Below are 72,089 nucleotides of genomic sequence, written 5' to 3'. Positions count from 1 at the left end.
GTATTATGATCAGAGATTAAGAGAGCTAGGGCTTTACTCTTTGGAGAGAAGGAGGATGAGAGGAGATTTATTTGTGAAGTGGGGTGCCGTGCGCAATCATAATCGATTGAAAACGGACGTGGAAGCACGGAGAAACATAGGGAAATTCCAGGAAGACCTTCTTCGTTGCTGCTGCTGCTGCTGTGTTGTCTGGGATTCTGCTGGGAAGAACAGGCCCCCAGTCCTCAGGATCGCATTACTGATGGCCGTTGGCGGGGCTGTCTTAATACGCTCAGCAGAGGATGGTGCTCAGAGAAGCTGTGCCGGAGGAGATGGTCGTCGGCTCAGGGGTTTGTTGGACTCGGAGTCCTTTCAACGGATTCAGGTTGCTTTTGATGTGTGCTGCGTCTGTGAGGCTGGTTTCGACGGAGCTTCCATTGTGTGCTGCGTCTGCAAGGCTGAGTCAGGCGGTGCCTTGGAAGTCCATAGCGGGGGTATTCCCTTCTGCCGCCGGCGTGGGATGGCGAGTCTGTCGGGACCCTGGGGACTTGTGGAAACTGTTGTGATTTCTTTTGAACTTACAGTCCTTTAACATCTTGGACTATTTTTACTGTGCCCATAGTCTGTTTTTTTTTATCAATTATGCTATTGTTTGCACTGTTGTAACTATATGTTGTAATTATGTGGTTTGTGCAGGTCTTGTAGCTTTAGTTTTTGGTCTTGTTTTTGTCTGGTGGATTTGGAGCTCCTTTCCAGGGAACGCGCTAAGATGGTAGCGCGATATTAATACGCAGCAGCCTCTCTGGACTCTGGATTGGGGATTGCCAAACGTTACGAGGATTTTCTGGTGTAGTCTGTTTTGTCATATGCTTTTGTGATATTATTCTGGAGGAACGTTGTCTCATTTTTTAACTGAATTGCATTTGTGGTTTCTAAATGACAACAAACTGAATCTGAATCTGAATGATAGAGGTGTACAAGATATTAAGAGGAATAGACAGAGTGGACAGCCAGTGCCTCTTCCCCAGGGCACCACTGCTCAGTATAAGAAGATATGTCTTTAAGGTAAGGGGAGGGAAGTTCAAGGGGATATTAGAGAAAGGTTTTTTACTCAGAGAGTGGTTGGTGCATGGAATGCACTGCCTGAGTCAGTGGTGGAGGCAGATACACTAGTGAAGTTTAAGAGACTACTAGACAGGTATATGTCGGAATTTAAGGTGGGGGGTTATATGGGAGGCAAGGTTTGAGGGTCGACACAACCTTGTGGGCTGAAGGGCCTGTAATGTGCTGTACTATTCTATGTTCTATGTACCTTAGGCCATGAACTTATCAATCACCCCTCATACATTGTTTGTTAGCACCTTTATGGAGTGCCTTGCTAAATTAAGAGGGGATAAGTATAAGAAACAATATCAATTGAAATTTGAGCTACATTTATTGTAGTCTTATGGTCATTCATATACAATCATTTATTTGCCAATAGTTATCATTGTCCACCCTGACACTAACCAATGGCTATCCAGATTCACTTAGCCATGACCAGTCACCAATCTGCTTTATCTCACAGCCATCCCATCATTCAACACTAAGAGATGTTGTGCTACTGGAGACAAAACTCCTCAAATGAGATATCTATCTTAAAGAATTCCACAGGACCCAGTGGCAAAGAAAACCATTAGAGTTGCCAACGTGGATGTGCATTAATACCAAACAAATCCCAGGGTTTATCTTATCATTGCCATCTTGCTGTTTGTGAAAGCTCACCCTGTATAAATTGGCTTCCACGTAGAGACTATCTCTTAAAAATACTAAAACACTAAACAGCAGAAATGCAAAGGAATGGGTTAAGGAACATCTCAAAGAAGGAAATAGAGCTCAAAGTCAAGGTTGGCCTGTCAATTGAAGGGAAGACCACTAATGCTGGAGTAATTGAAATCAGAGGGACGAGAATTGGAAGAGTTCCGATTACATTTGTGTGAAATAACCTCAAGCTTTCCTCATAGATTGATTTTCATTTTTATCAGGTCTGCTCTTGAGAACTAAATGCAGCCACTTTGTCCTGTAAGCTAAAGATAGCCATTGTACGTCAGACCTTAAGAATTAAGGTGTCCCCAAAGGACATTAGTGTGACTCATTTACAGTTGACACTTCTCATTTCATTTCTTGGTCTTTTCCTCCTCTGTCATCGACCAAGTCCTTAAAGAATTAAATAGTTTATTTCAAAAGTAATCTTACTGTGATAATTTAACTTCTGAAACTTCTGCTCCAAAGAGCTCTATATGAGGTCATTCTTATCCTTGAGCATTAGGCTCTATAATGAGTCAACCTATAGCCGGGGAAGTGATGACTGCCCTCCTGTTAAACTGTTTGAAGTAACTTATTTTTCTTATTCTTTTCTTATTTCTTATAGTATTCTTTTTTCTCTTCTATTATTTGTGTATTTGTATATCTGTGCACTTGTAATGCTACCGTGACACTGTAATTTCCTTTGGGATCAATAAAGTATCTATCTATCTACTGTTACGTACCCCGTAACTGGGTGTCAGACCAGCAAAGACAGAAGTATCCGTTGGAGTCTGGTAGTACCAAAACTAAAGGTGTTTGTTAGTAAACTACACAATACAGTATCAAAAATGCAAATATACATATAAAACAAGTTAGCAATAATAAACCTAAAAGTGTAGGAATAATAATAAGCAATAATAAACAAGCTCTATCGATGTCTAGGGGTAAATGGCTTGTCATAAAAAAGTATAAAGTTCAGTTCAGTTCATACATGCTGAGGTAGTTTCTGGTTGTTGTGTTGAAATTGTTGGAGAGAGAGAGAGAGAGAGAGAGAGAGAGAGAGAGAGATTAGGCAGCTGCAGCAAGCAAACCTTCTGTGGCTTTCTTTAGCCCGTCATATCGTTGTGGCCATTCAGTTATGACCCCTCCGTCCTTCAGCTAGACCGTTCTTCTGTGGTGGACTTGTCACTCTGGCATGAGTGGACACACACACATGTCCCCACTGGCCCTGCCGTCACACTGTGAGCTTTACTGACCGATCTCCTGATTCGGTCTCCGAAACCCCCACCTTTCTGTGGGTTCCCAACACTCAGTCAGTGTCCACTGGTGTGTCTGAAGGGTGTCTCCCCAGACCTGTCTTTTATCCCTACTAACGGGGTCTCAGCTATCCATCAACTCTGAATGACTGTGTCCATCAAATCAGGCCACTCCTGCTGTCTCCTGAGGAATGTTAATGAGCAAAGTAAAGTCCTTGTAGTGGAAGGTAAATAATCCAGGAAGAGTCAAAATACCATAAATCAACAGTCTCTCTCCCCCTCTTATCTGTAGCAGATGTTCTTGCCTGTGTTTCATCTCTGTCTCTCATGAGCAGCATAGCAACAGTAATAGTTCGTGGTTTGGTGGGGGGGGGGGGAATTGGTTAACTCTGCACCCCATTTCCATCAGGTCTGTTCATTACACATAACACCCCCATCCTTCTAGGAATTTTCACCAGGGTGAAAATGAACTAAAAAAGCATATTACAGAATTACAGAGTTTAACAAAATACAGAAGTGGTCTTAACTACAAAAAAAAATACAGATACACTTTCAAGTTAACATCTGGATAAACAATCAACAATTACATTGTCACTCCCCTTTACATGTTGTATTTTAATATCGAATTCCTGTAACAACAAACTCCAACTTAATAACCTCCTCCTTTTATTCTTCATGTTAACCAAAAATACCAAGGGATGGTGTTCTTAGCTTAGGTGTATATTACAAAGTGTGAACCAATACATGTGTGATTATACTGTGGTACATTACAGAAGTTTGTGCAAATACTAATCTCTATTTTACTTTTAAGCTTAACATTCAATCTTTCATGATGTTGTCTTTCTTATTCACATGCTTTGTTCAAAAAAAAATCAAATTCCCGCAAAACCAGATCCTGTTATTCAAAGTGGTATTTGGTCAACCCTTGCCTCTTTTCCACTTAACTCTCACGTGGTTAGCTTGCTCACCAGTGTGGAATAGGCCTTCACAGACTCCTTTCACATGTGCTACCTTATCATTAATGTTTTCCAAACTATGCCCATTTGCTGAACTTCCACACCACTCATTAATTTTAAGCAGGTCATTAATTTTATCTTCAGGATCTTTAATTCTATTAGTTTCCAGTTTCACATCTGCAGGTGATCCCTCTTGATCAAAACAACACTGTAAGTTCTGCCTCTCCAAATCACATCCTTGAACAACATCACCAAGTTGTTTATCCTTAAATTCCAAAACAAACTGTAATTGATTCGCAGGCACCTTGTTAACAAACCACTGTCCCCTTCACTTTAATTAACAGTTCTGAAACCAAAGCCGACTTTAAATTTTCTTTATTCAAAAGTCTAGGAACAATACTTTTCCCTTTTCCTTCAATAATATTCACATCACCAGCTTTCATCTCCTCACTAACTTTTAACACAAATGTCTGAGAATTCTCACTTTCTACCGGTGCCAAGGTTAACCCTTTCTTCACTGAACCAAGTCCATCTGACCCAAAAGGACTGCATTCCTTTTTAACCAAATCAGATCCCTCAGACCTTTTCTGAGTTTCAACACAAGGTTCAGTATCCTGTGACTCCACAGGTACTTCAACAACCTGAACACAAGCAAACGGGACATCTGGCTCTCCTAGGCTTTCAATACCAGTCCCCTTTTCAAATTCTAAGTTCCCCTGATCCTCCCAGTTACTCTCTGGGCAACTCCCCTTCAGAGTAAACTCAACCTTGCGGGTTAAAACAACCTCATCTGCTAACCCAGCAGGCTCCCTCAAGGTAGTGGCATCCTTTTCATCTAGGACTGCTCTCATATCATCGGGAACACACTTAACTTTCTCAACTGAAAAATAGCTCTGTCAAACCAAACAGATCATCCGTGTCCAACCCTGGACCTAACTGCCTCATCTGTTTCTCATCTTTACTCTGTGCCTCCATAACCTCCTTCCTCACTCCTAAGTGTCCAGCTAGGGGTATCTTGTGAACCAGGTTCAAAATTTCATCCCGATAAACATTCAGAACCACCACCTGGTGTACCACCGCCCAGTCCTCATTGACTGGCACCGTGGTCGGCCTCCACTTCCTCATTAATACTCCCTCCTTCAGATAGTATCCCCCAGTTCCTTATCAATTTCTACATCAGAAGGAGCTGATTCTTTCAACGCCACAAGCTCCTCATCACGTCTCTGCTCCTTTATAAATTCCCTACTTGCTAATGGTAGATCTACCTCCTCTCCTTTACTCTCCTTAATCCCACTATCCTTTTCCTTCCCATCCGGTAACCCCTTTTCATACAAGGTCGGCAAAAATGTTTCCGCTAAATCAACCCTGGACTCATTTAAACTGTCTCCTTCCTCAGCCGCCTTTCTAGACATGCTGCGAGTGATTGCGCATGTGGGATAAATCTTGGGATCTATGGGCGGGTCCTCAGCACTTACAGGCTTACTTGTCAGCTTCACTGCTGAATACACGTCACCATCTGCCAGTTCGTTACCAAGTAGGACGTCCACGCCGTTCATCGGTAGTTTCGACCGCACCCCTATTTCGACTGGTCCAGATACCAGGTCACATTTCAGAAACATCCTGTGCAAAGGTATGGCCTCGGTCCCTTTCCCGATACCTCTTAATACAACCTCCCCAGTCTCAGTCTCAGGACCGAAGTCTAACACCTTCCTTAGAATCCATGACTGATCAGCCCCAGTATCTCTCCAGATCCGCACTGGAACTGGGGTTTCTCCTTCCTGCACAGACACCGTCCCTTCCGAGATAAACTTCTCACGCCCCTCTTGGGCTCTATCTACCTTTGCCTTCTTCATCGATCTGTTGACCGACTCAATGCAACCAGTCGGGACTGCTGTTTTCCCTTTTCCTGTCTCCTTCTTCGGAGCAAAGCACTTAGATGCTGTATGACCAGCTTTCCCACAATTATAACAGGTAAAGCTAGGAACCTTCCTGCCAGCCTGCTTTTCCTCCTCCTTCCCTTTACTACTAGCTCCCGGCTTATTCTCTGTCTTAGCCGGTGGGCTTTCTCTACCGTCCCTACTGCCTCTCTGGTAGCTCTTATTTGAGGAAAACTTTGTCTTGTGGGTTAATGCATACTCGTCTGCTAACTTAGCAGTCACAGACAGAGTCTCTGTCTCCTTCTCATCCAAGTACATCTTCATACTCTAAGGGACACAAATTTTAAATTGCTCCATGATCATCATCTGTTGCAGCTTAACAAAATTTCCATTGACCCCTTTTGAAGCACACCACCGATCCCAATATATTTGCATCTCACGTGCAAACTCTAAATATGTGTGGTTCCATGGCTTTCTCACGTTCCGGAACTTCTGCCGGTATGCCTCTGGCACCAACTCGTAACTCCTCAGTACAGCCCTTTTTACTTCCTCGTAATCCTTAGACTCATCCATGGACAATGCCGAATATGCTTGCTGAGCCTTCCCCCTAAGTACGCTCTGTAACAGAACAGCCCATTTCCCCTTAGGCCAGTTCTGGTTCAAAGCCACTTTCTCAAAATGAAGGAAGTACCTATCGACATCCATCTCCTCGAATGGAGGTACCAACTGGATCTCCTGACCAATCTCGAACCCCTCATTTGGGTCTGCTGCCCGGTCTCTTCCCTGCAATGCCTTTAACCTCTCCATTTCCAGCTCATGCTGCCTCTCTTTCTCTCTTTCCTCCCTCTGCCTTTCAGCTTCTGCTCTCTGCCTTTCAGCTTCTACCTTCTCCCTTTCAGCCTCCTCTCTCCACCTTTCAGCATCTCCTTTATCTGGAGCTCATGCTCCCTTTTCTCCTTTTCCTCAGCCAACCTTAATTTTTCCATCTGTAACTGAACCTCACCCTCGGCTGGTTTCCTCTCGGAAAACAGTTCCAATGCCCCCAACGGGAACACACCTTGGGATACATAATACTCAGCTATTGCTCTCTGTATTTCCCACTTTCTCATTGCCGGTTTCACCGCTGAGAGATTCAATTGTCTCGCAACACTCACCAATTCCAACTTTCTGGAACCCTTTAATGCCCCCTAGTTGGTTCTTTTAAGAATTTGTCAATTTCCATCTCTGCTGGTTTCAGTGTCTGGTTATCCGTGCAACCAGATCAGATAAGGGACTTTTATCCCAATTCACTGGCCCACCCCAATTTGGTAATCAAATCCTGGATGATCCCCCAATTTGTTACGTACCCCGTAACTGAGTGTCAGACCAGCAAAGACAGAAGTATCCGTTGGAGTCTGGTGGTACCAAAACTAAAGGTGTTTGTTAGTAAACTACACAATATAGTATCAAAAATGCAAATATACATATAAAACAAGTTAGCAATAATAAACCTAAAAGTGTAGGAATAATAATAAGCAATAATAAACAAGCTCTATCGATGTCTAGGGGTAAATGGTTTGTCATAAAAAAAGTATAAAGTTCAGTTCAGTTCATACATGCTGAGGTAGTTTCTGGTTGTTGTGTTGAAATCGTTGGAGAGAGAGAGAGAGCGAGAGATTAGGCAGCTGCAGCAAGCAAACCTTCTGTGGCTTTCTTTAGCCCGTCGTATCGTTGTGGCCATTCAGTTATGACCCCTCCATCCTTCAGCTAGACCGTTCTTCTGTGGTGGACTTGTCACTCTGGCATGAGTGGACACACACACATGTCCCCACTGGCCCTGCCATCACACTGTGAGCTTTACTGACCGATCTCCAGATTCAGTCTCCAAAACCCCCACCTTTCTGTGGGTTCACAACACTCAGTCAGTGTCCACTGGTGTGTCTCTCCAGACCTGTCTTTTATCCCTACTAACGGGGTCTCAGCTATCCATCAACTCTGAATGCCGTGTCCATCAAATCAGGCCACTCCTGCTGTCTCCTGAGGAATGTTAATGAGCAAAGTAAAGTCCTTGTAGTGGAAGGTAAATAATCCAGGAAGAGTCAAAATACCATAAATCAACAGTCTCTCTCTCCCTCTTATCTGTAGCAGATGTTCTTGCCTGTGTTTCATCTCTGTCTCTCATGAGCAGCATTGCAACAATAATAGTTTGTGGTTCTCGGGGGGGGGGGGGAATTGGTTAACTCTGCACCCCATTTCCATCAGGTCTGTTCATCACTCATAACACTATAACATTTGCCGACATAATAATGTAAAATGTTACTCATTTTATTTTAGTCAGTGTTGCATAGAACGGTAATATTGATGGAATGTTCTGCACTTCATAAAATTTGTAAAGTCAGCAGGTTAAAGAAAAAATTGTCTTCCATATCCAGTTAGTTGTATTTTGTATTGTTTAACTTAAATTTAAATTACTTGAGTTCATCTGGTTGATAGAATGAAGTGCATTCACTGAAATGTGACATTGCACCACATTCTGCATCCAATATTGAAATTATTTTGTTATAAATAATTGCTCGTATTATTGGGAATTGTGTCATTTTTTTTCAGTAAACATCCCAGATATTGCTGGGGTGGGATACTGCACAGTGGAAGGTTGAAAATCCAAGACAAAAATGCAGATGCTAGAAAATACAAAAAAAAAAGTTCTGAGAAGATTTAGCAGGTCATGCAGCATTTGTGGAGGAAGAAACAGAGGACACAGAGGTACAGCTAACAGAATTGCTCTCTCATATCATCAGAGACCCAGAACAATCCTGATCTGCAATACTTGCTGTGTGGAGTTTGCTCATTGCCTCTGTGATCATTTAGGTTTCCTCTGAGTGTCCTGGTTTCTTCCCCATATCCCAAAGGTTAACTAGCTGCTGAAATTGCCACTGGTGTGTGGAATCTGGGAGGAGTTGATGAGAATGCAGGGGAAAATAAAAATAGGATTAATCTAGGTTGGTTGACAGTTGGAATGGATGTAGAGAGCAGAAGGGCCCGTTTCAATGCTGTACCTCTCTTTGACTCAATGACTACTTTGGAATTTTACTTTTGTTGGAACACGGTCGTTCCCATCAACACTCCAAATGCTCCTGGGAACCAGATATCCAAAAAGCCTTCTTTATCAAAGGAACTCCTCAGATACACAAGCCCCAAGCTAACCCAATAATTTTAATCCTATACTAATGGGGTTTATGTCAGATTAGTTTAAATAAATGGTTGATGTTTGGAGTGAACTTGGAACCTGTTCCCATGTTATGCCTCTGTGAATCTGAGACTCTACCTCAAGCCAGAGATTCTTCATCAGAAATGGAAAAGAGGAAGCATAAGAGAAAATAAGTCCGTTTTAAGTTTCAGGGATGGAGGGAAGTTGGTTCTGGGGAATGGCTAGGGCAAGGGAAAAGTACAAGTATATGGGATGAATGGAAAATGTTCTTCTTCATCCCTCCTCTTCCTCTTTTGCAGCTTAAAACCAGCTAGACTGTTTTCTCCCCTAGTTCTGACAAAGGGGGCTTGATCTGAAATGTTCAACTTCAGATGCTGCCTGACCCATGGCAAAGCTGAGAAACATCTCTATCTTCTCATTACAATTTATCATTAAATTACTTGTGTTGTAAACTGGTGAGAATGTGATAACATCATTGTGTGGGTAAAGGACTTCAGGAATCTCATTGGACCATGGAAACATTAGTCGGGAATGTAACCCAGGAAATCTAAGGATGTAGAGGAAACTAGAGGATGTATATGTCCCTAAGACATATCTAGGAGCAGATAGGCTATTCTGCCTATCAAATCTGCTCCAGCATTCCATTATGGCTGAATTATTATCCCTCTCGGTCCCATTTACTTGCCTTCTCCTTGTAACCTTTGATGTCCTTGCAAATAAAGAGCCTATCAATCAATGCCTGCTTGAAGGATACCTGATGACTTGGCCTCCACATTGTCAGTGGCAATGAATTCCACACAGATTCACCATCATCTGTCTGAAGAAAATCCTCCTCATCTCTGTTCTACAGGGGTTTTCTTCCATTCTGAGGCTGTGTCCACTGGTCATAGACTCTCCCACTTCAGGTATCATCCTCTCCACATCTTCTCTATCTAGGATCTGATTGAAGGATATGAATGGATTACTGCTAATTGGTAACAGGATGTGAAATAATGAGAAGGAAGGGAAACTGGATGAAGAGAGACAAAGAGGAAACTATGCAATTTACGAGTAAGTGCTGGGGGGTGGGGGTGGAGTGCCATTACTTTTTAATCTCCTAATTAAAAAGTAACAAAGTACCAGCGCTAACCTTTTGTAGTGAGTTTAATTGCTAATCAATGCACTAATCCAGTGATTTCTTGACACTCAGAGGGAGATTAAGAAAAAGCTGCTGTTTTAAAGGGAGCTAACAAAAGACAAATCATCTACCAAACTTTGCTGATTGCAGTTCCAGGATATCTGTTCCTTATCACTAGTAACAGATGATATCAGAATCAGAATCTGGGTTTATCACCCCTGACATATATTATTGGGACAAGAACTGTTAAAATGAGAGGCAGCTACTACATCCAGGCTGTAGGACTACTGAACTCCCGGCTGCTACTTATGAATTTCATCACATGCCTCATCACGTATGAAGTGCTGGTAGTGTTATACTATTAACTTTTTAACTTGTATTGTACATGCTCCTTAATTTATTTGTGGTAATGTTACTTTACATACAACACGCTGGAGGAACTCAGCAGGTCCGGCAGCATCCGTGGAAATGAACAGTCAACGTTTCAGGCCGAGACCCTTCATCAGGACTGAAGAGGGAGGGGGCAGAGGCTCTATAAAGAAGGTGAGAAGGAGAAGGCTGGTAGGTGCCAGGTGAAAAACCAGTAAGGGGAAAGATCAAGGGGTGGGGGAGGGGAAGCAGGGAGGGGATAGGCAGGAAAAGTGAAGAAGGAAGGGGAAAGCACTATGGGTAGAAGAAGGTGGCGGAATCATGAGAGAGGTGATAGGCAGCTGGAGGAGGAGGTAGAGTGAAACTGGGATGGGGGAAGGGAGGGGGAGGGAATTACCAGAAGTTGGAGAATTCAATGTTCATACCAAGGGGCTGGAGGCTACCCAGATGGTAGATGAGGTGTTGCTCCTCCAACCTGAGTTTGGCCTCATCATGGCGGTAGAGGAGGCCATGTATGGACATACCTGAATGGGAATGTGAAGCAGAGTTGAAGTGGGTGGCAACCGGGAGAACCTGTCTCCCAGTTTCCCCCAATTTCCCTCGGGATCATTAAAGTATGTCTGTCTGTTTGTTGTGGCGGATGGAGTTGTACGTGTTGCTTTGACCCCTGCAGTGTACTTTGTGTTACTTTACGTGTTGTGAGTTACATGTACTGTGTTGTGCACCTTGGTCCAGAGGAACGTTGCTTCAGTTGGTGGTATACATGTGTACAGCTGAATGACAATAAACTGAACTTGAACTTAAAATTTATTGTTTTGTGGCAGCAGTACAGTGCAAGATGTAAAAAATTACTAAAAGTTTAAAAAAAAGATACAAAAGAAGAACGAGGGAGTATGCATGGACCGCTCAGAAATCTGATAGTGAAGGGGAAGAAGCTGTTCCTAAAACATCGAGGCTCGAGTATCCCCTTCTGTATGGTAGTCATGAGAAGAGGGCACATCCCAAGTGGTGAGGGAAACTAATGCAGACCAATTCACACCAATGTAGCTGCGTGCTAAACTCCAATTGAATTAGTGGAAATACAATGACCTAGGGCACATTATACATTTAAGATGATACTGCAAACATTGTGCTATAACTAATTAACATTCTAAATTATATCTGAAGTGTTGAATGCCATAGGTAATATATGACCATTTTAAATGATTTCTAACAAATCAGCAAGGTCTAGTTTGAACATTCCACTACTGTAGTAGAAGAGTTATCTGCAAGCTCTTCTCTGATCAGAGTTTAAACAGGTCCCTCCACCAGACATACTTAGTGTCTTGAAAATGCAAGGGAACTTCTACTATCGTACATTTCATCAATACGATTACTCGTCTAATTGTGATTTAATTACTTGAGCAGCAACCTTTATCACCCACAATAAATTATATGGTAACTCCAATTAACACGCCAGCAGCAGATAAACCATTAATTTATAGTGCCAAATCCAAACAATTAATTAACTACCTTCCAAAATTACACTTTATAAAATTTAAACGAAGCCAAATACGTGAATGAAACAAGAGGGAGGTCTAAGCTGAGATTAGAAAATATTACCTGTGTTATCAGGCTGCAAAGATTTTTCAAATAGGCAAATGTGACAATTATGATTAATAATCAAAATTCTTGACAACGTGGGGATAAGGTAAACACAAGAGATTATGCAGATACTGGAAATCCAAAGTAACACATGCTGGAGGAACTCAGCAGGTCAGGCAGGATTTATGGAGAGGAATGTTGACATTTCAGACCGAGAGCCTTCATCGGGACTGGATCATTCTTATTCTGGCTTCTTCCCCCTTCCTTTCCAGTTCAGATGAAGGGCCTTGGTCTGAAACATTGATTGTCTTTTTTCTCTCCATAGATGCAGCCTGAACTGCTGAGTTCCTGAAGCATTCCATGTCCTAAATTGGGGAAAATCTAGGCACACGAGTGAATCTGCAGATGCTGGAAATAAATAAAAACACAAAATGTTTGCAGAACTCAGCAGGCCAGACAGCATCTATGGGAGGAGGTAGTGACGACGTTTCGGGCTAAACCCTTCATCAGGAGTGGCCCGAAACGTCGTCACTACCTCCTCCCATAGATGCTGTCTGGACTGCTGAGTTCTGCCAGCATTGTGTGTTTTTATTTGGGGAAAATCGAGTTGCTTTTTGAATTGCTCACATCTATTTGACCTAGCATTAAAGGGGGATGAAATTCTTGGACTGAGAACTCATTTGAAGTTCTGTCTCTCTAGTACTGAGGAATTCTCCCCAGAGAAAACCAATCAGAGTGACAGAGCATTCCGGTTTTGGGAAAAGAAGATTTTTCAGCTGTCAAAGATGAAAATAGTTAAATCATGCCCTAAAATTTAACAAGAGTAAGATTCAAGATTATTTAATGTCATTTTAGGAACAAATTAATTGTCACTCCAGATCCAATGCAGCCCAAAGAATACACAGTAAGATAAAGGACACAATAATAATAATATATAATCATAAGTCTAAATACATAAGATAGCTTATAAGTATAGATTGATTGTATGTACATGAAGTAACACTAGGTACAGGAGTGTCTGTACATTGACAGGTGACTCTGACAGGAAATGATAAAGTAGTGGTGGTGGGGTGGTTAGTGGGTGGAGATGTTGATCAGCCTTACTGCTTGGGGCAAGTAACTGTTTTTGAATCACAGAATCAGAATCAGGTTTAATATCACTGACATAAGTCATGAAATATGTTTTGCAGCACCAGTGCATTGCAATACATAATAAAAAAATGAACACCTATATAAAGTAAATTAAATAAGAAGAAAAAATAGGTAGATAGTCTACGTTGTCCATTCATAAATCTGATGGCAGAGGGGAAGTAGCTGTTCCTGAGTGTGTCTTCAGGCTCCTGTACCTCTTCTTTGATGGTAGCAATGAGAAGAGGGCATGTGCTGGGTGACAGGGTCCTTAATAGTGGATGCCACCTTTCTGAGGCATCAGCTTTTGAAGATGTCCTTGATGCCGGGGAAGTGAATGCCCATGAGGCTGGCTGAGTTTATATCTTTTGTAGTTTTTACTGTGTAGTCGCTCCTCCATACCAGACGGTGATGCAACCTGTTGGAATGCTCTCCACAGTTCATCTGTAGAAACATGCGAGAGTCTTTGGCAACATACCAAGTCCCCTCAAACTCCTAATGAAATATAGCTACTGTTGTGCTTTCTTTGTAATTGCTTCAATATGTTGGGCTCAGGATAGATCCTCAGAGATGTTGACACTCAGGAACTTAAAACTTCTCACTCTTTCCACTGCAGATCCCTCAATGTGGATTGTTCCCTTGACTTCCACTTCCTAAAGTCCACCATCCATTCTTTGGTCATACTTATGTTGAGTGCAAGATTGTTGTTGCGACACCACTCAACCAGCTAATCTATCACACTCCTGTACACCTCCTCGTCACCATCGGAGATTTTGCCAACAATACTGTAGTTGTGAGATTGGGAAATTATAGATATTGTTTGAGCTGTGCCCGGCCACACAGCCATGGGTTTAGAGAGAGTAGAACAATGGGTTATGTATGCATGTTTGACATGCACCAGTGTTGATCGTCAGCAAGGAGGAGATGCCACTTCTGATCTGCACAGACTGTAGTCTATTGGTGAAGTCAAGGATATAGCTTCAGAGAGAGGTACAGAGACCCAGGTTTTGGAGTCTGTAGATTAGAACTGTGGGTATGATTGTATTGACCGCTGAGCTGTAATCAATAAACAGCAGTCTGATATAAATACTGCTATTGTCCAGGTGATTCAAGGCCGAGTGGAGAGCCAATGAGATTGTAGTGGATTTATTGTGGTGATAGGCAAATTGCAGTGGGTCCAGGTCCTCAGTGAGGCTATTAGCATCCTGACGTGAATGCTATGTAGCCTCCTTCCCGATGAGAGTCCATTAACAGGGTGAGTGATAATTTTGTTGGCCTTTTCCCAACACCTTTCTGTGTATATGTCCTTGAGGGTGTGTAGGCTGGTGCCGGTGTTGCACTGGGCAGTTTTGACTACCTGTTATAGAGCCTTGCTGTCAATCACAATGCAGTTTCCATACCATGCAGTCATGGAGCTTATTAGGATGATCGCTAAGATGCATCTGTAGAAGTTGGTAAGTGTTGATCTTCAATCAAGACTGACTTTAGATTTAATGGACATATGAACATACAAACTAGAACCAAAATACAAATTGCTGGAAGAACTCAACAGGTTGAGCAGCATCATTAGGAGCATGAGTGGGACACTTCCCTCTTAAAACCTACTCCATCACTGGTATGGGGGGGAGGGGGCCACTGAACACGATCGGAAAAAGCTGCTGAAAATTGTAAACTCAGTCAGCTCCATCATGGGCAGTAGCCTCCCCAGCATGGAGGACATCTTCAAAAGGTGAAGTCTCAAAAAAGGTGCATCCATTATTAAGGGCCCTCATCCCCAGGACATGAATTCTTCTCACTGTTATCATGAGTAGCAAGAGCCTGAAAACACACACTCAGTGTTTCAGGAACAGCTTCTTCCCTTCTGCCATCAGATTTCTGAATGGATATTGAACATATGGACACTACCTCACTATTTTGTTCTAATTTTTTTTGCTCTCTTTTGTACTACTTAATCAATTATACATATTTTTTCTTATTTTAATTTATAGGTTTTTTAAAATTATGCACTGTATTGCAATGTACTGCTGCTGCAAAACAACAAATTTCAGGACATACACAAGTGATATTAAACCTCATTCTGATTCTGATTGTAAAAGCACGGTTGATTTGAATATGCACTTAATTCCCATTCTTTTCAATCTGCAGTAAACTTTCCTTCCTTTATCAAGTATTTATCTACCTCTGCAATGGGTACAAAATAATAGGTTATTAGGTTAATTGGCTATGAAAATTGCCCCTAATGTATAAGACCATGTCTATAAGATATAGGAGCAGAATTAGGCCATTTGGCCCATTGAATCTGCTCCACTATTCCATCATGGCTGATTTATTATCTCCCTCAATCCCATTCTCCTGTCTTCTCCTCATATCCTTTCACGCTCTTACTAATCAGGAAACTATCAACTCTGCTTTAAATATACCCAGTGATGACCTCCACAGCAATCTGTGGTGATGAATTCCACAGATTCACCATCATCTGTCTAAAGAAATTCCTCCTCCATTCTGTTCTAAAGGGACATTTCTGTATTCTGAAGCTGTGCCCTCTGGTCTTTGACTTCCTCACTATGGCAAACATCCTCTCCACATTCATTTTGTCTAGGCTTTTCAATGTACGATAGGTTTAATGAGATTCCCTCCACATTCTTCTAAACAGGTCCAGAGCCATCAAACACTCCTCTTATATTCACCCTTTCATTCGAAGGATCATTCTCATGAACCTTCTCTGAAATCTCTCCAATGCCAGCACATCCCTTCTTAGATAAGGGGCCTAGAACTGCTCACAGTACTCCAAGTGTGGCCTAACCAATGCCTGATAAAGGCTCAACTTTGTAGGTGGGAGAACCTAGGGGGAGTTAATAAGAATGTAGGCAGAGTAAAAAGAATGAAATTAAGGTGTAATTAGTGTAAATTACTTGTTAATGACAGTACAAACTTGATGGGCCCAAAGCAGCATTTCAGGGTTATGATCTTCCAGCTGGAATCAGATAGGTCCAAAATTATATAACCATATAACAATTACAGCATGGAAACAGGACATCTTGGCCCTTCTAGTCCGTGCCAAACGCTTACTCTCAGCTAGTCCCACTGGCCCGCACTCAGCCCATAACCCTCCATTCCTTTCCTGTCTATATACCTATCCAATTTTACTTTAAATGACAATACCGAACCTGCTTCTACCACTTCTACTGGAAGCTCATTCCACACAGCTACCACTCTCTGAGTAAAGAAGTTCCCCCTCATGTTACCCTTAAACTTTTGCCCCCTAACTCTCAACTCATGTCCTCTTGTGTTGTAGGTTTTCTATGTTTTTATTTTTATTAATTTTATTTTAATTGCAAGTCAAAGTAGAGCATGGAGTACTCCATAATTGATCACTTTTGAGCATTCCTTAAGTGTCATTAGATTAATAACTTACTAAATATTCTTCCACGTTTACATATGACTCACCTTATATTTGAGGTTACACATTTTGAACAAGATAGGACTTGTAGGAAGATTCCCTTACATCATTGGGCACCCCTGGGCATTGTACATGTTATGCACAAGCAGACAAAATGGCCAAGATATAATATCAGTTCATCTGCTTCCTCAGAAGGTTAAGAGAATTTGGGACGACCCTGTACACACTTTCTAATCTTCATAGATACATTTTAGAAAGCATTCTAACTGGATCCATGACAGTTTGGCATGGCAATGACTCTGCTCAAGGCCTCAAGAAATTACAGTGAGTTGTAGACACTACTCAGTCCATCAGGAAAAGCAGACACTCCTCCACTGACCCTGTCTGCGCTTCTCCTTGCCTCAGGAAAGCACCCAACAAAACTGTAGACTCCTCCTACCCTGGTCATTCTCTCTTGTCCCCAATTCCATTGGGTAGAAAGCACAAAAATTTGAGAATACGTACCATCAGGCTCACGGACAGCTTCTATAAGACTTTTAAATGGCTCTCTTACATGATCAATATGATCTCTTGATCTCTCAGTCTGCCTTATCGTGGCCCTTATACCTTATTTGTCTACCTGCACTACACCTTCACTAGTAATGTAACACCATATTTTGCATTCCGCTACTGCTTTTCCCTTTAGCACTGCCTTGACATACTTATGATTTGGAAGGAACTGTCTGGCTTGCATGAAAAGACTTTTGCTGTGCTTCAGTGTACGTGACAATAATAAACCAGTTAGCAAATCATTTGCGACAATCGCTAAAAGGACAAAGTGATCTTCTTGGGACCATCCCTTTAGAATGGTTGTGGATTCATGGCCTAGTCCGTACAAAATTCCGGGGCATACTCTGGGATCTTGCTGTGCGTAAGGTGACAGCTGCACTCTCTGCATCTGAACAGTGATTGCACATCAAGGGGACTTCAATGAATGCAGAGAGCATGAACAAGCCGCATGATGTAAAAGAGCTTTTTTTGTTTCTTTCATCAGTACGGAGCTGCACTTTGATATGATCTTGCCACATCAGTCAAGGGGTAAGATAACCTTTTATTGAAACACAGCATTAGATCATTACATCTACCATTCCATCATAGTCTGGTATGTGTCTACTTTCTATTTTATTTTGCAATAAGATACACATCCTCCTCAAATACATCACAGGTGTATTGTTTAAAGAGCAAACATGAGTGGTGTTAATGCTTTGAAGGAGTATCAGAACAAGAATCAGAATCGGATTTATTATGTGTTGTAGACGTACAGTGCAAGATACAAAGAATTATGATAAGTTACAATAAAATAAAATAAATAAATAGTGCAAAAGAGGAATAATGAAGCAATGTTCCTGAGTTCATGGACCATTCAGAAATCTCACGGTGGAGGGGAGGAAGCTGTTCCTAAAACTCTGAGTGTGGGTCCTTTACCTCCTCCCTGATGGTAGTAATGGGAAGAAGGTATGTCCCAGATGGTGAGGCATAATTAGTATATATGTGTAATAGTGCAATCACTTGAGTTGAGTACGATGTTCTCCGAGGGAGTTGTCAGTAGATTCCCTTAATGGAGAATGCCTATGTGTGACTTTGCTTAACTCGGGAGGCTGATGCACAGATAGTCTCCACATGGTCCTTGACAGATCAGGGGTCAGGGTCCAGTGGCATGGAGTGCAAGACTTGGTGAAGACTTCCTCAACCTTCAATGCCACTGTGATGTGTTACCATCTTCTGCCAGCTCCACTGTTGCGGTGTTGTTTGGATCACTCTTTGTCTAGAAGCTCCCTCTTGACCATATTGCCATGGGTAACCCTACCGGGAGTTAAGAGCCAAATGCTCAAGTCCAGGCAGCATTGCTCTTGGGATCTCAGAAACTCACCAAGCTTCTCCAACATGCTCGCTTAAAGATCCCGCTAGGTCAATGATTTGCCCCAGTCATATTTGCTATATGTATTATGGATAACGTTTTAAAAATTGTATATTCTCCTCAGAAATTCAGGGCTCTCAGCCAGATAGAATTACTTCAATCACATTGCTGTGACTATGAAAACCAAACAATAATCCTTTTCTTCCATTCACTGACATGATCCCTGTAAGTGCTTTGACAAATCTCATGATGTTCCCTGCATGTCAATGCAACAAAAAAGACTTTTATGAGCTTTGTCCGCTGACATCTAAGATTGATTGAAATGACATTGATCCTGGTCACCATTTTGATATGTGTTTTCCTCAGAAGTTCTATGACTGTTACTGCTAAAGAAAGACCTTTTTTTCTCTCTGCCTAACTTCTGGAAAAAAAGTTGCGATGCACCTATCTGCCTGCTGCCCATTTATGTTTTATTTAGAGATCCAGTGCAGTCACAAGACCTTCCAATTGGTTCTGTGCCATCCAATTACGCTCAATGTGACCCATACATCTTTGAAATGTGGAAAGAAACCAGAGCTTATGATAGAAACCCACACGGTCACAGGGAGAAGGCATAAACTTCTCACAGACAATGGTGGGAATTGAACTCCAGTGGCTGATTTACCCGAACCACTGGAATATCATGCCACCCCTCTGAAGTTACAAAGATGAGAAGGCTGTTAAAAAGAAACACCATTTGTTGGCAAACAAAGCTATTTACTTTCATGCAGGATGTCATATTTATAGATAGTTATAATAAACCATACAAAATTACTGGATAGAACAAAGAGTTGAAACACAGTAGAGCCACAGCTATTGCTGCTATTCCACAGTTCTAGCAATTGGATTCAATTCTCAAGTTCTTTATGTCACCATATATCTTTATTCCAGTAGAGATGGCACTGGTGAGACATGGTGGCACTTTACAGGCAGCAGACAAAACTACAAGCAATATATTTGGACTATGATCACTGCAATCCACAGGCTATAACTTCCCTTTGGGAGTGGTGATTTTGAACCTTCTGTATGACCTGGCATTTTTGCGGTATTTTGAAAGATTCAGCAAACTGTAATCACGAGAATGCAGGTTCTTGACGGCTGAAGTGACCATTGCTAGAGCAGGCTGGGAGCCTGATCAAAGCAACGGGGCCCAGGCCAGAGAGAAAAATATGAACCAATGTTAGGCTGATTTAAGTGGCGAGCAAGACTTAACAAGACTAAGGCATGAAGGCCAATGGCAAAGGATGAACTAGTGTTCAGCTCACTACTCTGCAAAGTTTACTCGCCTCAGCATTGTTCTGACTCAGCAGCTGTGGCCTGCAACCACCAGCACTTGGCTCAGTGCTGAACTCGCTCTGTGACTGCGGACTCCAGCCATTGGGCTCCTGGACCAGCTGTAACACTGAAATGACTCTGTGTCTGTGCATTCATTTTCGGTGACTCCGCGGTTCATGTTCTCTGCTTTATTTGTTTACCTTTTATTGTTTGCATGAATTGTTCTTTCCTTTTTGCACATTGGGTCTTTGTTGTATGGGGTTCTATTGTGTTTCTTTGTTGTTTGGCTGCCTGTAGGCAGAGGAATCTCAAGGTTCTTATGAAAAACTACACACAAAGACTAACAAACAACTAATGTGCAAAAGGAGGCAATTCGTGCAAATAAAACCAAAAAAAATTATGAATTATAAATAAATAGACAGATAATGCTCTGGTTACTAAAATAACTAGATAACTCTGTACCTGTTGCAGAGTTCTTGAAAGTGAGTCCATAGGTTGTTGAATCATTTCAGAGTTGAGATGAGTAAAGTTATCCATGCTGGTTCAAGAGTTTGATTGTTGAGGGATAATAACTATTCCTGAACCTGGTGGTGTGGGTCCTGAGGCTCCTGTACCTCCTTCCTAATGGCAGCAGTGAGAAGAAAGCATGGCCTGGATAGTGGGAGTCATTGATGATGAATGCTACTTTGTTATGACAGTGCTCCTTGTAGATATGTTCAATGGTGGGGATGTAGGGTAATGTAATTCACAACCACCGACATTGTGTCCGGGTTTTGCTTTAACAGCTTGGGTGACATATATATTCCAAAAATGAAGAGATACTCAAATGGTAAAATAGTACAACCGTGGCTGATAAGAGAAGTCAAAGCTGTCGTAAAAACATAAGAAAAGGCATACAACAAAGCAAAACTTAGTGGGAAGATAGAGGATTGGGAAGTTTTTAAAAACCTACAGAGAACAACTAAAAAAATCATTAGAAAGGAAAAGATGAAATGTGTAAGCAAGCTAGCAAATAATATCAAAGTGGATAGTAAAAGCTTTTTAAAAAGTAAGTTAAAAATAAAGAAAAATGACGGTGGATATGGGACTGCTAGAAAATGAGGCAGCAGAAATAATAACGGGGGACAAGGAGATGGCTGATGAACTAAATGAGTATTTTGAATCAGTCATCACTGCGGAAGGCTCCGGCAGTGTGGCTGATGTTGTAGTGTGTGCAGGAAGAGAAGTGGGTGCAGTTACTATTACAAGGGAGAAGGTGCTCAAAAAGCTGAAAGACCTAATGGTACATAAGTCACCCGGACCAAGTGAACGTTCGAGATTGCGGTGACATTGGTAATGATCTTTCAAAAGTCATTGGACTGTGGCATGGTGCCAGAGGACTGGAAAATTGCAAATGTCACTCCACTCTTTTATGAAAGGAGGAAGGCAGCAGAAAGGAAACTATAGACAAGTTAGCCTGACCTCAGTGGTTGGGAAGATGTTGGAGTCAATTGTTAAGGATGAGGTGATGGAGTACTTGGTGACACAGGATAAAATAGTACAAAGTCAGCATGGCTTCCTTCAGGGAAAATCCTGCCTGATGAACCTGTGGGAATTCTTTGAAGAGATTACAAGTAGGATAGATAAAGGGGATGCAGTGGGTATTGTATATTTGGACTTTCAGAAGGCCTTTGACAAGGCGCCACACATAATGCTGCTTACCAAGTTAAGAGCCCAAAAGTTACTAACATGGTTAGAGCATTTGCTGATTGGTAGGAGGCAGCGAGTGGGAATAAAAGGATCCTTTTCTGGTTGGCTGCCAATCACCAGTGTTGTTCCGCAGGGGTTGGTGTTGGGACCACTTATTTTTATGCCGTATATAAATAATTTAAATAATGGAATAGATGGCTTTGTTGCCAAGTTTGCAGATGATACAAAGATTGGTGCAGGGGCAGGTAGTGTTGAGGAAACAGGTAGGATGCAGAAGGATTTAGACAGATTAGAAGAATGGGTAAAAAAGTGGCAAAGGAAATGCAATGTTGGAAAATGCATGGTCATGCACTTTGGTAGTAGATAAATGTGGAGATTATTTTCTAAACAGGGAGAAAATTCAAAAATCTAAGATGCAAAGGGACTTAGGAGTCCTTGTGCAGAACGCCCTAAAGGTTAACTTGCAGATTGAGTCTGTGGTGAGGAAGTCAAATGCCATGTTAGCATTCATTTCAAGAGGTCTAGAATAGAAGAGCAGGGATGTGATGCTGAGGCTTTATAAGGCACTGGTGAGGCCTCACCTTCAGCATTGTGAAAAGTTTTGGACCCCTCATTTTAGAACAGATGTGCTGGCATTGGAGAGGGTCTAGAGGTGGTTCACAAGGATTTTTCCAGGAATGAAAGGGTTATCATACGAGGAACTTTTGATGGCTCTGGGTCTGTACTCGCTGCAATTCAGAAGGATGAGGGAGGATCTCATTGAACCCTTTTGAATGTTGAAAGGCCTAAACCGAGTAGATGTGGAAAGGATGTTTCCCGTGGTGGGGGAGTTCAGGAAAAGAGGGCACAGCCTCGGGATAGAGGGGCGCCCATACAAAACAGAGATGCAGAGAAATGTCTTTAGCCAGTGGGCAGTGAATTTGTGGAATTTGTAGCCACGTGCAGCTGTGGAGGTCAGGTCGTTGGGTGTATTTAAAGTAGAGATTGATAGGTTCTTGACTGGATATGGCATTAAAAGTTATGGGGAGAAGGCCGGGATCTGGGGTTAAGAAGAAGAATAAAAAAGGATCAGCCATGATTGAATGGCAGAGCAGACTCGATGGGCCAGTTGGCCTAATTCTGCTCCTATGTCTTATGGTCTTATAAAAGTAAGCAAAAAACATTCAGAACAGAAGTATTATGAAAAATGAAGCCAGGGATCACTGCAGATGGAGCAGGCCAAAGCTTCGGTTCAGCGCAGAGGTGAGTAAATGTCACAGAGCAGCGAGCAGAACCAGATAGAACCAGCCCGTCCCACACCCCCAATCCTGACATCCTGACCTTTACAATCTGGCCCAGCACATAAACTGTCCAAACATTGGGTTGTTCCTTGTTCTCGGACAGCTCTGGGGCCTGGACCTTGCCACCACAATCTGGCCTTATCTCAACCTTTCCAATTTGGCTCAGCACTTAAATCGGGTAAGAGGTCAGGTCGTTCCTCAGTCCCGCCTCCAGTTGCCTCCACCATGCCTCGCCTTCGCCTCCATCTCCTTGCACCTCCGATAGCCTAACCTACGCTCTGTTCGCCTCTCCATTGTTAGTGATGATCGTTATTAGTGAAATGTTATTAATAATCTGTTTAGAAGTTTTCCCTGTTTTGTATTGTGCCACTGGCATGTAGTCACAGGGCATCACCAGTGCCATATTAAATTGTACTTCTAGGAAACTGAAGACACTGGCTCACCTTCTTCATGGTTGCATTCATGTGCTGGGCCCAGGACAGGTCATCCAAGGTGTTAATGCCCAGAAATTTCAGGTGCCTACTCTTTCCACCTCTAACCCACCAATCAGATCTGGCACCTGGCCCCCTGACTTCCTCTTTCTGAATTCAGCAATTAGCTCTTTGCCTCCAATTTCCACCCTGTCCCCAAATTCACTTGGTCCATTTCTGATACCTCTCTCCCCTTTCTCGATTTCTCTGTCACCAGCTTTGGAGACAAACTGTCTACCAATATCTTTTATAAACGATATAGTCTTGACGAAGGGTCTCGGCCCGAAACGTTGACTGCTCATTTCAACAGATGAGTTCATCCAGCTTGTTTGTACGTGTTGATTTGACCTCAGCATCTGCAGTGTACTTTGTGTTTATGTTTTATAAACCTACTGATCCCCACAACTATCTTGACTATAACTCTTCCCACCCTGTCTCCTGGAAAAATGCTGTTCCTCTTTTCTCAGTTCCTTCATCTGTACCCAAGGTCAGGCTTTTCTTTTCAGGGTATCAGAGATGTCCTCCTTCTTCAAAGAACAGAGTTTCCTTTCCTCCACCACTGTTGCTTCCCTCACCCCCATCTCTTGCATTCTCCATAATATCTTGCTCACCTAATTTTTCTGCCATCTTATTAGGGATAGAGTTCCATTTGTCCCACCACCCCATGAGCCTCCACCATCCAACACATCATTCTCCACAACTTCTGCCATCTCCAGCAACTGCAGAATCACTTGTATTTGTGATTATCTCCTGGACCTCATTTTCTTGGCTTTGGACCTTGTTCTTTCCATTGGACTTCATTCTTCCTGCCTCCACAGATATTCAACTTCGGAACCCACCTACAACTTGCTGACCCTGGGTGGGTGTAGGGGTGGGGGCACCAGCCCAACATCCGACAATCAACCACAAGTGTCCCATGTCTGCATTGCTGACTTTTGAAAATGGACTCTGATTTGACCTCTGATTACCCCACATCCTTGACCCTAAACCCTAACCTGACCTCTAACTCCCAGCTCTGTCCCCCAAACCATGTCTACAAACTTAAAAAAAACAACAAAATCTGAGCCACAACTTCAACAGAGGTTGTAGCCTGGCGCCATCTTGATTTGATAACCTTCTCAGTGATTATAAACCTGATTCTGATTCACTGTACAAGCGGATCTCAGTTGGAATTTAAATCTGAAGGTCTAATACAGAAAGTGCATCAAAGCTTTAGAATGGATGTAGGAGAACAGCAATGAGGGAGAAATGGTGAGTGACTGGGAAAATGGGGTTACTTGTTGAAAATAACAAGGGGTTTAATTGGAATAAAGAGCAGAATGAAGAAGGGAACCTTTACTAGAAGCCCATGGAAAATCAAATAACATGTGACAAACAGAGACACAAGCTCCTGATACAGACGTTAGTTCTTCCCTGCAGACATCTCTTCTGTAAATGGCATGCTACAAATCTCTGGCCCCTTGATCCAAATGGAACTTTTGTGATTGGAAGGACTGTGACAAAGAAGCCAGATATCAGATTATGATTTTCACCATGGATTGTTGATTGTTATACTTTCCATTTTAACTTTCAAACCATTCAGAAATCTGTAATTTTATGTTTTAAAGAAATTAAAAATTTTCTTGATTATCCTTCAGTTTCATACCATCAGAAATTGCTCTTTGTAGAAAAAGCATTTTGCCGCAGAAAATAATTTATCTTTAATGTAGTCTCTACAGTTAATTTATTTTTAGTTTTCTGTCTAACCTATTAATGTGGATTTAATGTCTATTATTTGCTTTCTCTGGGCAATTTAATTCATCCCTTGTCCTGGGAAACCACAATTTTACCCATGACTTGTGATGTTAATCCTATAATCACTCACATAATCTCTTTAAATGGAACAGGACCCCTGTTACGCACTGAGACAGCAGACAAAATACATGCAAAGAAAAAATTAGCCACTAAATCAAATCTGAATTCTTTACAATGTAAATTAGCACAAACCTTTAATTGATTAGTCTGGTTACTATTGTAAAATGAGAAACTACAATGAGCAATTTGGAAACCAAATGAATTTCCATTTATGGTGATGAAATGAATTATAGAAAGCCTGATTGATTTGTAATAGTGCATTTGTCAGAAATCTTGGAATACATATATTATGAAAATTTTACCTGATAATTTGGTATAGTCAATCTCGTTCTTAGTGGCTTGGCAAAAAATACTCTGAGGGGGTGACTTAAAATGAAAATGGTCAAAATGTAGTGGTAATAGACTTTTACCAAATATAGTTGATATTCTATATGATATCAATTGAGGTCTTAGAGTATCATAAATTCTCAACAAGCTTTGGACACTACCTCACTTTTTTAATATACAGTATTTCTGTTTTTGTACATTTTTTAAATCTATTCAATATACATAATTGATTTACTTGATTATTTATTATATTTTTTATTTTATTTATTATTATTTTTTCTCTCTACTAGATTATGTATTGCATTGAACTGCTGCTGCTAAGTTAACAAATTTCACGTCACATGCCGGTGATAATAAACCTGATTCTGATTCTGAACAAGCACCTGGACGGACTCTGCATAATTGCAGGAGACTTCAATCAGGTTACCTGCAGACCATTTTACACAAAATCTGTCAATATGTCTCTATGACAACTATTAAAATAAACAGGCGTGACCATGTTTATACAAAACAGACACAATGCTTACAAAGCCATCCCAAGTCCTCATCTTGGCCTCTCTGACCACATCTCCATAATGTAAATGCCAGCATACCAACTGTGCTGGAAATGTAGAATTCAGTTCAGATGACCAAGACTGTTTGGCCTAATGAGGCAATCTCTATGCTTCAGGACTGTTTGGAACAGACAAACTGGCAAGATGTTCAAGGCAGCCACCACAAACGGAGAAGACACAGACTTTGAGGAATATGCCTCATCTGTTACCTGCTAGTTAGTAATTGTATTGACGACATTGGTATGTCAAGAGCTACCATCTCATGGCCCAACCAGAAGCCAAGGCTGAATGCTGAAGTGCACTCCCTACTAAAAGCCCGGAATGCTACTCTCTGAACAGCCAAGAGAAACCTTATCTTAGGCATCAGGAGTGCAAAGACTGCTCACAATAAAAAAATTCAGGAACACCTGTCTGATAATAATCCTTAAAGTCTGTGATGGGGCATCAAAGGCATTACTGACAACACAAGGAAAAAGAGCATCAACCGTATCAGTGATGCCTCCCTCCCTGATGCTCTAAACAACTTTTATGCATGTTTCAAGGCTTGCAATACAACGGCAGCTACAAAAGCTACCCCCTTCCCAGATGAGCAGCCACTGTCCAACAGCAGCAGACGTGAGAAGGACTCCGCAGAAAGTCAACTCCTTCCCATCACCCCCCACCCACCTCCTGTATGGCAGCTGAGCTGGACAACATCCCAGGCTGAAAACGCAGGGAGTGTGCACACCAGCTCCCTGATGTCTTCAACATTACACTCATCCAGGCTGCTGTCTCTGTATCCTTCAAATCAGCCACCACCATCCCTGTACCAAAGGACTCTACACATTCAGAACTAAATGACAGCCGTCCATTGGCACTGACACTAATTATTATGAAGTGCTTTGAATGGCTGGTAATGACACACATCACATACTCCATTCCTGCCACATTGGACACTCACCAATATGCTTACTGACAAAACCACTCTACGACAGATGCCATAACAGCTGTCATTCACCTGGCACTGGCGCACCTGGAAAACAAGGACGCTTTTGTCAGAATGCAGTTTCAGGATTTCAGTTCAGCGATCAAATACTACTGAGCCCCAGACACTGGTGAACAAACTCCTCCTTGGTCTAAATTCACCACTGTGCTGGACTTACTAACCACAAGACCAGGATGCACAACTGCTCCATTCTCCCCATCATCCTCAACGTGGGTGACCCCAGGGCAGTGTGCTGAGCTCATTGCTGTATACTGCTTCCAAATGGCTGAATGGCCAGACATCTGAGTAATCACATTGTCAATTTTCCCAATGACGTGACGGTAGTGGGGCTCATCACCAACAATGAGGAGGTGGCCTACAGAGAGTAGGTAGAAGAGCTCAAGATCTGGTGCCAGGGAAATAACTTCTTCCTTAAAGTCAACAAGGCAAAGGAAATTGTTATTGACTTCAGGAGAACTCGCACCACTCACACCTCTTTACATCAGTGGCACAGCAGTGGAAATTGCGAGAGGTTTCAGCTCCTGGGTATGCACATCCAACACAATCAGAACACATTCTACACGACCAGGAAAGTTCACCAATGCCTCTATTTTCTGAGCTGGCTGAAGAGATCTGGACTGTGCACATCTACACTCATGTCATTCTACGGATGCGCAGAAGAGCTGCATCACTGAATGGTATGGACGAGGAGGAGGAGGACAGGAAGGCTCCACAACAGGTAGTCAAAACTGCAGAAATGCATTACCAACACCAAACTGCCTACCATCAAGGACATATATACAGAAAGGTTCTGGAAGAGAACCAGTAACATCATGAAGGATCTGATCCACTCTGTGAGGAGGCTATGAAGCATCCATGGCAGGACCACCAGACTCAAAACAGTAACTTCCCCAAGCAGTGAGGCTGATCAACATCTCTACCCACTAACCCACCCTTCCACACTCCCAACCACCACTGCTTTGTCATTTCCTGTCATTTGCTTCCTGTGCAGACACTCCTGTGCATAGTGTCACTTTATCGACATCCAATCTCGTTATATAAGCTCTCTTATGTATTTTTATTTATTGTGTTTTTCTTATTATTTGAGGACCTCCATTGGTTGGGGTCAACCATGGATGGTGCGTCTCAGCAGTTTACATGATACGCAAGCCAGCACAATACGATATGGAGAGAAAGCTGTTGCCCATATAGCAGGCTCTCACTCTCCACGCAGCTGATGAATCCAAAGGAATGGCAGAGACTGATACAGTTTGACACCAGTGGCATTGCAGGAGTTGTCATTCAGGGTTGAAGTCAATGTAGGACTGCCCTGGGGACTCCAGCCCTGGACTTTTCCTCAGGGTTTACTCCCAAAGCTTTCCCCACGAGTGGGTATAGCTGCAAGGCAGTGGAGATTCGAGATCAGAGTTTTCCTTCTCCTAGATAAGCTGCCAGCCACATCTGTCTGAAGTCACTGTGTTTAAGGCACAAGTATCCCATTTTTGCCTTTCTCATTTCAGTAGAAGTGGTTACGCCAAACTTGGTAGCTAAGCCACACATGAAGGCCAGGAGCTGGATTCGGTTGTTAGAGGCTATTTGAGACCTATGCCACAGGGGGCATTTAATAGTTAGTGTAAGCTTATCCCCACTACCACCCCCAGCTGTAACAACCGTAAGGAACCTTTTTGTTATTATTATTATTGTGTTCTTTGTTTTACTGTGCTTACTTTGTGTTGCATCAGATCAGGAGTTACAACCATTTCACAAACAAGAGAAAATCTGCAGATGCTGGAAATCTGAGCAACACACACAAAATGCTGGAGGAACTCAGCAGGCCAGGCAGCAGCTATGGAGAAAAGTACAGTCGAAGTTTTGGGCCGAGACCCTGTGGCAGGACTGGAGAAAGAAAGCTGAGGAGTAGGCAGAGAGAAAAGCCAGGCGATAGGTGAAACTTGCAGGGGGAGGGGTGAAGCAAAGAGCTGGGAAGTTGATTGATGAAAGAGACAGAAGGTCATGGAAGAAAGAGAAAAGGGGAGGGGGTGAGGATCACCAGAGGGAGGCGATGGGCAGGCAAGGAGATAACATGAAAGAGGGACAAGGGGATAGGAAATGATGAGGCAGGGAGAGGCATTACTGGAAGTTTGAGAAATTGATGTTCATGGCATCAGGGTGGAGGCTACCCAAACGGAATATAAAATGTTGTAACAATTATTTCATTCTCCTTTACACTTGTGCACTGGAAATGACATTAAACAATCTTGAATGTTTCTTCTGCAGGAAATATGGTTGAATGGATAATAAAGTGTTGAATCAAATTTACTTTGGATAATAGTTTTCCTTTGCACTGAACGATGGAAAACAACACATTGGTATGTTTTGAATTGGGGAAGTGTACTGCAGATCAATTAGATTTAGAGTATGAAGTTCTAAGACATTTAAATGACAGTAGAAAAGAATCCATAATTATTAAACTATTGTGTTCATTGTCAAGTAGTCCAAGAAATCAAAGGTTGTTTTTACAAAGTGTTTAACAGAAAATTAAGTCCTTTAATCTCACAAGTGTAGTCATGATTATCATTCAGAGAATGAGGCAACCAAGTTGAACACATGAAAGTCCTCCACAATTTAACTAGGGTCAGCTTTAGTGACTTCAGTTGTTTATCGTTGAACAAGACTGTTTGAAAGATGTGATGAGAAGATGAGAAGTAAAGTCCTCCTTGACTTTCAAGCCTATGGATAATATTCAACCAAGATTGAACATAGAATTGAATTGAATTGACTTTATTATTTACATCATTCATATAAATGAGGAGTAAAGATCTTTACGTTACGTCTCTGTTCAAATATGCAATGTGCAATTATAGTAATTCATAATAAATATTATGTACAACAGGATAGTCATTATAACATAGAAATACAGTTACATCAGTATGATGGCCTGATGGAAGAAGCTGTCCCGGAGTTGGTCCTGGCTTTAATGCTGTGGTACCACTTCCCAGATGGTAGCAGCTGGAACAGTTTGTGGTTGGGGTGACTCAGGTCTCCAATGATTATTTGGGCCCTTTTTATACACCTGTCTTTGTAAATGTCCTGAATAGTGGGAAGTTCACATCTACAGATGCGCTGGGCTGTCCGCACAACTCTCTGCAGAGTCCTGCGATTGAGGGAAGTACAGTTTCCATACCAGACAGTGCTGTAGCCAGTCAGGATGCTCTCAATCAATCCCCTATAGAAAGGTCTTAGTATTTGGGGTGCCATACCAGACTTCTTAAACCATCCGATGTTTCTCACCACACAGCCAGTATGTACAGACCACGTGAGATCCTCGGTGATGTTTATGTCTAGGAGCTTAATGCTGTTCACCCTCTCAACCCCAGATTTGTTGATGTCAATAGGGGTCCGTCTCCCTTTCTCCTGTAGTCCACAACCAGCTCCTTTGTTTTTGTGACGCTGAGGAAGAGGTTGTTTTCTTGACACCACTGTGTCAGGGTGATGACTTCTTCTCTGTAGGCTGCCTCATTATTACTTGAGATTGATAGTGTAGTATCATCAGCAAATTTAATTAGCAGATTGGAGCTGTGGGTGCCAACACAGTCATGGGTATACAGAGTGTAAAAGAGGGGGTTTAATACACAGCCTGAGCGGCTCCTGTATTGAGAGTCAGAGGGTTGAAGGTGAGGGAGCCCACACTTACCACCAGTCCAGGATCCAGCTGCACAAGGCAGGGTGAAGGCCGAGGTCTCTGAGCTTCTTGTTGAGCCTGGAGGGTATGATGGTGTTGAATGCTGAACTGTAGTCCAAGAACAGCATTCTCTCATAAGCATCCTTCTTCTCTAGATGTGTAAGGACAGTGTGTGTAGCTGTGGCTATTGTGTCAACACAGAACCAGAATCAGGTTTACTGTCACTAACGAATGTGGTAAATTTGTTGTTTTCCTGCAGCCATACAGTGCCATACATAAAAACATACTCTTAAGTTACAAGAAGAAATAAATAAAAAAAGTGCAGATAGGTAGCAACCATGATTCCTGACCCACCACCACTCTGCATAAAAAACCTTGCCCCACACGTATTAAACCTTATCCCTCTTACCTTAAAGCATGCCCTCTAGTATCAGATGTTCTTACTTTGGTGAAAAGATTCTAATTGTGTCCCCTGTCAGTGCTTTTCATAATTTTATAAATTTATATCTTCTCTTCCCTTCAGCCATTGACAACCAATATTATTTTGCTTTGAGGGTTAGTTCTGATCATCAGTATGTTGCTGCAGGAGGGATCTTACCATGTACACACCACTTGCTGTGTTCCCTTCATGACAGAAGAGTTGTGCTGTACCACTGGAACCCAGCTACTTCAAAGCACAATAATAAGGGTCCTGATAAAAGGTTTTGGCCCAAATTCTGAACTGTACATTCCCTTTCATAAATGCTGCCTGACTTGCTGAGTTCCTCCAGCGTTTAGTGTGGCTTGCTCAAGGTTTCCAGAATCTCTTGTGCTGATGGCACATTAATGACACACTGCTATGGGTAAATTGCCCCACTGCCTTGTGGGGCAGCCTCGGGAGAGTCGACGGCTATGGGGGTAAACCCAGACAGAAAATCTGGAGTGGAGCCCCCAAGGTGGCTGCACATCACTGAACATCCTTCCAGCCACTCCTGCAGCCAAGCTGGTGCCAAATGACACACACAAAATGCTGCCAAATGTCTAGTTTTTCTTTCCTTTGGACTACACTGGTGAGATTGAGAGAGGGATCTTGATGATTGGGCAACCCAGGATCTTCATACCTTCTACCCAGACTTGTGCCATGGAGAAGTCACTCCAGTGCCGCTAACAACCATTGTCCTTTGAGACAGATGGATGCCATAATCATTAATTACACATAATATAATTAGTGCTTCTATTTGTCAATACATACAGGGCGAGGACCTTGAAAGTTCTAGTTCATTTATCTTTCTTCTGATTTTGCATCTCTGGCTCTGTTGCCAGAATGATTAAAGAGTGTGTCTGATGTTTATGGAATGCCAGAGAGGGTGGTTCAGATGTTTCTGTATGGGTCGAGGGAGCACCAGATGTTTATGGAGAGGTCAAGGGGGATCCAGATGCCCTGGAATATCCAGGAGCAAGGCTTATATGTTTCTGGAATGGCCAGGGCTGTGCTCTGAGAGTTTTTCTCTAAAGAGGAGGTCCATATGTTTCTGGAGTAGCCTGGGGATGGTTGCAGATAGTTCTGGAGTGGTCAAGAAGGCAGCCCCGGTATTCCTACAATAGCTAAAAGGGAGGTTCAGAGACTCAGGGATCAGTCAAGGAAGGGTTAGAGATCCAAGAATAGCTCAGAAGGAGTTTCCTATGATGAAGAGGGACAGAGACTCTCAAAGTACTTGGGAGGGGGATGCTTGTTAAAAGTGGAGAGAGAGGCCTAGACCAGCTAAGGAATGGGAATGCTGGTATCTCGCGAAAATAAATTTTCTGTGTGTCAGATGACCATACAGTTTCTGCAATTGGGAAGCACACAAGAAATAACTGGTAAGAATAATACAGATAAACATTATTAAAGTACTTTGTTATAGGTTTCATCGTCACTTGAAGTTCTTTATACAGAATCGGGAAAAGGCCTACTCCCTTAAGTCTCTATGGCAGAAAACGCCTGGCCTCTTTTAATTGTAAAGGCCTACTGTTCCCTGTAGGTGTCTGATCGATTCAGCTGCTAATTTCAACATTATTACAATCAATCTTCATTACCTGGGGCCGATTAAATAATGAAGTTCATTGATTGCAAATGAGGTTGTATTATCTTTTCCAAAATTGCTGGCCAGTTTTGAAATTAGATTAGTAATAATACATATAGGAGATTTATGAGAATATTTTGTTCCATTAATAAATAGATCTTGGGTATGCTTGCCCCTGCCTCCTTCATTGACTGATTATAAACCACGTCTGTATATGAGTAAAAGGCTTGTGGAACACCAAAAGCACTTTCCACCTAATATAGTATCTCTGGTCTTGTCACTGCCTTGGGAAGGCGGCCAACATTATCAATGACCCCTGCCACCCTATTCATTCTTTATTCTCCCTCCATCCACTGGGCAGAAGATACAACAGCTTGACAACATGTACTACCAGGCTTAAGGACAGCTTCAATCCATACGATAAACTTTTGATTTCCCAGTTTACCTTGCCATGACCCTTGCACTTTTATCTTTCTACCTGTACTTCACTTTTCAGTAATGGTAATGATAGTTTTCTTTTGTGGTGCTTCTATATATTTCTGTACGGACTGATCTATAGGGGCGGCATGCAACACAAAGTTTTTCACTGCATCTTGCTACTTGTGGCAATAATGAACCCATTAACAATTAGCAAAAATACTTAAATTCTTAAGTCCTTGCAAAATGAATTTTCCTTTTCAGTGGGCCAGTAAAAAATGCCATTAACAATATATCATTCACCATGAAAATGTTGATCTCATTTGGCATCCATCAGTAAGGACCCTCACAATCTGGGAGATGCTCTCTTCTTGTTACTACCATCAGAGAAGAGGTAGAGAAGCCTGAGGATGTACACTCAATGTTTTAGGAACAGCTTCTTCTCCTCCACCATCAATTTTTGGAACAGTCCAAGAACCCATGAACCATCACTCTCTTTGCACTACTTTAAAATTTTATTTGTATTATAACTTTTAGTATGTTTATGTCTTGTGCTGTACCACTGCCACAAAATAAAACAATTTCATGACATGCCAGTGATAATAAACTATAACCTGATTCTGATTTTCATCTCTTCGAAAAGGTAAAAAAAAACTACAGAAGTTTAAAGTCTGAAATTAAAATAGAAAATTTCCGGAAATACCTAGCATGTCAGACAGTATCTGTGGAGAGCGAAAAATCAAAGTCAAAGTGAGATTTACTGTCATATGCGAAAGTACGTGTATGAAAAAGGTGCAATCAATGGCTTATTTGCAGCAGCACCACAGGCACATAGCATCAGATGCACAACATTCATAAGAATAACATGTAGCTATAAAGTATACAAAAAGTATACAAACGAAAACATTTAGAACAAAAATTCCAAAGTCCATTGTAGTGCAAAGAGATCAGAGTGTTGCTATACTGAGGTAGTGATTAGGGTCATTGATGCACCATCAATAACTCACGCTGAGACGTAGGAAGCGAGATATGGTGGTGACTTTAGGAGATCTAGGCCTCATATGGAGCCAGTGATCATTAATGGAGAATGTGTGGAGCAGGTTAAGACCTACAAGTATCTGGGAGTACAGTTAGACGAGAAGCTAGACTGGACTGCCAACACAGATGCCTTGTGCAGGAAGGCACAGAGTCGACTGTACTTCCTTAGAAGGTTGGCGTCATTCAATGTCTGTAGTGAGATGCTGAAGATGTTCTATAGGTCAGTTGTGGAGAGCGCCCTCTTCTTTGTGGTGGCGTGTTGGGGAGGAAGCATTAAGAAGAGGGACGCCTCACATCTTAATAAGCTGGTAAGGAAGGTGGGCTCTGTCGTGGGCAAAGTACTGGAGAGTTTAACATCGGTAGCTGAGCGAAGGGCGCTGAGTAGGCTACGGTCAATTATGGATAACTCTGAACATCCTCTACATAGCACCATCCAGAGACAGAGAAGCAGTTTCAGCGACAGGTTACTATCGATGCAATGCTCCTCAGACAGGATGAAGAGGTCAATACTCCCCAATGCCATTAGGCTTTACAATTCAACTGCCAGGACTTAAGAACTTTTTAAAAGCTATTATTAATGCTTTTTGAGATAGTGATCTAGATGCATATCATATTTTTTTACTGAGTTAAGTATTGTATGTAATTAGTTTTGCTACAACAAGTGTATGGGACACTGGAAAAAAGTTGAATTTCCCCATGGGGATGAATAAAGTATCTATCTATCTATCTATCTATCTATCTATCTATATCGGCTTTTATTGACTGGAAGAATAAACCACACTACATCCTGGGGAAAATGAGGGAGAGCAGCAGCCCACAGTCGCCTTTATACAGGGGTCTGTGGGAGGAGCCACAGGAGCAGTCAGCAGGGTCTGTGGGAGGAGCCACAGGAGCAGTCAGACAGGTATATCTAGTTCACCACAGTCATGCAGGTTGGTTTAAGAATCGAATTGTTGAAGGGAAGTAACTGTTCTTGAACATGATAGTATAGTGTTTCAGGCTCCAGTACCTTCTGCCTGATGGTAGCTGCAAGAAAATAGCAAGGTAGTGATTTCTGAGCACCTCTGCTCAGTCTGCCACAACAGACAGGATCTCTCGGTTGCCACCCACTTCAACTCTGCTTCACATTCCCATTCGGGTATGTCCATACCTGGCCTCCTCTACTGCCATGACGAGGCCAAACTCAGGTTGGAGGAGCAACACCTCATATACCGTCTGGGTAGTCTCCAGCCCCTTGGCATGAACATTGAATTCTCTAACTTCTGGTAATTCCCTCCCCCTCCCTTCCCCCATCCCAGTTTCACTCTGCCTCCTCCTCCAGCTGCCTATCTTCTCCGTCATGGTTCCACCTCCTTCTACTACCCATAGTACTTTCCACTTACATTTCTTCTTCACCTTTCCTGCCTATCGCCTCCCTGCTTCCCCTCCGCACCCCTTGATCTTTCCTCTTACTGGTTTTTCACCTGGCACCTACCAGCCTTCTCCTTCCCACCTTCTTTATAGGGCCCCTGCCCCCTCCCTCTTCAGTCTTGATGAAGAGTCTTGGCTCAAAACGTTGACTGTTCATTTCCACGGATGCTGCCCGACCTGCTGAGTTCCTTCAGCGTGTTGTGCATGGTGATTTTTGATGATAGATGTTTCCTTCACAAACGAGACAGTTTTTTGTATACAGGATGGAATTCACTATTCCCTGCAACCTCGAATTACTGTACCAGACCATGATGCAGCAGTCAGAATATTTTCAACGATGCATCTGTAAAAGTGTGTTAGGTTGTTCAGTAGAATGCCAAACCTCCTTGAAAGTGAAGATGCTGCATGTCTTTCATGTGAGCTCTGGAAGAAATACCCTTGAGAGGAAGAGAATGGTACATTTTTGCTATTTTGTCCATTAATATCCCCTGACATCATGACTGAAATTCTTACTCTAATTCTACACTCTGTGGCTTTCTACTCTGGTGTTCCCCATCAGAGAAAATAGTTCCTCTCTAATTACCTGAGCAATGCCCTTAATCATCTTGAAGACCTCAATTAAACCACCATTTCATCTTATATACTCAAAGGAATACAAGTCAGCCCATTCAACTTCCCAATTTAACCCCCTAGTTCCTGATACACTTCCGATAGATCTGCAGAGCATGAAGTCAGAGCTCAATATATCTGTCCTGTAGTAGGTAGTCCAAAACTATACTCACCACCTTGAAGTAATCGGAAGTAGAAAATGAGAAACTACCTTTAAAAAATTCAGGATGAGAAGAATTCAGTGGGTAATTATTTGGCTCAGTAGTAATATAATGTTGCAAACGGCAGCATAAAGTTAAGGAGGTCAATCAATAGATCATGAATGGTTGCGAAGAAAAAGAATTTCAGGATGTATATTGTATACATTTCTCTGATGTTAAGTGTACCTTTGAAACCTTTGAGATAGATTAATAGTGAGAGAAAGAGAGAGAGAGAAAGAGAAAGATAGGAAGGGTTGTCAAAAATGTAAGTTTGACTCACAGAAAATATTTGTAGATCACAAGGCTCTACTTACCCAGTGATCAAATGAACAAAAGACCATCAGGACTCATCAGTGGGATTTATGGGGGGGGGGGACGTGTCCAACTTTACCCCTTGGGCAGATAGTATGAAAGATATTCCGTATTAACCCATTCGGTGTTAGAGTACCATAGCACTGAACCGGGTGCTTTAGCCCATGCTGAACAAATACTGCCTAGTCCCATTTACCTGCACCCAGACAATAACCCTACAACCCACTCCCCTCCCCACCCACCATCCACGTAATCAAAAATTAAATGTTCCAAGTGAACCTGCATCTACCACTTCTACTGGCAGCTTGTTCCACACTCGCACCACCCTCTGGGTAAATAATCCCTTCAGATTATGGAGTTATAGAGCACTACAAAACAGAAACAGGCCTTTTGGCCCATCTTTTGCATGCTGAACTGTTAGTCTGCCTAGCCCAAATACCTGCACCTGAACCATATCCTTTCTACTCTTCCCAGTTGTGTGCTTAACCAAACTTAAATGTTGCAATGGTGGCTGCATCCATCACTTCCAGTGGCAGATCATTCCACATTTGCACCGATCTCTGAGTAAAGAAGTTCCCTCTCAGGTTCTCCTTAAATATTCACCTTTCACCCTTAACCAATGACCTCTTATTCTATTCTCACCCAACTGCAGCAGAAAAAAAGCCTGCTTGGATTTACTTTACCTATACCTCTCATAATTTTGTTTAATTCTATCAAACCGTCCTTCATCCTTCTGTGTTCCAGGGAATAAAGTCTTAACTTATTCAACTTTTCCCTATAACTCAGGTCTCCTTGAGATTATCCTTGAACATTTCACTTTTCACACAAGTAGTAGATCTTGTTAACTTGTTAATACTAGTTCAATTAATTGATGGATGTAGTTTGAACTTGTGTGGGGAAATCTATTACCCCAATGTATATCTAGTCCATCATATTAACTGCTCAGCCATGACTATTCATATGGGGCTTGTCTTTTAACAGGAGTATGTGGATGGAGTGTGAGACATCACCAGTAGCTCATAAGCTTTCTCTCTCACTTCTGTGATAGAAATTCATTATTTAAAGTCCCATTCCAGAGACCCGAGAGCAAAAATCTAAAACTGTTGATGTTATGAATTTAATGTCTCTGTAATATTTGAGTAATATTGTAAATATATTGCTTGATTAACCATTTCCTGATGTTTAAATAATTTATTATGGGTTATACGTAAAGGTACGTGCATGGCATACATCATCAGGCCACCACATCATATGAGCAGGTCTCAATCAAAGCGAAAAGAAAACTAGTGTACACGAGTTATCCTGACTCTGTGTTTATCTTTTAATTAGCGTAATTAAAATGACTACTTACCTGTTGAAGTGCAGCGAGATGTTTGAGTTTTAAAAAATACACAGTGAGACGTGAGGTTAAACACAAAACGCAGCATGTATTCTTCACAGAAGGAGAGAAATGATCAAGTTATTTTTAAAAAAACGGCACAAAGAGATGAATCCATGTATTCTTAAACAATGAGGACTGGGTGATAATAATCATAAATCGACAAAAAGCAGAAATGGCCATCTACATCGGAAATATAGATGTGTTTGATTGCACAAGAGATAACTGGATATTGTACGCTGAGCAAATTGAGAAGTATTTTGAAGCAAAAATGAAATAGTCAATGAGAAGTGACAGCCAATTTTCCTGAGTGCATTAGACTCAAAGAAATACAGTTTCCAAGGTTTCTTACGAAGGTTGAGTGAAGCCCATGGTCAATGCTAGTAGTTCCAGTAATTAAGAAGAATGCATCTGTCAGGGTCTGTGATGATTTGAAGGTCTATAATAGACTTGGTTTCTCTTGTGTTTACTCTGATTGTTGTTTCTTGAATAATTTTGTGTAAGTTATGTCATCATTTTTTCTTGTCAATGTGGTGTCTCCAATGATATGTGCCTGTGATACTGCTGTAAGTAATTATTTCAATCCATCTGTGCCATCAGGTACATTTGTGTATGACAATAAATTTGACTTTGACTTTTAAATGCACGTGAAGAGAGACTCAATGTCCACTGAAAAAAGGAAGGAAACATAAAGTCATTGGGACTCCTGAATTTCCCCTCATGCGTGTGCCTTTGGCTGTCTATATGCTGTTATCTCCTCAAACTCTTAAACATCCCATGATTTAAGAGATCCAGTTCATTGCAGCATTGTGTAATGAACACTTCTTTAAATTTACCTTATTAATCCCCTTGGCATATGGGTAGAAAAGCAATTAGCACTGTTGCCTCATAGTTCCAGTGTCCCAGACTAAGGTGCCTTCTCTATGGGGAGTTTGCACATGCACATTGTCCCTGCAAATGGCTTTCCAACAGGTGCTCCATTTTCCTCTTGTAGATTAGTTGATTGTTGTAAATTACCTCCAAAGTGGGGGGAGGGGTGGGCGGAGCAATAGAGTGAGCTATCAGCATGTGAGAGAGAGTGGGTTACACAGAAATAAATGGGGATATGGGACCTCTGAGAGTTCCCTGAGAGTAGGAATAGACTCATTAGGCTGAAAGGCAGTGATTCAAGAAGGCAGCTCACCATTAACTTCTCAAAGACAGCTGGGGATCAGTAAATAAATGCTGGCTCAGCCTGTGTAAGATGGTGCTGGTGAATCTCAGTGACTTTTGGCTGGTGGCTAATGAAACAAAGAAAACAAAAGTTTGGGTGACTTAAGCTCTGGGCCAGATTGTTAAGATCAGGTTGTCCAGGCTCGAGGTGAGGGAATGGCTAGTTCAGTTTGCTGCTCTGCTCTGCACTGAAGTAAGGGTCGTGGACAGGACAGGTCGTGTTAGGAGACGAATCTCAAGGTTGTATTTGGTATACATACCTTGATAATAAATGTACTTTGAACTCAAACACACTTCCCTTGAATGAATGCATATCACATATAAAAATACAGCACACAAACAGCTTTGTCCACAATATTGTGACGAAGTAATTTAGCTGATGATGCCGAGTTAAACTGATCCCTTCGGCCTACACATGGTTGACATCCCTCCATTCTCTGCAGATGTGTGTGCCTATCCAAGGGCCTCCTAGATGCTTCCACCACCACCACGCTTGGCAGCCCATTCCACGCACCCATTCCTCTCTGTGTAAAGACACTTGCCCTGTACATCGCCTTTCCCCTTAAAAAATCCTTGTGGTAAGAAAATGTGTTAAATAAAGATACAGGTCAATATCCAATGCAGAATCACATATTATATCATAAGACCATAAGCTATAAGAGCAGATGTAGGCCATTTGGCCCATTGAGTCAGCTTCACCATTCAATCATGGGCTGATCCAATTCGTCCAGTCATCCCCACTCACCTGCCTTCTCCCCATATCCTTTGATGCCCTGGCTAATCAAGAACCAATCTATCTCTGCCTTAAATGCACCCAATGACTTGGCCTCCATAGCCACTCGTGGCAACAAATTCCATAGATTTACCACCCTCTGACTAAAGTAATTTCTCCGCATCTCTGTACTAAATGGACGTCCTTCAATCCTAAAGTCATGGCCTCTTGTCCTAGCCTTCCCTACCATGGGAAATAACTTTGTCACATCTAATCTGTTCAGGCCTTTTAACATTCGGAATGTTTCTATGAGATTCCCCCCTCATTCTCCTGAACTCCAGGAAATACAGCCCAAGAGCTGCCAGACGATCCTCATACAGTAACCCTTTCATTCCTGGAATCATTCTCGTGAATCTTCTCTGAATTCTCTCCAATGTCAGTATATCATTTCTAAAATAAGGAACCCAAAACTGCACACAATACTCCAAGTGTGGTCTCACGAGTGCCTTATAGAGACTCAACATCTCATCCCTGCTCTTATATTCTATACCTCCAGAAATGAATGTCAACATGGTATTCACCTTCTGCACCACCGACTCAACCTGGAGGTTAACTTTTAGGGCCTCCTACACAAGGAGTCCCAAGTCCCTTTGCATCTTTGCATTTTCAAATTTGCTCTCCATCTAAGTAATAGTCTGCCCGTTTACTTCTTCCACCGAAGTGCATGACCATACACTTTCCAACATTGTTTTTCTTTTGCCACTTCTTTGCCCATTTCCCTAAACTATCTAAGTCTATCTGCAGGCACACAGTTTCCTCAACACTACCTGCTACTCCACCTGTCTTTGTATCATTAGCAAATTTAGCCACAAATCCACTAATCCCATAGTCCAAATCATTGACGTACATCGTAAAAAGCAACAGTCCCAACATCAACCCCTGTGAAAATCCATTGGTAACTGGCAGCCAGCCAGTATCAGATTTCTTTATTCCCACTCTCTGTTTTCTGCCAATCAGCCAGTGCTCCATCCATGCTAGTAACTCCCCTATAATTCCATGGGCTCCTATCTTGCTAAGCAGCCTCATGTGTGGCACCTTGTCCAAAGCCTTCTGAAAATCCAAGTACAGTGCATCTACTACATCTCCTTTGTCTAACCTGCTTGTAATTTCCTCAAAAAATTGCAGTAGTTTAGCCAGGCAGGGTTTTCCTTTCAGGAAACCATGCTGGCTTTTGGCCTACTTGGTGATGTGATTCCAGGTACACCATAAACTCATCCCTAGCAATTGATTCCAACAACTTCCTAACCACTGATATCAGGTCTAATACATTATATGTTTTGCTGTTGTACATTGGAATTTTATTTCAATCACTTTGCTATCGGAAAAGTGTTGTAATCTAGAATGAGTACAGAGGAGATTTACAGGGATTTTTCCAGGACTTGAGGGACTGAGTTAAGGAGAGAGATTGAGCAGGCTGGGACTTTTTGCTTAGAGTGTAGGTGAATGAGGGGTGATCTTGTGGAAGTGTATGACATCGGAATAGGCTGAGGTAAGGTGAATGCACAGTCTTTTCCTCTGGGTTGGGGAATCATGAACTAAAGGGCATAGGTTTAATGTGAGATGAGAGAGATTTAATAGGAACCTGAGGGGCATTTTTTCCTGCAGGGGTAGTGAGTAACATGGGATGAGCTACCAGAGGAAGTGGTTGAGGCAGGTACATTAACAAATATTTAAAAGTTTCTTGGACAGGTACAGGGATAATAACCTTTAAAGCAATCCAAACCATAAGCAAGTAAATGAAGCTAGCTTAGATGGAAATATTGATTCTTAAAATTTTTTTAAAAAGCATGACAAGGACCAGTTGGGCCCAAGGGCCTGTTTCCATGCTGAATGATTCTTTTGACTTGTACTTTCTCATTCTGATCAGTCCCACCTGAGATGCAAATTTACTGACTCTCTCCACAGAAGCCGAGTGAATTGTTACAACACATCTCCATCACGTTTTGGTTTCCTTTCTCACCTGCCACACCCTCATCATTTCACTCTAGCGGTGTGGATTTAGTTAATGTTTCTTCTTCCTCACCCTTTTTCCTTTGAAGAATGTACCTTTCATCTTCCCTGAGAATAAATTGAAACGGCACTCTTTCTGAAGAAAGAATTTTAATAGTTCGTCTCTAATTATATGAACTGAACCAGACTGAGCGCATGGATGAGAGACATTGTGTGATCAATTGCTAATTGTTAAACCGATCAAGGTTTGTGTTACTTTGTTCACTGGAGCTGATGATTCTCTTCAGCTGCATCATCAATTGAAACTCCATTGGCAAACCTCTACAAATTGCACATTATGAGGTATCCTCCACATGTCTGAGGGAAGCTATAATTAAATAGAAGTGAACAGCTGAAAGGGAAGTGACACTGTGAGATTCTGACTACCTGCTGTCTTAATGAACCACCATCCATATTGTTCACTCACCTTGCTGACTGAGGTGAGAATACAGATCAAAGGAAGGGAAAAGGTTTGATTTTATCACTGACATTATTGTATTTTTATGTAGCTTTAAATACTAAATCACCAACCTGCAATCATTTGCAGTCTTTAGCAGAGTCCAAGCAATATCGCAACATCTAACAATGAGCTGCATAAGGACAGGAAATCAAAGTGTTGGTTGATGATAAATTGAACGGGAATCTCATTGAAAGCTATTGAATATTGAAAGGCTCAGAGAGAATGGATGTGCAGAAGATTTTTATTTAATAGTGTAGGAGCCCAGGACCAGAGGACGTAGCCACAGAATGGAAGAACACTCCTTTAGAACAAAGATGAGAAGGAATTTCTTCAGCTAGGTGGTGCTCAGTTTGTGGAATCCATTGCCACAGATGGCTATGGAGGCTAGGTCATTGGGTATATTTAAAGTGGCAGTTGATAAACTCTAAATTAGTAAGGGCATCAAAGGTTGCAGGAAGAAGGCAAGAGAATGGGATTAAGAGATGGAATGAAACAGCCATAATGGAATGCAGGGCAGATTTGATAGGCTGAATGGGCTGTTCTGCTCCACATCTTTTGATTTGGTGGAAGGAGTGTGCTAAATGTAGAGAGATGGAAACGGAGATTTAAAGAGGGAATTCCAGGGTATATGGTAAGTTGCTGCCAGTTGGACAGACAGCCATGAATAACAGGAACAAAGGGGAACCGTAAAGCATTTATTAGCATTTAGCATTCATTTTGGGAGGACAAGACTATAAAAGCAAAAATGTACCACTGTCCCTTTATAAGATGTTGATCATGAATGTATTTTGAATATTGTGAGCAATTTTGAGCCCCATGTCTGAGACAGATGGGCTTGCCCTGGAAAGGGCCCAGAGGGGGTTCACAAGAATGATGCCAGTAGTGAAAGTCTTAACACGAGGAGTGCTAGATGTCTCTGGACTTGTTCTCAAAGGAGTTCAGAAGAATGAGGAGGGGTCTCATTGAAACCTTCTAGATAATGAAAGGCCTGGATAGAGTGGATGTGCAGAGGACATTTCCAGTAGTAGGACAGTCTAGGATCCAAGGTCTCAGACTAAACTGACATCCCTTTCAAATTGAAATGAAGAAGAATTTGACAAGGTAGATTGGGAGATCAAAATTCGAGAGTTCAGTTCTGATAACAGTGAAATAGGGTAGTGACTTACAGTAATGGGCAATGAAGGCTTGGAAACAAAATAAAGGAAGGATGTTGGTTGTATATGGGAGATAATTTTCCCATGGCAAAACAAGACATAATCCAAATTATTTTCAATCCTTCAGATTTAAACCCCTTTCCTGGACAATTCAATCTGTTTAGTGTAAGTTCTATAACATCCCAAAATTAATGCATCCTTCATAAAAAAAAGCTGTAACCAATCTAATTAAATCAATATCAGAAGCACAATGTTTCATACACCAAGAACTGACCACCAAATGAATAGTCACCTGGCTCAAGAACAGTTTCTGTCCCAGTGTTATAAGAGTAGTGAACTGTTCATTAGCCTGATAAAATGAACTCTTGACCTCACAATCTAACTTATTATGACATCATAATCTCCAAAAGCCCACTTCTGGAAAGCACTATTAAAACAAAACCTCCATGCCATTTTGAAAGTTTCTTCCCTGGGTTGATTAATTGAATCAGCTATTCTAATTCATCATCCCCTTTCCCCTCTATGTACCTCAGTTACTACACTGTAAACACCTTGAAACACATTTTATCATGCTGTTTACATTGTAAATACGTGATGATATTTATGATTGACTCTATGTATTTATGAACATTTTATACAATTTCTGTACTATAACCTCTAACCTTTTTTACATATGATTCATTATTCTTATGATTGTTGGATGCTGCTTTTGTTGTGTGCAGCCAATGCACCACAGCAAATTCCTAATACTTGTAAATGTATTTGTCGGATAAAGTTGATCCTTGCACCTTATTATCTGCCTGCACTGCACTTTCTCTGTAACTAACACTTTATTCTGCATTCTGTTATTACCTTCACTTGTGGAGAAATGGCCTGGGTGGATGGCACGCAAAACAAAAGCTTTTCACTGTATTTCGGTACATGTGACAATAGTAGAGCAACCACCCATTTACCAGGATGGCGAGAGGCTGGTGGGGTGGAGATCGGTCTTCCCCAGAGGCCTGATGAATCACTTGGTTGAGAGGAGTGGCAAAGGAATATGTTGGATTTATTTTATTGGGGTCTCTGTCTGGCACTTTGCTACAAGCCCCTAGTTCTCCCAAGACTCCAAGTATCTGAAATGCAGATGCTAATAATAGCAGAATATAGATGAGCAGAGGTATTTTAAAGGAAGCTAAACCTCACATTAGTCTTGAAACCTAATCTCTACCAAATGTCCACCCCCTCCCACTCATAAACCAACCACTTACCTAATCAGCATGTCATTCAGTGTTTAATATTTGTGCTTGTAATAATAGTTTAATGGGTTTTAGATGGATTACATTGTTGCGTGAAACTCACACTTAATTTGCAGAACTGTTAAGTTCAGTATTGCTCAATTGAAAATGGGCTTACTCATGTGACCATTGTTATCTGTCTATTTTGTCTGTGCCTTTCCCTGTCAGGTTTAAGGGTGGAACATTAAATTCTTGCACATTTCAAGAATAATGACATAATATGCTGGGCTCTGATGTGGAATCTCTCTCTACACACCCACATGCACTTCATCTTCATGCTAGGAAATGTAAACAATATACTGGAGAAACTCAGTGGGTCAGGCAGCAATACGTAGTTGACATTTTGTGTTGAGACCATTCAGTGGTTGGCTTAGGAAGTACGGGAGGGGTGGGCAGTCAGTGATGATTTAGTTATCATTGAAGTTCTTCTAATCATCTGCTATTTGCTGTTATTAGCAACAGTATTTCAAGATCAGAAACAGAGTCATTATCACTGACATAGATGACATGAAATTTGTTCTATTGTGAAAGCAGTTCGGTGCAAAGACATAAAAGTTACCATAACTTATAGAGAAACAAATACTGCAAAGTGAGAAGGTAGTGTTCATGGACTATCCAGGAATCTGATAAATCTGAGGGGAAGAAGATGTTTCTGAATGGTTGAGTGTGGGTCTTTGGAATTCTCTACCTCTTCCCCAGTGTTATTAATGAGAAGGGAGCATGTCCTGGATGGTGAGAGCCCTTAAAGATGGAAACTACCTTCTTGAGGCATGGCCTTTTGAAGATATTCTTAATGTTGGGGAGGGTTGTGCCCACAATGGAACTTGCAGAGTCTACAACCCTCTGCAACCTCTTGCAATCTTGTAGATTGGAGCCTCCAAGCCTTTGTGGGCTGGTTGTTTCAAAGACGACTTTCCATCATTGTTCCATTTTCTAACTGTAGGCTTCCAGTCCATGTTTTAATCACTCCCTATGAAAGGAATTATTCCAACATTGGCTTTGGATATTGTTGATGTTATCTTTTTTTCTTTTTCTATCTTTTTATTAATATCAACATATTAAGGTAGCAAAAATTGGTACATAATTATTGGGATTACAAAATTAAAAGTTAACATAGAAGGATATATAAACAATAGGTACAAAAAATTAAGTCTCCCAAAATCATACATGATACAAATATAATATGTACAAGACAAGGAAACTAGGTATAACTATATGAAAATAAACAGAAAAAGGAGAAAAAAAATTAAACCCCAAACAAAACTAAAAAAAGAAACTACTCTAACAAGCTAACCACTAACTAAAAAAAAGAGAAAGAAAAAGAAACATAGGCTGTTTATAATATCTAAGAAAAGAAAAAGAATCATAAGTGTCATCAGCTCCGATCCTCACTACATGTACCGATATATAATCAGAAGCAGAAAGAAATAGGTTTGGAAAAAGGTCAAATTACATCATATGAAAATATTGAATAAATGGCCTCCAAGTCTTTTCAAATTTAATAGAAGGATCATATATGACGCTTCTAATTTTTTCCAAATTTAAACATAACATAGTTTGAGAAAACCAATGAAATGTGGTAGGGCGATTAATCTCTTTCCAATTCAACAAAATAGATCTTTTAGTCATTCATGTAAGAAATGCAATCATCTGACAAGCAGAAGAAGATAAATGAATTGACTCTATCATTGGTAAACCAAAAACTGCGGTGATAGGGTGAGGTTATAAATCAATACTCAATACCATAGAAATAATATCGAAAATATCTTACTGATATTTTTTCAAAGACGGACATGACCAAAACATATGAGTTAGCGAGGCTGTCTCAGAATGACATCTGTCACATATAGGATTCATATGGGAATAATAACGAGTTAACTTAATCTTGGACATATGAGCCCTGTGCACAACTTTAAACTGTATCAACGAATGTTTGGAACATATAGAGGATGAATTAACTAATCGAAGAATTTTTTCCCCATTTCTCAATAGGAATAGTAAACTTAAGTTCCCTTTCCCAATCATTCTTAATTTTATAAGAAACCTTTGAGTGTATTTTCATAATTATATTGTAAACATTTGCTATTACACCTTTCTGAAAAGGTTTTAATTCTAAAATTTTCTCCAAAATACCCATAGAATCCAGATTTGGAAAGGTAAGAAGTACAGTATTTAAAAAGTTCCTAATCTGTAAATATCTAAAAAAAATGGGATCTGGGCAAATTATATTTATTAGATAATTGTTCAAAAGACATGAAACAATTATCCAAAAATACATCGGAAAATCGTAGTATACCTTTAGTCCTCCAAGCTAAGTAGGCTTGGTCCATAATCGAGGGATGAAAAAAGAAATTAGATATAATAGGAATTGCTAAAACAAATTGATTCAACCCAAAGAATTTCTGAAATTGAAACCATATGCGTAGATTGTATTTAACTATCGGATTGTAAATTTGTTTACGCAATTTAGAAAAAGCAAAGGGAAGAGAAATCCCTAACATAGAACCCAATGAAAACCTTTGTACAGATTTGGTTTCCAATTTTACCCAATGAGGACTAAAAGATAAATCCAATTCCCGAAAACAATATTTCAAATATCGGATATTAATTGCCCAATAATAAAATCTAAAATTCGGCAATGCCAGTCCACCTTCCTTTATAGACTTCTGTAAATATCTTTTACCTAACCTAGGATATTTATCCTGCCATATATGAAGAAATTTTTGAATCAACATTATCAAAAAAGGGTTTCGGAATAAAAATTTGTACCACTTGAAATATATAAAAATTTAGGTAAAATAATCATCTTAATAGCATTGATCCGACCTATCAATGACAGAGACAGTGGTGACCATTTAGTAAACAAATGTTTAATCTAATCAATTAAAGGTAAGAAATTAGCCTTAAATAAATCCTTTTTTTTTTGTAATTTTAACCCCTATATAAAGTGATCAGTAACTAATCTAAAAGGTGAATTTCCATAAATTGAAACCTGCATATTTAGGGGAAACAGTTCACTCTTATTAAGGCTGTATTTGTAACCAGAAAAATTACTAAACTGAGCCAACAGTGATATAACTGCAGGGATGGATTTCTCAGGATTAGAAATATATAATAACAAGTCATCTGCATATAATGATAACTTATGTATATCCATCCCATGAGTAATCCCAAAAATGTTAGGTGATTCTCTAATAGCAATTGCTAAAGGTTCCAGGGCAATATTGAATAGTAATGGACCAAGAGGACAACCTTGCCTGGTACCCCGAAATAAGCGAAAAAAGTTTATTAGTAAGAACTGAGGTTACTGGAGTGTGATATATCAATTTAATCCAAGACATAAATGTCAGACTAATGATGTTATCTAAGTACCCTGTTGTGAGATACTTTTAGCCAATAGAAGCACTTTTATGTCAGACCAGCTCTGCTCCATAAGCTCTACACTTATGTTTATTTTCATGTATATAATAAATTCTTTGTTTGCCTTTTGTATTAAAGTTCTTCTTGTTACAGAGTCATAGAGTAGGGGAACAGGCTTTTTAGTCCAACTGCTCTAGGCTAACTCTAATACCCATAAAAGCCAGTCCAATTTCCCAGCATTTGGCCCAAAACCTTCTAAACCCTTCCTATCCATTTATCTGTGTTTTAAAAGTTGTTATTGGACCTGCCTCAACCACTGCATTTAATAGCTCATTTCATGTGCAAAGCACCCTCTGCATAAAAAAGGTTGCCCCTTAAATTCCTATTAAATCTTTTCCCTCTCCCTTTAAACTTACATTGTCTAGTTCTTGATTTTTCCAGCTCTAGGTAAAACACTAAGTGCCCTCACCCCGTTTCTGCCCCTCGTGATTTTATACAACACAATAGGATCACTTTTCAATCTCCTATGCTCCAAGCAATAAAGTCAAACACTGGCCAAATTCATTCTATAACTTCAAGTCCTGGCAGCCTCCTTATCAAAATTTTTCTGTTTAATCACATCTGTTGTTTTATGATTTCTGCTGGGTTGGAATAATAAAACATTTAGTGAAGTCTAATGTTACAGAAATGTGGATATACATATCAGAGGATCAGAGGATTTGGAGGAGAGATACCTTGGAGGGGGTTTGAGGAAGTGAAGTCATTTTTTATGAGAGTCCCAAAGAGATGAGCCTTCTCCGTGTGTAAATGGTGAAAAAGAAGACAGAATTTGTGGAGTAAACTTCACAGAAATGTTTGTTATTGACCAAAAGCCATTGTCAGCACAAGCCGTGGTCCCATGTTGTAATGTGGATATTTTCTGGCAAATATCAGAATTCATTTAATAAATAGATTTAATGTTCTCCTGTGGGGCTGATTTTAACTTACCCATGTAGTTTCTGCTTCACTTGTGAATATAACAAATGCCACTTTAATTGTGTTGAATTTTAACTGCGTGCTGCTGGATCCGTCTGAGACAGCTATTCAGTGAGCAAGATGATTGTTGAAATTGTTTCTCGCTGCTTGACCAGCATCCAAAATAACTTATCCAGATCAGTGTTGAAATTTAACATTTAAAGGCTATTCAAGTCTTGATAGCATTCTGCAGGGAGGAAAATGTTCGGGAAATGCGGATAAATGTGGACACTGATTAATGGATCGTGCCCAAGTTCAGTTAGTCACAGTGACAAAACAGTGGTGCTTTCTACTGATAGATCTGTGCTGATTCCAATTATGAAATTGTGACCTTTAGTGTCCCTATGGATGTTCATCCACTATGACCATTAACTTTACTCTCACAGATGGTCATTTCTACATACAGTTTCTGGCAGAGGGCTAAATGGGAAATGAACACTCGAGTTCAAGTTCAAGTTTATTATCGGAGGCAGATGCACACTGAGCACAAGTGCCATGCGTGTTAGCATTTTGCATCACAGTGTCTAAACACAACAAGCAAAAGTTAACATATATTTAAGATTATATGAATTATACATAACTTACATAACAGAATTTAAATACAGACAAACATAGCAACATTAGTGGAAATTGAGTGAGGTAAAGAAAAGAAATATATTCCTCCTCTTCCTCCTGGTGCCTCTGCTCCTTACTTTTCTCCCATGGCCACTCTACTGTCCTATCAGATTGCTTCTTCTCCAGACCTTTTCCACCTATCACCTCCCAGCTTCTTACTTCATCCTCCCTCCCCCACCCACCTTCCTTCGCCTATCACCTTCTAGCTTGTACTCCTTTTCCTCCTCCTTTATCTAGTTTCTTTCCCCTTCCTCTCCAGTCCCGATGAAGGGTCTCGGCCTGAAACAATGTCTGTTTATTCATTTCCATAGATGCCGCCTGACCTATTGAGTTTGTCCAGCATTTTGTGTCTGCTGCAATATATTCCAAAGTTGCATTCTGGTTTTTTTTAGGTTGGTTCAAGAACCTGATGGATGTGGGGAAGAAGCTGTTGTTGAACCTTGAGCCTTGGTTCTTCATGCTCCTGTACCTCCTTCCTAATGATTGAATCGAGAAGAACTGGTGGGAGTTCTTAATGAAGGGTGCCACTTTCCTAAGATATCATCTCTTGTAGTTGTTTTCAATGGTGGGGAGAGCTGTAGTCATGGTGGAACTGCCAGAATCCACCACTCTCTGTAGTCGCTTGTTGTCCTATGCAATTGAAGTTTCCAAACGAAGTTCACTTTACGCAACCCTGAGTTTAAACTAAAGTTAAAGATCATTTTTGTTTCAAAATACTTGAAAAAAAGAGTAATAATTTTAATTCTAGGGGGTCATGATTAGCGTCAATTATATATTGTGCCTTAAAGATCTTGCTGTACTCCAAGATAACCATTACATTGTCAGATATGGAGTGAGTTTGCTGCCTTGCATCTCAAGGTCATGGAACTCTGTTCAGGAACTTTACAAAGAGAATTAAGTTAGTTATGAATGTTCTGTTTGTCTTGCAAGAGCTATTTCTCATGTGCCCTAGGTTAATCACCAACTCTACCTCATGCTGGTGCCTTTCATTACATCATAATTAGAGTGCAGCAGGGAGGGAAGAGAAAGGCTGACTGAAATGATTCCCCTCCTCTCCCACAGGAGGCTCATGTTGCAGGATGGATTTCATTTCATTCAGTGACAGCTGCGGTAATGACCTCAGTGCTTGGTGAGCTGACAGTGACATCGATAAAATCCTGGAAATAAGAGGAGGCAGAGCTCACTTACTGGTTTATAGTTTGTGCAGAGAAAAAAAAATCAAACCAACTCAGAATGCCAGATTCAAATGATTACTGAAGGTCCAAGCATTAATATTTTAACCCAGCTTGTTTGTCTTTAACAGGCATTTACTAGTCAACAGTTTAGTGTGATCAACTTCAGTCATCCCCTTCTACCTCTTACTCTGTGTGTTCATAGGTTCTCATTAGGTACCCTCCAACAATTGGCAGGATTTGTAGCATCAAAACCAGGGGTTCCCAACCTTTTTTATGCCATTAACCAAGGGGCCCATGGACCCCCAGTTTGGGAGCTCCTAATCTAATCTATCACTTTCAAATCCCTCCATGAAATTACTCCTGACTCTTTCCTTGGAACCTCTGCTGTAAGAAAAGAATTTAGAATATAGAAACAGTATCACTTCAAAGGTTCAAATGGTTATTTATTATCAAAGAATGTATGCAGTATACAATTCTGAGATTCATCTTTTCCAGACATCCATGAAACAAAGAAAACCATGGAAGCCATTCAAAGAAAACATCAATCCCCCCCCCGCCCATCCCATGCACAAAAAAAAACAAATCACACAAGCTGAAACAAGATAATCAACCCCCTTTGTGTGAAAAAACAAATCATTCAGAAGGCAACAAGAATATCTAACCTCAAACTCCCAACATCCTCCTCCCCGCCCCCACACCAAGACACTTAACAAATAGTGCAAACGGCAACAAGAAAGAATGGGCAAAAAACACAGGGTATAAAAACATAAAACTGAAAGAGTCCAATTTGAACTGGAGTCCACCACAGTCCAATCCATGAATGGCAGAACTTTGATAACGTCCTCTGACAGCATCGAGGGAGAGGGAAACACCACTCAAAGGCAGACATTTTCCTTCGGGAGCAGCGAGCAAGAGATCTGTCGCATGCAGTCACCTTCCCTGACGTCAGCATGTGTGAGTCCGTCACACGCTGACATCTTATCCAACAGCAAGGAGCAATAAGCAGGGAGTTGGCACTGAACACTCTCTCCTCATCCGACTCCTCAATGTTTTAGTCTTCCTTGATGCTTTAATCATCAAGAAATGGAGTCAATCATCGGCTCATGTCCCCTCTCTAAGCTTCTTTGCCTCAAGGGTACTCACCTGCCGGAATTTTCTCGGTGACAACAACATGCTAGATCACTCAATCAATCTTCAAGCTGTAAATCACAGGCTCCATCAAGACCAGAAATGTATTTAAAATAAGGAGAAGATATAGAAGAGGTGAAGTAGACAGTTTTGTGGACTATTTGGAAGATGTTGCCTAAGGAAGCATTGTTTGCTGGTGCCATCTGGACTGGATTCATCAAACTGTAGGTTTGTAACATACTGGTTGGCATAACACTATTACAGCTTGGGATGTCAGAGTTTAGAGTTCCATTCCGGCACCATCTGAAAGCAGTTTGTACTGTACATTCTCCCTATGACTACATGGGTCTCCTCTGGCTGCTCTGGTTTCCTCTCACAGTCCAAAGATGTATCGGTGGTAGGTTAATTGGTCATTGTAAATTGTCCTGTAATTAGGCTAGTATTAAATAGGTGGGCCAGAAAGGCCTGTTCCACACTGAATCTCTAAATAAATAAATAAATCTGCTCTGCCCTTCAAACATGGATTTTTTTCAGCCCATTCTTCTGCCTTCTTCCCATAACCTCAACCTCTGCCTCAAATAAACACAATGATTTGATCTCCACCACCCTCTGGAACAATTAATTCTACAGATTTACTACCATCTGGCTGAAGAAATTCCTCTGTATCTCAGTTCTAAAGGAACATCTGTTTATTCTGAGGCTGTGTCCTTGGATCTTAAACTCTCCTGCAAATGGAAACATTTTTCCCATGTCTTCTCTATTCCGGTATTTAAATCTTCCAGTCCTTTCATCTTCCAAAGCACATGCATTGTTGCATTTCCTGCCTCATGAGTAACATTTGTCTCCCCAGCAGTGGCAACCTGGCTTCAATCACCTGGGAGCTCAGCCTTGGGACTCCCTACCCAAATCTACCTGCCGCTCCTTTGAGGAGCCTGTCCAAATCTTTCCCTAGTTGCTTGGTGTTGTATTTTATCTGCAAGACTTCTTGGAAGCACCTGCAAAGGTTTCCACTCTGTTAAGGACGCTTTAATGAATGAACCATTGTTTTTGCTAAACTTTTTTTTCAGCAGAGTTAAACATCATTCTTTTTCTGTGTTCTTACTTTCTGAATATTGGAATATGTACAGGAAAATCTATCCAAAGTAATTTACAAACAACTGCTACCACCTTTCACTTGCCGTCTAATGATTTTTTTTCCTGTGCTAATTATTTCAGAGGAAGCTGAGAGCATGTTTAACTGATCAATTTCAGATTTGTTGTGGACTGCTGTAAAATTTTAAGATTTAAGGATCTTAACTGAAACTTACTGCAAATCTCCAGTGATGCTGGGAGCTGTCTGCTCTCAAACTTTGATCTGCAGTTAAAATAGGAATCTCAGATGTGTGGGGCAAGTGAAGATGCAAATTAGTTAAAAAAAAAACGGAACGAGTGTTTTCCCTGCACATCTAATGAAGAAACTCTTCTTGAGCTTCCAACCAATTATAGATGTTGATTTCAACCAACATTTTCATGACAAACTCCACCAGCTTGAACAGAGATGATGCCTAGGCACATCTAGTTCAGTGGTATATATACCCCTGTAGTCCATCCCTCCTGATTGGCTAGCCCTCAACCAATCAGGTTTCTGGTGTTCCACCTTGTTTACAATCAAATTCTAGTTCTTACTTAGAGTATGACCTTCATCTATGTTAAAATCAGTCACATTGATTTTGATATGTTTAACATCTTAAACGGGCATTGCGAAGTAGATATTTATTTTTAAATCATTGCAATAATTATCAACTTTTGAAAAAAGCTTAGTTCATTTTTAATTCTGTTTTCTACGTTTGGGGTGATAACATGCTCAGAAGTACTTAGAGTTACAGATGACTTTGACAGCCGGTGAAGCTGAGGAGTTACGATGGCTTTGTCCGTCAGAAGTGGAGATGATACTTTAGGTTGGTAAGCTGTCAGAATTTGGAAGTAAAATTGGATTTCTGTGACAGGGAGATGTGGTGGAGGAAATGGGGTAAAAAGAACAAAAGAAAAGGCCTGTGACTAGCTGGGACTAGGAGACACTGATTGACACAAACGGTGGTGGAGCTTCCCAAGGGTGCATAGTGAGGGAACAAGTAAAGAGCGGCGTAGCTAACAGTGCCTCTGCTTTACAGTGCCAGAGACTTTAGTTCAGTCCTGACTTTGGGTGCTATCTGAGTCCAATTTACATGTTCTCCCTAGGACTGCATGGGTTTTCCATGTGTACTTTAGTTTCCTCCTGGTTCTCAAAGATACACAAGTTAGTGTCAAAGTCGAGTTTATTCCCATATGAACAAATAGAGTTATATACGATGAAAAACTAAAATGCAGCAGCATCACGGCACATAACATCAGAGAAGAAGCATTCATAAGAAAAGCATAAACATAAAGCACAATCTTTACAAGAAAGCACACAATTAGAACAAAAACCCCCAAATTCCATTGTAATTGAAAGTGATCAAAGAGGTCATAGTTTTGCAATGCTGAAGTCATAATTAGGTTTATAGCAATACACACAACACGCTGGAGGAACTCAGCAGGTTGGGCAGCATTTGTGGAAATGAGCAGTCAACGTTTCAGGCCGAGACCCTTCATCAGGACTGTTTGTTTCCATGGATGCTGCCCGACCTGTTGAGTTCCTCCAGCGTGTTGTGTGTATTGCTATAAACCTAATTATGACTTCAGCATTGCAAAACTATGACCTCTTTGATCACTTTCAATTACAATGGAATTTGGGGGTTTTTGTGAAAGATGCTTTGACCCCAGCATCTGCAGTGTACTTTGTGTTTATGATTAGAGTTATTCTGGCTGTTTCAAGAACCAAATGATTGAAAAGAGGTAGCTGTTCTTAAGCTTGTGGTGTGGGTCTTCAGGCTTTTGTACCTCCTGTCTGAAGATGCAGTGGCCTGGATGGTGTGGGTCTTTGTTGATAGATGTGGTTTCTAATTTCCCTCTCCCTTTCTCTGCCTCTTGGAACCCCAATGAAAGGCCACTTTTAGCATTTATATTTAATTTGTAGCATCTGTACTATTCTGCTACCGAAGATGCAGCATAAATATTTGCTATTATAATGGATGGAAGTTTTATCAGTCAGGTATTTAGATGGGAAAACAAATGGTCTGCATAATTCATACTCCACCCAGAACCATTTGGATTAAGGAATTCATGTTTGTGGTTGGATTCAAGTAATTGTCTTAACTGCACTTGAATAATATAATATTTTGTGTGAGTGAAAGATGGTGACCAATGTTTGTGTCCCAGAGAGGAAACCGTGGTAAAAGTTTCAAGAATAACAATGTATTGTCTCTTTATAGCAAAGCAATTGTCAGATTTTATTATATCAGAGTGTCTTCCCAGCGGCACATGTGTGAGCTTATTTATCTATATAACTGTGATGTGAGAGGAACAATTTTATTTCTTACCTGCCTGCAGTGTTTAAGGAGAACAGAATCTGATTATTTTGCAGGGATCAATCATAAAAATTTCACTTTACAGACTAATGGTTTATTTCATAAGACACCTTGCTAACACCACTTTATGACCATTCTTGTTCTTTCAACAGGCACAGGCTGTCCCTGTACAGAAAGCCAGAGGAACATAAGAAAATGAGTGCAGTGGTAGGCCACTCTTCCCCTCAGTCCTGTCACACCATTCAGTATGATCATGGTTGATCTACCCTCTTCTACGCCAGTTCCCTTTAGCTTCCAAATGTATCTTTCAAATATTTATCTCCCCTCTACTTTAGATGTTCCTAATGATGTAGCCTCCACCGTTCTCTGGGGTAAAAAATTTAAGAGATTTATTACACTCTAAGTAGAATTTTCAAAGTACTTTGGTTTTAAAGTCAGCTAACAACTTCTTCAACAGAATCTTCAAAGGAGCCAGTAAAGGGTTTGTGAGTGCTTCCAAGAAAAGGAGGTCAAGGAATTTAAGCTTTGCTATAGCACCTTTCCATAATCTCAGCGATTCCTAAAGTCCTCTAGGCCTGAGGAGGTACTTTGAAGTTTTTATTAGGTTGTCCCTCAAGATAGAGGATGATCTTTGAGGTTTCAGAGGCGGCTGATGAGGTCAATATTTTGTGAAAATCCAATGAATGCCTCCTGGTCAGCATTGTGCTAGCACTAGGGTCACTGATGAAGTCCTGATGAAGGGGCTGGACCCAAAATGTAGACTCTTTATTCTTTTCCTCTGCCTGCCCTGCTGAGTTCCTCCAGTACTTTGTGTGTGTTACTGATAGTAAATTTTTGCATAAAACTTTGCAGAACATTTACAGTTACTTGAGAAGAAAGGTCTTTGTGGTAGAATCTGCTGTGTGGACCGAAAATACAACACAGTGTATTAAGTGTTGATAAAAGGGCAAAAATATTCTGCCACTACATCAGTATTTATATTGGGACTTGCTCACATTTCCCCTGTCAGCACTGATCAAAGTTGAAAGTACATTTATTATACTCTATATAATCTTGAGATTTGTCTCCTTACAGGCAACCACAAAGTAAGAAACTCAAAAGAACACGTTTTTAAAAGACTGACAAACACCCAATGTGGAGAGAGGGAAAATAAATGAAGTGCATAAACGGTAAAAGTAAGCAAATAGCACTTGGAACAAAAGTGAGTTTTCAGACGCGGAGCCCAGAGCAGCCAGAGCAGGGCCACAGCCTCGGCCTCAGATCAGCCAAGTGCGGAGTAAATGTCACGGAGCAACAGGCAGAGCTCAGCCTTCACCTCTGGTCCTGACACCCTGCCTTTTCAATTCATCTGGCCCACCGTTTAATCATCATTCTTCGTTCAAAGACCTGGGTCCTATCACATCGATACACTCCAGGCCTGGATCCTGCCACCACATTTCGTCCCATACCCAACCTTTCCATGCTAGAGCTCCTAGATTGGAACCTGACTCCACTCCTGTGTTGCCTAAAACCTGGCAAATGCACAGCAGCCTTATTTATGAGCTATCAGATCCAGGGAGAAATGTAAATTCATTTTTTCTTATCTAATTAAATTAATTTGAATAAAATTGTGTGCGTGCAGGGCTTTGGGGCTTTTTAAAAATCAGTGTTTTTAAAGCATGCTTAGGAGGTTCTTTAATTTTTTTTTGTTTTTGTGAAGACATTCACAGATATTCACCATCATCGGCATGTTCACTGATGCTCAGCACAACTCATCCATGCTGACTAAGATGTCTGTCTCAGCTAGTCCCATTTGCCCATGTTTTGCCCAAATCTCTCTAAACTATTCCGACCTGTATACCCTCTCATCTTTTAAACGTCAGTTTTCCTGCCCCAACCACCACCTCTGGCAACACATTCTATACAGGAATGACCATCTGGGTGATAAAGCTATCTTTCACATCCCTGTTATATCTTTACTTTCTTATTTTAAAGCTAAGCCCCCTAGTTTTTGATTCCATTTAATTTACCTTCCCTGGGAAGTCATTCCATAAAGATGGGACTTAATAGTCTAATGCTACTGAGCTGCACTACAAAAATGCGATTCCCTCGATTCTGGAAGCAAACTGTGATGGTGCCTGTGACTGAGAACAATAGAGTGCACTCACTTTACCTCTGCCTCTCAATCCCCTGTATCGCGACACCCCTCAGTCTCCTATGCACTGAGCCCCTATAGCTGCTGAGAAATGTATAGATCCACTCACCAAATTGCTGGGGAATCAGGCACCATGCAGAAAACCCAGAATCACACTAGATTAATCCACCCAACAACCAGCAATATTGGAGCTAGAGATTTGCCCCTTTCTCAGTTATATTGGATTTCAGATACACTGTTCAGCATGGATCCATCACATGGTTGGAGTGAAGGAGAAATTACCACTCTCAATAGAATGTGAAGGGAATGAAAATTACTCATGAATGGGAAAGAAAACAAAGGAAGAAAGATTAAGAACAAGTAAACATATGTTAAATGACAGGATTTTTCATAGCTTTTGCAAGTGACAGCCTTCATTACAGTTACCCATCTAATTGTGTTGCTATCCAACCGGATAATGCCACCGAGGAATTCTACAGCAGTAGCTGGTGATCATTAACTACGTGAAGCTTGATACTCCACATGAGTACCAGGCACATGGTTTATGAATGATTGCAAGCTGCCAAAGGGGACCTGAGGTCCAGTACGATTTAACGATGGTTCATTACCAAACAAAAGAGCTCTGTGCTGTGAGACGTGTCTGCTGGCAAATGTATTTCTCAGTATTTTGTATGAAATAACTAGTTCGGGCCAGGATTTGTTTTTGAAGACCTTCACCTGTCAAAAGTGAGCAGATAACACCTTGAAGACTCCAAGTAAAGAACATGACAACCCCAATTTCCGATAGCAAATGAAACAAGGAAAGGTTGCATCTTTTGCTTGATGCAATTACAACTCAGAGTTGCTGTAAGGTCACAATGACTTCTTCTGGTCCAATGCATGCTGTAATAGCTTGCAGAGATCCTGTTTACAAATGTGGCAATTTTAAGGGTTTTTGCAGAATACATTTCAGGAACTTGCCCCGGTTTATTGAGATTTAATTAAAATTTTATCAGCAGTCAAGTCTGTAGATACTACTGAACAAGATTTCTGGCTTTTTCTTTAAAAAATGCTTGAAATTCCGTCACTATAAGCAGTTGAAAATTCTGTAGTTTAGGAAATAGCAAAAGGTTTTCTCTTTCCTAATCTAACGTTCATGCTCCAAACTTTATTTTGCTTTTGATAATAAAAGTGATTGTTCTGTTTAGCACTGTGGATGAGAATTCTTCAATCTGGTTATTCATCCAGTTTGTTTACATTGCAATGTGTATTCCTGGTCAGATTCACGTGGCAGGTGAGGCAGAAGAAATCCATGTAATCAAGCCCGCTGAAACCTTAAGGGATAGATTTCTTCATGGTTAACAGTAAACATAATCTTGTAATGTCTGCATCTTTAATGGAGTTATTATTCAGTAAAACTGGAAAAAAATTAAAATGCTGAAAAAGCTAAGTGAGCCTGGGAGCATCTGCAAAGAGAGAAACATTTCAAGTTGAACACACAAGGAAAGAAAGAAGCTAACTTTAAGTTGCAAAGATGGTGAAGTGATGGGAGGTGTTGATAAATGAATGGGGATATCGGTGATAGGGTGAGGCTAGGGTTGCCCTAGGGATAAATTGTTAGTGAGACAGTTAGTGCAGAGAAAAAGTGTGACGTGTTGCAAATAGCAGGTCAGGGAGTGCAAAGGAAATGGATATGGTTGTGGTAGTGTTTTTATTTTTCAAACGCTTTATCAAAGATAAGAAGAGAAACTGAAACCCACTGAAAGTGAACAAGACACAAGTGGTAAACAGACATCCCACTGAGAAGAAGATCTTTTAGAAGAGAAGCGGCACTGAACTCAACTCTGAAAGGCAATCAAAAGAAATATAAACTGTTTAAAATATCAACTGACACCATTTACCATTAATATTTTTTTGTTGTTTGCTGTTTGTCAGAGGTACCGAACACAAATATGCCTACAATAATCATGTTTTCTCCTTCTTAAAACCAAGTGCTAGGGAATCCAGTGGGTCAAGTGGTATCTGTGGAGGGAAAAGGGACCAGAGCTGTTTCACGTTGAAACACTATATTAGATTTGAGCATGAAGAGGGAAGGTAAGCAGTAGTAGAGAATAGGGGTGAGGGGGTGATCAGATTGGAGTCAGTCAGTAAGGGATTAGGTGAAGACTGACATGGGGTGAAGGATGATAGGTATTTGGAGACAAGTGGGGGTGATGGAGGAGTGGGTACAGGAAACAGAGGTAGGTGGGTGAGAGAAGGAATGAAAAAGGGAGGATGAAGAAGGTGGCTTTGAGACTGATAAATAGGAACACCAGTAATGGAATCTGATAATGAAGATGAAGAACACATAGAGCCAGATGGGCGAGCGAATCTAGTGGATGAAATGGGTCGGCAGCAGGTGAAGAAAACTAGGAGAGGGAGGGAATGAGGCAACAATGAGTGATAGGAACTGGAGTGGAGAGGGCTGGGAATGGGAACAATGAGAGGATCAGAGGTGGAACAGATGGAGAAAGAGAAAAGGGAACACAGGATATAAGTGTTATCTGAACATCTAAATTGGAAGATCCAATGTGCCAACACAAAGCCCTGTTTCCATGCTTTATAATTCTACAACTCTATAAATCTAAAATAATATTCCAATAAAGTTGGATGTGCAGCTGATGTTTAACTGCACCTTCAGGCCTGTTGGATGCTTCTCTGCTGTAAATTTATTGAGCATGAATATCTGAATTGTTGCATGCCATCCTCTTAACTGGTAGTATTGACCGTAATGCATGCCCCTTGACAAAGCCTGATTGGATTTGCCATTGTGGTTCAGAATCGATTTTATTTTGTCTTGTGACAGCAGTGGAGTGCAGGTGTTTCTAAAACACTGAGTGTGGGTCTTTAGGCTCCTATGCCTTTCTCACAATGGTAATTCTAATCAGAGTGTAGGTCCTGGATGGTGAAGGCCCTTCATGATGTGTCAGGTTCCTGAGGAACAGCACTTAGAAGTTGTCCTTGATGGCGTGGAGGCTTGTGACTGTGATGGAGCTGTCTGAGTCTACAACCCTCTGAAGTCTGTAATGCATTGGCAGCTCCATGCTGGATGGTGATGCAACCAGTCAGAATGCTGTCCATGGTACATTTGTAGAAATTTGCTGGAGTCTTTGTGACATAACAGACCTCCTCAAATTCCTAATGACATAGCCATAGTCATGCCTGTCATGTTTGCTTCAATATTTTGGGCCAAGGATAAATCCCTTCATCATTTCCTATACTTCTATCAAGTATCCCCTCATTCCCTGATGCCCAGGTACTAACCTACTTGACCTTTCCCCATATCTCAAGTCCTGAAGTCCAGGCAACATCCTTGTAAATTTTCTCTGCATTCGTTCAACTTTATTAATATCTTCCTGTAGGTAAGCGATCAGAACTGGACACAATCCTCCAAATTAGGCCTCACCAATGTCTTATGCAGCTTCAGCATAACATCCCAACTTCTGTTGTCAATACTGTTGTTCATACTTTGATGTATGAAAGCATATGTGCCAAAAGCTTTCTTTATGACCCTATCTATCTGTGACTCTTCTTTCAAGGAATTTTGGGTCTGTAGTCCCAGATCCCGCTGTTTTACTGCACTTCTCAGTGCCCTCCTGTTCACCGTGTAAGTCCTGTCCTGGTTTGTCCTCCCAATGTGCAACACCTCACACTTCTCCACATTAAATTCCATCTGCCATTTTTCTGCCCATTTTTCCAGCTGGTCCTGATACCATTGCAAGCTTTGGTAATACTGCTGAGTGTTCTCCTGACTTCCCCTTCCTGACCACAGTAAATTACTTGATCTTGTTGACGTTGAGCGGACTGTTGTTATTGCAGGAAGTGCCAGCATATCTTAAAAGATCTATTTTTCAACTGAAAGGGCACATCTAACATAAACATTTCCTTTATTTTCTTTTATTGTTCAGGATTTTAAAAAAATACACTATAAGCTCTGATGTTGAAATGTTTGATATGCTATTTCATGAATCTTAATGCACACTATGCTTATCTGCAGAATTAAACCAATTAACTTATTTTGATCCCATCCTGATGCCTCCAGAGAAGTCAAATCCTTTTTTAATTAGATTTGAATACAGTTTTATTTCAATAAACCATTTATTGGCATCTCTTGTTTTAGCTGATGATGTTAATCTGTTCAATCTTTCAAGGTCCTGTGTCTTGTCTAAAATGTGCCAGCTTTACGTATATTTTTGTGTACACTATTACAGAATCTCCAGATATAAAATCCCCATGTGGCATGATTGTAAATTTAATGCTTTAAGCGAGGCAAGAGTAATTCAATGGTTCATTTTTTTTCTAAACGGAACCTGCATATAAAGAATGCCGGAAATACTCAGTATGTCAGGCAGCATCAAGACACAAGGGATTGGAAATACATAAATCTAAATCATAAAATACATAAATCCACGACCCTCTGGCTAAAAAAAATTGCTCCTCATATCTGCTTTAAATGGGTACACAACCCCCATCCTCACCACATTCTACAGAGGACGTATCGAGAGTATCCTGAGCAGCTACATTACTGCCTGGTTCGGAAGTTGCACCGTCTTCACAAGATCACAAGACAAAGAAGCAGAAGCAGGCCATTTGCCCACTGAGTCCGCTCCAACACTCCACCATGAGCTAAACTATTCTCCCGTCTAGTTCCAATTTCCGGCTTTTTTCCCATATCCCTTGATACCCTGACTAATTAGATACCTGTCAATCTCCTCCTCAAAAACCCTCAATGATTGGGCCTCCACAGCTGTATGTGGCAACGAATTCCATAAACCCACGACCCTCTGGCTAAAATAATTTCTCCTCATCTCTGTTTTAAATGGGTACCCTCTAATTCTAAGACTGTGACCTTTTGTCCTGGACTCATCCACCAAGGGAAACAGCCTTTCCACATCTACTTTGTCCAACCCTTTCAACATTCGAAATGTTTCTATGAGATCCCCTCTCATTCTTCTATACTCTAATGAATACAATCCAAGAGCCAACAAACACTCCTCATATGTTAGTCCCTGCATTCCAGGAATCATTCTCGTGAATCTTCTCTGAACTCTCTCCAACATCAGCACATCCTTTCTAAGATAGGGGGCCCAAAACTGCACACAGTATTCCAAATGGGATCTCACCAGTGCCCCATAGAGCCTCATCAACACCTCCTTACTCTTATACACTATTCCTCTTGAAATTAATGCCAACATAGCATTTGCTTTCCTTACTGCCGATCCAACCCGGTGGTTAACCTGTAGGGTATCCTGCACTAGGACTCCCAATTCCCTTTGCACTTCCGATTTTTGAATTTTCTCCCCATCTAAATAATAATCTGCCCGATTGTTTCTTCTTCCAAAATGTACAACTGTACATTTCTCAACATTGTATCTCATTTGCCATTTCTTTGCCCACTCTCCTAAACTGACCAAGTCTCTCTGCAACCTTTCCGTTTCTTCAACACCTCCTGCTCCTCCACCTATCTTGGTGTCATCCGCAAACTTAACCACAAAACCATTTAATCCATAATCTAAATCATCGATATACAGTGTAAAAAGAAGAGGCCCCAACACCGACCCCTGTGGAACACCACTAGTAACCAGCAACCAACCAGAATAGGATCCCTGTATTCCCACTCTTTGCTTTCTGCTTATCAGCCAATGCTCCACCCATTCCAATATCCTTCCTGTAATTCCATGTGCCCTCATCTTATTAAGCAGCCTCTTATGTGGCACCTTATCAAAGGCCTTTTGAAAATCCTGTTACGTATTCAGGCAACAATAAATATAGATGAGTTAGGCAAGGGTTTTCATAACAAATAACACTTTTATTAAACACTGAAAACCAACCCCCCAAAAGTAAACAAACATTAGCTCAAACGGAACTCAGCTGCTGTGCGGCAGATTCACAGTTCTTAATAGCGTTGCAGATCAAACAGTTCTTCAAAGCGGTATTGAAAAAAAGCTCTTTAAAGCGGTATGCCGAAAGTTCAATAGCTCACAGTCCTTTTAAAAGGAGAGACTTTTTAAAGCGTTTTAAATTCTCTTCCACATCGATGTCCTTCGATTCCCTGGCGTCGAACTTTCCCACGAAGAATTTTATAAAATATAACGGCTTAAAGGCACTGACCTTCCTTCCACACTATTCTCAAATCCTTTCTGGTCATCCCAGGGATTAACAGCAAGAATAGTCAACGGAATCCTTCCGAATGAGGATCAAATAAGGTCAAAACCAATCCACCGTCGAAAATCGATTCTCCTCGATTTTTATCTTCCAAACTTTTATCTTCACTCTCCACCAGCAAAGAAACTGTTGGCGATGACCTTTTAAACTTTAGGCATTATATAAAACTTCATTTTTAACTAAACTGCGTCATCACATTAAATCACGCAGGGACATGAAGTCAGCTTGGCAAATCCCGCCACGAACTGCCCCACCTGACAGGGTGGGTCTTCCTTTTATACCCTGTAAAAAAAACCTGTCACATGACCTCTACTGGCGGGAAAATGACATCACTCCACCATCACAAGACCATTACCTCAAGTCCAGTATAACTTCAACCCCAGTCACGTGACAAGGGTACCACTGTCACGTGTCACGGGTACGTAACAATCCAAATACACAACATCTACAGCCTCTCCCTTGTCAATCTTATTTGAGATTACCTCAAAAAATTCCAATAGGTTGGAGAGGCAGGATCTTCCCTTCATGAAACCATGCTGGCTTGGGCCTATTTTGTCATGCACCTCAAGGTAATTCATAATCTCATCCTTGAGGTGCGACTGCAATAATTTTCCAACTACCGATATCAGACTAATAGGTCTATAATTTTCTTTTTGCTGCCTCCCCTCTTTCTTAAACAGCGGAACTACATTTGTGACCTTCCAGTCCTCCGGAACCATGCCAGTGTCTACTGATTCCTGGAAGATTATTTCCAATGCCTCCACAATCTCCAAAGCCACCTCCTTCAGAACCCATGGATGCACTTCATTACATCTTGGATCGTAAGTCCCTGCAGCGGATAGTGAGGTCAGCTGAGAAGATCATCGGGATCTCTCTTCCCACCATCACAGACATTTACACTACACGCTGCATCCGCAAAGCAAACAGCATTATGAAGGACCCCATGCACCCCTCATACAATCTCTTCTCCCTTTTGCCATCTGGGAAAAGGCTCGAAGCGTTCGGGCTCTCACAACTGGACTATGTAACAGTTTCTTCCCCCAAGCTATCAGACTCCTGAATACCCAGAGCCTGGACTGACACCTTGCCCTGTTGTCCTGTTTATTATTTACTGTAATGTCTGCACTGTTTTTGTGCACTTTACGCAGACCTGTGTAGGTCTGTAGTCTAGGGTAGCTTTCTCTATCTCGTTTTTTACGTAGTTCTGTCTAGTTTTGTACTGTGTCATGTAACACCATGGTCCTGAAAAACATTGTCTCATTTTTACTATGTACTGTACCAGCAGTTATGGTCAAAATGACAAAAAGAGTGACTTGACTTGACTTGACTTGATGTGTGAAATTATGGGAGGTATAGATGGAGTAAATGCAAGCAGGCTTTTTCCAGTAATATTGTATGAGGCTAGAAATAGAGGCCATGGGTTAAGGTTGAATGGTGAAACATTTAAGGGGGATATGAGGGAGAACCTCTTCACTCCAAAAGTAGTGAGTGTAGAGTGAGTTACCAGCAGAAGTGGTGGAATGGGTTTGATTTCGATATTGAAGAGATATCTGGATAGGTATTTGGATGGGAGTAGCCTGATCTAGGTGCAGGTCAATGGGACTAGGCAGATTAATAGTTTGGCATGAACTAAATGGGCTGAAGGGCCTGTTTCTGTGCTGTAGTGCTCTGTGACTCTGTGGCTGTATGCCACAGACAATTTGTTTGCTCTCCTAAGATAACTCAAATATCACCCGTAAATATATAAAACATACTCAGTCTCTGTCTGGCTCAATGTGTAGTTTACCCTCAGCATTGCATTAGCCCAGGTCAGACACAAGATATTATCTGCATCATGGAGGGGGATTTTTGATGTGAAAATAACCATTGAGTGCTAAAATGCTCATCTTATTTATATGGAAAAATTAATAAGTGCTTTTGCAAAAGTGTTCACATAGAATGATTAATCTCATACATTTAAAGCATGGGGCACTTTTTACATTAAAAGCCTGAAATAGATCAGTAAATTTCAGGACTGAAATCTGCACCTATTCATCATACAGAATTTGGGTTTCAATAACACTGTGAGCTTCAAGGCTTGAAGCTGCAGGTAAAGATTGATAATAAGAACATATGCCTGATTTTCAGCTCTTTGTTTATACGCTTGATGTACCAGCTCACATTATTTCCTCTCCAGAATAAATAAGGCATTAAACCATGACAAGGCTTCACCCTCAGTATTGAGAAAAATGTCAAAGTGATACCAGTTACAATCATGAAGAAATGCTCTATTGCCTGAAGAGCAACATTTTGACAATTTGGCTTCATGCACACATTGCCAATTCAGTTTATTTAATGAAGCATTTTTGATTCATAGTCTAACTTGCATTGAAAACGTTATTTTGGGCATGGTGTAAACAACAGTTGAAAGTATAGTAGTGAGACATGATGACAGAGAAGTCAGTATGATTTTAAAATGTTCAATTTCCAGCAGAAACAAGTGACTTCAATTAATCTCCTATTCTAATTGGACTAATCTACATGTTGTTGATTAATTTGTATATATACATATCTTAGAGTAATGCTTCTAATATACAGCATTTACTGTCATAATGTCAGAATACATTTTTGCTCCAATTTTTTCCACATTTCCTTACAACGTAGAAGGAAATTTGGAAATAATACTGTCATAATGGCTCTTCAGGACTGAGACAGTTCACAACATAGAGCATCAAATGTAGAACAGTACAGCACAGTACAGATCCTTCAGCCCACAATGTATGTTCAAGTCCAAACTTATGTCCCCATTGTGAGAGGGGGAATTGGATAAGGCCATCCAACAGGGTTCTGTTGAAGTTGTACAGGCCACTCGCCTGTGCAGTGGATGCAGAAGTGTTGATGAACTCCAACCATACCATCAAGTTCAGAGGATGATGGAGATGGGAGGTGGCCTATGCCCCACTGGGAGCTAAGGGGCCAAGTAAGTAAGTACACTTCTACATAAATGTACCTTGGGCACAAGCAGCTGAGTTTCAAAGAATGTCAAGTTTACAGAAGGCTAGAAGATGGTCTAAGTTCAAAATTCCCTGTCATCCCACAGCAGCAGAATTTTTATGCCTGGTCGAAAACTCCATCAATACCCTATTGCTGTATGTTTTTATATTCACTACATTTGCCCCATCAATGTTAGTCACCAGACACCAGAGTCCAGCTCTTACAGAAAATCCAATTATATTTAGCAAGTAAATATACAAACAAAATTGCAGATGCTCTGGAACCTAAAATGAAAACAGAGAATGCTGAGAATGCTCAGCAGGTCGGGCAGCATCTGTGGAGAGAAAAGCATTTTGGGTTGAAAATCCTTTGTCAGAACAGGGAAGGAGTCAAAAGGAACATATTGAGCTCAGTGAGAGTGGAGGAGGGAAATGTATCTGACCTTTGGGTTAAATTGTAGATGAGATTAGCTGGTCAATGAGGCAATGAGAGCAGTTATAATAAGAGTTGTTGCTGGGGAAACATGACCTCCCAGATTAAATTTATCTCTAGCAGAGGGGAGTTCTTGGAAATGAAGAGAGCTGGACTTCAAAAATGTGATTTTGTTTATCGTTGCGGAATTGAAGAATGAGAATTTGGTTACACTCCTTTAGCCAGGTATTGAAATGACAATCCCACCATATTACAAGAAAGGGTAGTGCAGCAGTGAAGCTGGTAGAGCTTCAGCCCCACAGTGCCAGAGACCCAGGTTCAATCCTGACCTCAGACACTAACTGTGTGGAGTTTACTCATGCTCCCAGTGTCCACATGGGTTTCCAACTGGCGTTCCCCTTTCCTCCCCCAATCCAAAAACAAACAGTTTGGTAGTTTATTGGCTGCTGTGAATTGTCCTTAAGCGTATGCATGAATTAGAATCAGAATCAGATTTAACAGTGTGAGAGGGAGGATAGGCAGGTGATAGAGAACAGACACACTCACACTGATGGTTTGAGTTGTGTCTATTTTAATGCAAGGAGTATTATAAACAAAGCGGATGAGCTTAGAGCGTGGAGCAGTACTATGATGTTGTGGCCATTGAAGAGACTTGGATGGCTCAGGGGCAGGAATGGTTACTTAGAGTGCCAGGCTTTAGATGTTTCAGAAAGGACAGGGAGGGAGGCAAAAGAGGTGGGGGTGTGGCACTGTTGATCTGAGGTAGTGTCACAGCTGCAAAAAAGGAGGAAGTCATGGAGGGATTGTCTACTGAGTCTCAGTGGGTGGATGTTAGGAACAGGAATGGGTCAATAACTCTACTGGGTGTTTTTTATAGACCACCCAATAGTAACAGGGACATTGAGGAGCAGATAGGGCAACAGATTCTGGAAAGGTGTAATAATAACAGGGTTGTTGTGGTGGGAGATTTTCATTTCCCGAATATTGATTGGTATCTTCCTAGAGTGAGGGGTTTAGATGGGGTCGAGTTTGTTAGGTGCGTTCAGGAGGGTTTCTTGACACAATATGTAGATAAGCCTACAAGAGGAGAGGCTGTACTTGATCTGGTATTGGGAAATGAACCTGGTCAGGTGTCAGATCTCTCAGTGGGAGAGCATTTTGGAGGTAGTGGTCACAATTCTATCTCCTTTACAATAGCATTGGAGAAGGATAGGAACTGACAAGTTAGGAAAGTTTTCAAATGGCATAAGGGGAATTATAAGGCTATCAGGCAGGAACTTGGAAGCATAAATTGGAAACGGATGTTCTCAGGGAAACGTATGGAAAAAATGTGGCAAATGTTCAGGGGATATTTGCGTGGAGTTCTGCATAGGTATGTTCCAATGAGACAGGGAAAAGATGGTAAGGTACAGGAACCATGATTAATAAAGGCTGTTGTAAATCCAGAACAGTTTATGAAAGGTTCAAAAAACTAGGTAATGATAGACATCTAGAAGATTATAAGGCTAGCAGGAAGGAGCTTAAGAAAGAAGTTAGGAGAGCCAGAAGGGGCCATGAGAAGGCCTTGGCGGACAGGATTAAGGAAAACCCCAAGGCATTCTACAACTATGTGAAGAGCAAAAGGATATGATATAAGAGAATAGGACCAATCAAGTGTGACAGTGGAAAAGGGTGTATGGAACCGAAGGAGATAGCAGATGTACTTAATGAATACTTTGCTTCAATATTCACTAAGGAAAAGGATCTTGGCGATTGTGGGGAAGCCTTACAGCGGATTGAAAAGCTTGATCATATAGATATTAAGAAAGAGGATGTGCTGGAGCTTTTGGAAGGCACCAAGTTGGATAAGTCACCAGGACTGGAGATGTACCCCAGGCTACTGTGGGAGATGAGGGAGAAGATTGCTGAGCCTTTGGCGATTATCTTTGAATCATCAATGGATACAGGAGAGGTCCTGGAGGATTGGAGGGTTGCGGATGTTGTTCCCTTATTCAAGAAAGGGAGTAGAGATAGCCCAGGAAATTATAGACCAGTGAGTCTTACTTCAGTGGTTGGTAAGTAGATGGAGAAGATCCTGAGAGTCAGGATTTATGAACATTTGGAGAGAAATAATATTATTGGGAATAGTCAGCATGGCTTTGTCAAGGGTAGGTCATGCCTTATGAACCAGACTAAATCTGTTGAGTATGTGACTAAGCACATTGATGAAAGGAGAGCAGTAGATGTAGTATATATGGATTTCATCAAGGCATTTGATAAGGTACCCCATGCAAGGCTTATTGAGAAAGTAATGAGGCATGAGATTAAAGGGGACATTGTTTTATGGATCCAGAGTTGGTTTGCCCACAGGAGGTAAAGAGTGGTTGTAGATGGGTCATATTCTGCATGGAGGTGGGTGACCAGTGGTGTGCCTCAGGGATCTTTTCTGGAACCCCTACACTTCTTGATTTTTATAAATGACCTGGATGAGGAAGTAGAGGGATGGGTTGGTAAATTTGCTGATGACACAAATGTTGGAGGTGTTGTGAATAGTGTGGAGGGCTGTCAGAGGTTACAGTGGGACATTGATAGGATGTAAAACTGGGCTGAGAAGTAGCAGATGGAGCTCAACCCAGATAAGTGTGAGGTGGTTTATTTTTGTAGGTCAAATATGATGGCAGAATATAGTATTAATGGTAAGACTCTTGACCGTGTGGAGGATCAAAGGGATCTTGGGGTCCGAGTCCATAGGATGCTCAAAGCTGCTGTGCAGGTTACCTCTGTGGTTAAGAAGGCATACGGTGTATTGGCCTTCATCAATCATGGAATTGAATTTAGGAGCAGAGAGGTAATGTTGCAGCTATATAGGACCCTGGTCAGACCTCACTTGGAATACTGTGCTCAGTTCTGGTCGCCTCACTATAGGAAGGATGTGGAAACCATAGAAAGGGTGCAGAGGAGATTTACAAGGATGTTACCTGGATTGGGCAGGATGTTACCAGGATTGCCTTATGAGAATAGTTGAGTGAACTTGACCTTTTCTCCTTGGAGCAACGAAGACTGAAATGTGACCTGATAGAGGTGTATAAGATGATGAGAGGCGTTGATTGTGTGGATAGTCAGAAGCTTCTCCCCAGGGCTGAAATGGCTAGCACGAGAGGGCACAGTTTTAATGTGCTTGGAATTCAGTACAGAGGGGATGTCAGGTGTAAGTTTTTTACGCAGAGAGTGGTGAGTGCATGGAATGGGTTGCCGGCGATGGTGGTAGAGTCAGATACAATAGCGTCTTTTAAGAGACTCCTGGATAGGTACATGGAGTTTAGAAAAAAACAGAGGGCTAAGGGTAACCTTAGGTAATTACTAAAGTAAGTACATGTTCGGCACAGCTTTGGGGGCCGAAGGGCCTGTATTGTGCTGTAGGTTTTCTATGTTTTCTATGCTTTTCTATCACTGACTTAGATGATGTGAAATTTATTGTTGTGCAATAGCAGTACAGTGCAAAGACATAAAATTACGATAAATTGCATAAACAAATAAATAGTGCAAAGAAAGGCCGTATTCATGGGTTTGTGAACCATTCAGTAATGTGAGTTGGAAGGGAAGAAGCTGTTTTTGAACCTGAGTGGAGCTGATGAGGAAATGGACAGAATAGTAATGGGGCTAAGGTAGGATGAGTGTTTGATAGTCAATATGAGCTCATTGGACCAAATGGCCTGTTTTCAAGTCAAGTCAAGTCACTTTTTATTGCCATTTCAACCATTACTGCTGGTACAGTACACAATAAAAATGAGACAACGCTTTTCAGGACCATGGTGCTACATGAACAATACAAAAACTGCACTGAACTACGTAAACCAACACAAAAACTACACTAGACTACAGACCTACCCAGAACTGCATAAAGTACACAAAACAGTGCAAGCATTACAGTAAATAATAAACAAGACAATAGGCACAACAGAGGGCAGTAGGTTGGTAGTCCGATGGCTTGGGGGGAAATCTGTTACATAAATAAACAGTTGAATGGCAATGTCCGGGATTCCGTCCGTTTTTGTACTCACGCCGAGTATTTCGTTGCCACAGGTGGTAGTCAATTTAATGCCCATTTGAGAGCAGAATGGAATGGAGAGCCGGCCGGCTGCTTGCTTTTTTCCTGGCACGGACTCCTGCCCACTCGCCTCACTTCCGCTTCCTTGCACGCCGCTTACGCTGTCCCCAACTCTGGCTACTGGCATCAAGCGACTCTGAGGACTGCAGGCCCGATTCTCTCAGCAAGCCGAGGGAACCTTTCTAGGACTGTACCATGCTGTACCTTCCCAGGACTCTATGTATCCAGAGATGGGGTAAACTCAGATCGCAGAATATAGTGACAGCAACACCAAATCAAGCATATGATGGTAACCGTGGACAGATTTCCACGCCTACCATGTTATGTATATAATTAAGTGAATGGAGACAAGAAACTGATGCTGTTAGCTGACATGACTTTTTTAAACTCAATTAAAGCCTGAAGACAATTAAATAATTTCTCTTGCAAATATGATGAGGTGGGGGGGGGGGGTCACCCAGTAATGTACCTCACTCCTTTGATGTTACTCACGTTACTCACAGTGATGTTCCACACTCATTGAGGAATTTCTGAGCACTGAAAAATATTCAATACCTGATTTTGACCTCATCAGCTGTTAGGAAATAAGGTGACAAATAGAACAGGCTGCACCTTCACTCTTTA

This window comes from Hemitrygon akajei, chromosome 2 (assembly GCF_048418815.1).
Source record: "Hemitrygon akajei chromosome 2, sHemAka1.3, whole genome shotgun sequence".
Lineage (NCBI taxonomy): Eukaryota > Metazoa > Chordata > Chondrichthyes > Myliobatiformes > Dasyatidae > Hemitrygon > Hemitrygon akajei.
Note: the sequence above shows the minus strand (reverse complement) of the source record.